Source organism: Lycium barbarum, chromosome 3, assembly GCF_019175385.1.
Source record: "Lycium barbarum isolate Lr01 chromosome 3, ASM1917538v2, whole genome shotgun sequence".
Taxonomy (NCBI): Eukaryota; Viridiplantae; Streptophyta; class Magnoliopsida; order Solanales; family Solanaceae; genus Lycium; species Lycium barbarum.
This window is the reverse complement of record NC_083339.1, coordinates 64,386,217-64,458,305: the sequence shown is the minus strand read 5'-3', so window position 1 is coordinate 64,458,305 and position 72,089 is coordinate 64,386,217. Positions and strand designations below refer to the sequence as shown.

General features: G+C 37.9%; 1 protein-coding gene across 2 annotated transcripts; it reads left to right on the top strand.

Moving 5' to 3' along the window:
* Positions 1 to 17,830: 17,830 nt before the first annotated feature.
* LOC132631480 (fimbrin-2-like) lies at positions 17,831 to 26,484 on the top strand. 2 transcript variants are annotated; one of them, XM_060347057.1, is made up of 14 exons: positions 17,835 to 18,200; positions 18,288 to 18,458; positions 19,260 to 19,501; positions 19,585 to 19,756; positions 20,413 to 20,451; positions 20,666 to 20,734; positions 20,830 to 20,946; positions 21,706 to 21,917; positions 22,415 to 22,570; positions 22,788 to 22,987; positions 23,075 to 23,232; positions 24,646 to 24,742; positions 25,549 to 25,640; positions 25,954 to 26,484. In XM_060347057.1, the coding sequence occupies exons 1-14, from the start codon at positions 18,114 to 18,116 to the stop codon at positions 26,134 to 26,136; spliced, it is 1,995 nt and encodes a 664-aa protein (XP_060203040.1). In that variant the 5' UTR covers positions 17,835 to 18,113; the 3' UTR covers positions 26,137 to 26,484. The 2 variants fall into 2 exon arrangements, 1 of the variants encoding a protein (XP_060203040.1); XR_009578847.1 differs by lacking the exon at positions 24,646 to 24,742 and having other exon boundaries at positions 17,831 to 18,200; positions 25,954 to 26,091.
* The last annotated feature ends 45,605 nt before the right edge of the window (positions 26,485 to 72,089 follow it).

Below are 72,089 nucleotides of genomic sequence, written 5' to 3'. Positions count from 1 at the left end.
ACAATCTCCATCCCTCTAGGTCCCACATGTGGGAGCCTTTAGAATAACTCTAGGCCTAAGGCGAACCCCACCACCCCCACCATCCTCACCATCATCTCTATCCCCCTTCTTCCTCTTAATCCGTAGATGCTCTATGGCATGATGATCCTGCGTTCCCTTCCTTGGGAGCTTGTTCAAAATATGCTTCCTATGGGAGACGACGGTGGCCGAAATGTGACCTTCAGGAGATGACTCAATCTCAGCAGGAGACGAGTCCACAGACGCAGAAGAATGAACCTGAAATAACATATAAACAATTTAGTTTATATTTATTCTAAACTACACATGGAATAACATATAAACAATCAATTAATACATTATTTTATTGTAAAAAATCAAACTTGTGTGTCGACGGGCTGGTGAGAGGGCTCCTGAGCTGGCTCCTCAGCAGGCCCCAGGGCCGGAGATGTAGATGGTGCCGGAGCTGGAGCTGGAACCTAAGAATGAAAAATTATATAATAATTAGTATAAATATTTTAATTTGTTAAAATAATTATTTTAAACACTTACATCTTGGCTCTCAAACATGTCGAAGTCCTCGAATAAGGACTCGAACTCCAGCTCTGTGCCACCCTGTAGATCCCGAACTGGATGCTCACCTTGTGGATGACTAATTGGCGGCTGTGCAGACGATGGCCAGAGCGTGTGATCTGAAAATAAATCCGACGTATATAGAGGTGTCGATGGTCGCCCTGAAGTCGACGGAGGCTGCTGGGCTGGAGCAGGAACTGAAGCATGCTTGTCAGGCTCATCTACTAGACCACCAGCCCCTCTGGCCCCACCCCCTCTGTAACCAGCCCCTCTGTCCCTACCACCTTGGCCACTAGCCCATCTGCCCCTACCCTCTCAGCCACCACCCCCTCTGTCACCCCCTCCCCCCCCCTTCTGCCACCACCACCTCCGGCATGACCACGAGCACGACCACCTGCTGGCTGATTCGGGACCTCTGGAACACGTTCGTCGAGATATTGGAGCTCCTGGGCCTGTAGAATACCACCCTCGGCTAGCTGAACCATCGGCACTGCATATCCCGCTGTATCGGGGGCCTCCATATGGTCCAAGCTCTCCCAACGCATCCTCTGTATGGTCCGTAGCTATATTTGTTTGCAAATATTAATGATTGAATAAATTTGTAACGTAATACATAAGATGATTAATTAAGTTTAAGACTAATAAACTTACCAACGCCTCATACTGTCCTGGGAGTGCTGCATATCCTCGGCCATCTGTACGAGGCCTCGCGGGGTTGCCAATCAAGCTGCGAGTGATCATCTTGTACCACTCCATGTACCTCTGCATTGGTGTCGCATGTCCGACCAGTGCTAGCGTCCCCATCCTCTGATCCCAGCGCTAGACCTGGAGCTGCATAAAGGCCCGCCATGCATCAGTGACGGCCGCACGCTCATCCCGCTAATAATGGTCGTGCTCCCAAGTAACCGCCTCAGGTATATTCTGTACATGGCCGAACTGTTGTAAGACGCGGTCGGGCGCGTGATCCTCAATGATATCCATATGTATCAATGGACACTGCGACCTTCACGTGTGCATACCAGCCTTATAAAACGCTGGCAGCTGATCCAAAATTTGATCATATGGCGTCCATATAAAAGCCTATAAAAATAATTGAATTAGTTAACAATAAAAAACTAAAATAGTAAAAATAATAACCTACTAATGTTAAATCAAAAAAATTTACCGTGTCTGCCGTCATACGATCTAGCTGATACCTGAACAGGAGAACTCTGTGGTGCGTATCCACATCTTGAATTTCGCCTCCCGTCCATCTCCACGCGTAGGGCACCGCCTCAACAATATAGTAAAGCGGAGGGTGAGCAGCTGTGGGCTGAAAATGTCTCATCCTAGTCCACACCCATATTTGAAAGGGTCATTAAAAATAATGTTTTATTAGTCGTTGTTTCAAAAAGCTATATTTAGAATAAAATTACACACTTTTAAATATATTACCTAGAGGAGCGGGCAAAATACAACGACATCGGTCCTCGAGCCCATAGACGCTCGACAGAATCCTCGATACATGTAAGCCAGAACATCAACACCCCAACTGTAACATCCCAACTCCCCCAAATGCTGCAGAAACGGCAGATACCTCAAACTCACATGGGAACCCGATGTGTTTGGGAACAGGATGCCCTCGAATATGATAAGAAGGTACAGACAAGCACGTCGGTCAACATCCACCTGAGGTGTGTCCTCTGTAATCGGATGCTCGAGGTCTACGAGGTGCAAGTGAGTACCGAGGATGCATCAACACCCGAGTCTGTCCCCATATATCTCCCTCCCGAGGCACGAAACCAGTGAGCCTATTCAACTTCTCTGGATACGACGGTATCTGCTAAGGCTCCTCAATATACAACACGCGTCCATCTACCTGTAGACCGTAAATGACCTCCACATCTTGAAAGGTGATGGTGGCCTCACCAGTGCGGAGATGAAATGTATGGGTGTCCGGTCGCCATCGCTCAATCATGGCCGTCACAAGAGCCCTATCATGTTGTACCCGACCAGTAGCGACGCAACGGTAGACACCGCCCTGATATAGTTTATCTAAGACGTGACGATGTGGGGGCTGAGCGCCTAAAATATCCCATGCTTGTTCCATCAACCGGACACGGAACAATCAGTTGTCATCTACATCTTCATCCCATACTAGCTGGGACCTATGATGTTGTTGTAGATGAAGTACCTCTGGCTCAAAGAGCCCCGGATGAAGGGGGTCGGGGTCCATAGAGGTGTCGTATCTGTTTTACACATTTTTAATTAATCATTAACATGTAATATTAATTATGTAATCTTTTATCGAAAATTTATACTAAGGATGTTTAATTCTAAACTAAAGATGTTCAATCCAAAACTAAGGATGTTCAAACCTAAACTAAGGATGTTCAATCCTAAACTAAGGATGTTCAATTTCTAATTAGCACTAATCAACAATTAACAAATAAATAAACTAACAAATAAAGATATAAAGATTAACAATTCATTATCAAACAATAAACAATTAGCTAATCAAACAATTAACAAATCTTTCACAAATAAAAATATAAAGATTAACAATTCATTATCAAACAATAAACAATTAACAAATCTTTCACAAATAGTTAACAAATAACTAACAAATAAACAATTAACTAATCAAACTATTAATAAATAATTAACAAATAAACAATTAGCTAATCCGACAATTAACAAATACTAAATAAATAATCAACAAATAAACAATTAGCTAACAAACAATTAATAATTAATTAATAAAAAACTAACAAATAAATAATTACCTAACAAACAATTAACAACTAATTAATAAAAAATTTAAAAAAAAATAACGAACCCCATTCGCGCAAAAAAAAAAGTGAGTAGTATTTTTTTTCTTCGAAATCCGCAACTATTACACAATAATCATGCTTAGTATAATAATATATTTAACAATGTAATAGAAAATTCATAGTGAAATACCTAGATTGAAGGTTGTTTTTAGTTTTTAAAATCGAGTTCTACGCCGCTTTATCCCGAAATAAAAGCTTTGAAACTTGTTCCTTGCCTTGAATATACTAAGAATATTGACTTTCGGGTTTAAAAAAAAAACACGAAAATGACGTATTTGGAATGTGGGACCTCGGGTGTTGAACTTTGATGGTGTTTTTTTTTTTTTTTTTTTTTTTTTTGTAAAGGGAAAGGGGGACCGATCAGTGGGGAAGATGGTGGGCCGTTTAGTATACCTCTATTGCGCACTAATCTAGTGCACAATAGGACTAAATTGTAAATGTACACTTTAGTCCTCTTTAATCCTATTGGGAACTAAATTAGTGCGCAAAGGGTATTTATGTCTTTTTTTAATGGGTTATTTTGATCTCAAGTGTCACTTTTTGAGTCATTTAAGCTGCGGACTCGTTTAAAAAAGAGTGATATATTTTCTTTTTGACAGCAATTTAACTTTACCTTTTCCGCCCAACGAGATGATTTATAATCACACAAATATTTTTGACTTGTTTTAAGCCATAACATTTGAAAGTCTTCTTTTATTTGTTAAACTCCGTGCACAGTTAAACTTCATCACATAAATTAAACGGAAGGAGTACTAAATGTTCATCAAAAGCGTTGCTCAGGTTCTATATGTGAAATGAATTAAAAATCACCAAAGATCAGGGTAAATTATACGAAATTTGTTGGGATCGAAATAACATGGTGTCATGCGGAAGCTAACAATTGCAAATCTTGAATGACGACAAATCAGACGACAAAGAAAACTATTCTAAAAAATTATACGGTTTGGCCAATTGGCCTACGAATAAAAAACTATTGAGAGAAAAAACTCCCCCTAAACAAAACTCTCCAAACGACTACATTGTGGATGCTATTGTGTTATGTATGAGAAGAACAAATCTTCTATTTATAGAAACCCAAAACTTCTCCTCCAAGAAATATGATGGATATAGTAGTCCCTTTTCACAAAGAAAACATTTTCTACCAAAAAATTCATTTTGAAGTAAAACACAATTATAATAAAATTCAAATAAAGTAGGGAATTCAGGGCAAACCAAACAAAATTTACATGTAATATGATTCAAATGCAGATCCACCCATATGTTTTAAATAATCATAATATATTCCTGTTATTCTAGAGTATTTAAATCCCTTATATAATTAATGAAAGTTCTACATAAAGAAAGATTCATCTAGCAAAGTAAATGTAAGATAATTGATAGCGGAACTTAAATCAGCAAATTATAATTAAAAAAACAAATCCTATTTAATAAAGTATTATATTTTTTTTTAAAAGAAAATACTAATCGCTTACATGTTTAAAGTGAAAGAATGTTATTGCTAATATGTACTTATTTTCTATTTAAGAGATTTCAAAGATACATGTTTCGGAAGTATTTATTCTCTTTTTAATCAAAGGTGCGGATAGAAATTTCCAATAAAAGATGTTTATCCTCTTAAATTTCATAATATTTAATGCATGGGAGCTTTTTACTTGTAATTTCTATTTGCCTTTTAGTAATTATAGTTTAATAGACAGTTATGTATGTACGCAGTGGCGGAGTCAGAATTTTCACTAAGGGGTGTCAAAATATAAAGAAATAAATTCACGAAGAAGCCAAGGAGTGTCAATATGTAGTATATATACATAAAAATAAAAAATTTATCTAGTTACACAGTGTAATTTTCCGACGAGGGGGTGTCGGTTGACACCCCTCAACTATATGTGGCTCCGCCACTGTATGTACGTCATGTTTTTCAAAACTAAACACTTAACTCCCTAATAAAATGAGAAGATAATTCAAGCTAATATTTGTGTAGATTTTCATAGTATACTTATGACCCGTTTGGCCATGAGAATTTTTCACTTTTTTCCTATAATGTTTTTCACTTTATTTATCCAATAACCAGAATATGTAGTGTTACAAACTTTGCCAATAGTAGAAACAGGGAGAATTCATAAACAGTTACTAGAAAGAATCACATAAGACAAAGGAATAAAATAAATACAAAACTAAATGTTAAATTCTCCTGTCATCGATGATTAATTAAATCTAGCTGGAAGTTGCAGTAAATAACAAGTGCAAATTTTAGAAACATGCCAATTAAGAAACACGAGTCCCACGACGGTACCTTTCATTTTTAATTTGAAAAACCACAGCTGGTAACTTCATTAATTCCGTGCTTTCATAAGTACGGTAACCACCTCTCTGATCTCAAGCATTACATACACTTTGATTTAAGTGGAATGCAGCTTTAGACAAAGAATTTTGTAACCATTAATTTTAAGCACTAAAGTTTAGAATAGCCTCTAATGAATATCAACATTTCAGAGAGGAGGGTTTTTGGCTTTTAGAGGGAAAGGGATGTTGATAGCAAACAAATTGCACTGTATTAAAGTGAATCCGCAACTTAATTGGCCCAAAAAGTGAATTTGTGGACCAGAATAACGGCAAAAAAAAAAAAAGTCACAAAAGTATCTTTTGCTCACTAATTTAGTGCGCAATAGGATTTAACTGTAACATTCACAGCAAAGTCCTATTGCACACTAAATTAGTGCGCAATAGGGGTTTATATAAACCCCAGCGGTTGGTCATTTTCAAGTCACTCTTTACCTCCTTCATTTTCACTCTTTCAACATACTTTACCCCCTCCCCCCCCAACAATCATGTCTCAAAGCTCCGAAATATCAAACTTTGCTATAGAACCCGATGTTTGTGAATACGGTTATTATTGTAAGCTAAGAACATCGAGGACCCAAGATAATCCGGGTCGTCGTTGTTGGCGTTGTAAAGTGCCCGAAGTAAGTGTTTTTACATTTTTTTAGGGTTTAGACTTTTTTCACATTATCTACATATTTTACTTTCAAAAACTGATTTTCTTGTAATGTTTATACGATATGAATGGTTGCAAACATTTTCGATGGGAAGATAGCATTCCTGTCGATAAAACGGTAGCGGCGAAGTTTAAAAAGCCTCTTGTTGATAGAGATACCGCGACCTCATGTATCACTAGATACCGTGAAGTTTGACTTGCAGTTTAAGCTTATGGAAGCTCAAGAAAGAATTAATCTTTTGGAGGTCTTGCTAAAAGAATCCAAAGAAAAATAAAGTTTTTTCAAGGCTAACCTTAGAGACACTCAACACGAGAAAAATGCTTTGAAAGAAAAACTGCAATTTTGGAAGATTATTTATGATATCTTGTTGTTGTTTATTATTTCTATGTATTTTGTTTATTAAGTTTATTATTTCTATGTATTTTTTTGTTATTTTTATGTATTTTGTTTTTACTAGCTGTACGTTTTAACGTATCATGTAATCGACACCTTTTATGTACTAATTTATTTGTTTTTCTTTAAAATTGTGAATTGTTGAACTTTTTATGTATTATTAACTCTAAGAAGCTTATATAAATTAATAATAGACTATAACAATCAAAGCAAATTAAAAACATACTAAATTTTTTCAAATTGATGACTTCATAATAAATTAAAAATACAAATTAAATCATGAGTCCGAAAATTAAATGACCCAAAAACTAAGATAGTGAACCAAAATAACCCCTAATCATGTTCAGAATAGAAGTCCTCAATATCGTCTTCAGAATAATATTTTGGGTTTCTTAAGACATATCTTCTTTCTGTAGATGCTAGTTCTCTACTTGTTGATGATGCTTGTTCTTCGGCCAACTTTAGCATGTAAAATCTACAACGTCTTGCTAGCATTATGTTGTTTTCTTTTCTAATCATTTGTATGACAAGCTCGCAAGTGTGTGCACCTACTCGAGGCATGATCATTGAGAACCTTGTTGGGATTTGAGCATTGAGATTTTTCAAGTCATGAATAAGACGTTCTGATTCGGCATGCCGATATGCCCATTCTCGGCGTAACCCGCATAAAAATCTCGTGGATCTGAATATTTCGCGTTGCAAAAATCATTATTACGCTCTATAAGAAGGTGAGGTTTCAAATTGTCTATCTTGAATTTATTGTTATCAAGATAACTCGATTCACCGGAATAACTGCTATGATTTGAGCTTTCATCACCACTGCTATTCGAATCATTTGGAAGGAATACCGACCAATCTACATTTCTACTACTCGACATTGAATATGTTATAGTTTAATAACAAATGCAAGACTAATTATATAGTTGCAAAACCCAAGTACCCTTGGGGTCCTCCTTATGACCCTACCTACTTATTTTATTATAAAAAATATTAATAGGATCACGGGGATTCATCTTCATCGGACATCTCACAGTCCGAATCCCACTTGGATCTGAATCTGACGTAACCTTGTTGACCATATTCTACCCTGAGGCAACGTATTTTCATTTGATTATTCTCTTTGCGAAAACGGTTAAGAGCAAAATTGAACTCGTGTGGTGTACTATGAGGCATTGATGTAGCACGACTTTTCAGACGTTTGAGTCTGAGTGCCCTCAAGTTTTGTTTTAGCATTTCAACCTCCCTAACACACCAATTCCACTCATCTCTCACTGTATTATTGTATTATTGATTGTATCTATTGTTCGGGTAATTTGAGTAATAAAAATCATCCTCGTCTAGTTCCCATGTCCTACCCATTGCTTCGAATATGTTTGCTAGGGTAAAACATGTAATAGAAACAATATTAGAAAATTGGTTTCAAAATGACATAATAACTCGTTTAATGTGAATGCTAGTTGTTCGTCATTCATGTTATATACTACTCCTTGATTTGACAACAGCATGCTTAATTTCATACTTGATTTAACAACAGTATGCTCAATTTCAGACGCTTTATATGACACGCTTATATTGCACAACATTTTTATGCGCAAAATATGAGTTTTGTACTTGATTTGACAACACCATGCTTAATTTCAGATGCTTTATATGACACGCTTATATTGCACAACATTTATATGCGCAAAATATGAGTTTTGTACTTGATTTGACAACACCATGCTTAATTTCAGATGCTTTATATGACACGCTTATATTGCGCAACATTTATATGCGCAAAATATGAGTTTTGACGTCCTGGATTTGACAACACCATGCTCAATTTCAGACGCTTTATATGACACGCTTATATTGCGCAACATTTATATGCGCAAAATAGGAGTTTTGATATCTTTGATTTGACAACACCGTGCTCAATTTAAGACGCTTTATATGACACGCTTATACTGTGCAACATTTATATGCGCAAAATATGAGTTTTGACATCTTTGATTTGACAACACCATGCTATTATTTTGATGTGGGTATTTAAAATATGTTTCCTATTTTTTGTGTAAGAAGAGGCCTTTACTATATGGTGATGATTATCCTAATTATACAAAAATATCATCGAGTAATAGCGATGATATGCCGAATTCAGAGGAGTCCGACTGTCACACCCTAATCTACCTAGGGTGTGATGGGCACCCGACCCTTACTTAGGGCCGAGCGAACCCTCTGACCCTTATCATATACATACTCTTTTCGGACTTTTAGATCAAATAAAATGGAATACATAGTAATACTTTCAGAATATTCTTTCCGTTATTCTCAAATCAAACCAAAATCCATAATTATATAGAGTTTATATCATAACATAGGATGACATATTGGCTGATGGAGCCGCTTACAAAACTGACAACCAATACCCACGACTCTGTCTGCAAAGTCTCTAACTTCGAACAAAACTTCATAGTACACATACTCTGACTCGGCAACACTCCAGGAACAAATGGGGTCGCCAATCCAGCTGAAACATCTTCTAACAATGTCCTTTACTCATCTGGGTGTACCTGCGTGGCATGAAACGTAGCCCCTGAAGAAAAGGGGGTCAGTACGGAAAATGTACTGAGCATGTAAGGCATGGAATACAGAAAAGAGAATCATAACTGAAACAGTGAATTACCAGAATCAAGTATGACATTTTAAAACATCAAGCACTTTCCTTTTTAAATGAAAGTCATGTATATCCTTATCATATATCATATATACAGATAACGTGTCCCGGCCCTCCTGTGAGGGACTCTGGTAGATAAAATCATACATATCCACATCATATACTATATATGCATAACGTGTCCCGGCCCTCAAGTGAGGGACTCGGTGGAGAGAATCATGCATGTCAATATCATATATCATGTATGCATATAACGTGTCCCGACCCTCTATTGAGGGACTCGATGGATACATATAACGTGTCCCGGCCCGCAGGTGAGAGGGACTCGGTGAACAATGCAGTGGAATACGCACGAGAACATGTCCTGGCCCAGGCTCAGTGAAATCCAAACTGAGGCTTGCACGAACAGAATAATGCGAAACCATATGCACATAAATCAAGACTCGATAGACAAGCATACTTACCGACTCCTGAAGGCTCAGAAACAAGTTTCGGGTCAATCTGACTTTGCATGAGAAAGTTATGGACGTTTGGAGTACAGAACCTTCTACGAGCATTTCAGAAGCCGTTTTTGGAAAATTGAAGCAATGATCATATCAAGTATCTTTCGGATATCGTATAGATCAAATCAAATATAACTTTTAGAATCATATGTACATATCAAAGTATATCAAAGACTCGATGGAATAGTCGGACGTGCTAGCATTTGAAAAATCAAGGCTTTAATCATATCGATTATCTTTTGAATACCATTTGGAAACATATCACATATACCTTCGGACATCATAAATCCGCATCAAAATCATATGAAATAGCTTATGGAAATCAAGAAAGTTAGCCATCCTAGTGGCTCTAAGAGCAGGAATTTCTTTGAAATCATACATATACGTTCTTTTGGTCGTTACATAAAGATCATGCCAAAGAAAGAAGGTAAGCCTTACATACCTGTGCCACGCCTTATTAGCTACGCTTATTTATCCAAACTTGCTAGTCTACATTCAAGAAAGTTGACATAATCATTAGATTCATCGACATATACTCATCTTAGTCTTTCAAATGAATTCACTTATATTCTACCGAAATTTCGGCAGCATTTCCCCTGTAAATACACCATCCCCGAGAATCTAACTCGGCCAATTTATCAACAACAATCCGAGAATTCAACTCGGCCACATTATCAACATCAATACCAACAATCATACTAACAACTTTAATAATCAATCCAAAGTACATTCTAATATTAACAACTCTTGTCACAAAATTCAACGGCATTTCATTTATATTCAATTCCATCACATATAGTCAAGCCAACATCAATGCTTACACATTAAATACTTGCCCAAGACCTTACAACCACAATTCAAGAATACTTCAAACAAGTCATACAATATTTAAAACAATCTAGCCAATATGCCATTTCACCCGCAACCTTCCAAATGCAACAAAAACCATAACAACACACTTCCTTCTTTCAAATTCAATTACAACAACCCACCTTAGAATCTTCCAACACATGTCTCACTTCCAAATTCATGAATTATGTCAACAACCCATACATTAACAAATTTATTCTTACAAATATAAGAAACCACACTAATGTCACACTAACTTCTTTAATAATGCACAACAATTTCAAATTCATTTCAAGCCATTAAATCTTCATTTAACATCATAAAATCCATAACACAACAACAATCAAAATGCTACATAAAATCAATTCATCATATCTCACAACACCACCCTATTTTCGGCCACCACTTCCACACACATATTTTCATGAATTTCATCCATTTCTTCATCCTACTACATACACAAACCATCCACAACATACAAAAGAAGATGAAACCTTACCTTCTTCCACTTGTCTTCTTACTTGGCAAGGGTTATGAACTTGCAAGAATGAATGGTTTTCTTGCTCCAACAATCGTTCCATGTGAAAGAGGACCTTCCAATTTCTTGGAACACTAGAAGAAATAATTTTTTTGATAAGTTTTCCATGGGGACAAATTTGGCCATTCATGGCCGAATGCCTTCAACTTTCTTTCTTCTTATTTTTTTTTCTCCAAGTTTCTAGAGTTTTTGTATGAGAAATATGACTAGCAAGTCATATATATAAGCCTAATTAATTAGCCATGTGGGCCAAGCCCACCCTTTGCTTGGACGGCTACCATGGTTCATTCAAGAACCTTCTTGAATTATTTGTGAAATTCCCATTTTGCCCCTAGCCTTCCACAATATTACCATGAGCCACTTTGCGAATTTCCCTTTTTGCCCTTAGCCTTTCCTAATATTCCCTTACTAATAATATTCATAACAACTTGTACATTAAAATAATTTTTGAAAATGGTCTTGCCCTTAACTTACCACGACCATCTCGAAATATCCGAACGCACAAAATACGGGCTATAACACCGACGACGATGAGGTTGATGTTAATCCTCATATACAGGAACTACAATTAGTAAAAATGATGTAAAGTCGGCCAAACCAGCAAGAACCGATGGCCCAAGCCCAATTCACCAACAAGAACCGATGGCCGAAATCCCATTCAGGGGCATTCTGACGTGATTCCATATCTTGACAATCTTCAAGGTGGTCCTGATGCCTTTGTCTACACCAGAGAAGATGATCCAATTCACCATAAAATATGGAAATAACCGGTCGATCTTGTAAATAATGTTGTTCATCTTGCAAAAGGCATGATGTTCGAATCCAAAAAGGCATTGCAAAGGACCGACAAAATTTATAGTTACCAGGAAATGAGGGAATTTAGGGTTGACGATTCAACCCGAAAGCTATTGAGACTGGTTTGCAGACGACAATATCAAGGTTGTCAATGGATGCTTCGTGGTATTGTTAAGCATAATAGTATGTGGATTATCACAAAATTCTACTCACGTCACACTTGTGATATGGGAGAGAATCAAGCAGATCATTTTAATTTAGATACAAATATGAATGCTTAAGTGTTACTTGTTCACGTTACCGAAACCCCAAGGTAAGCTATCCGACCAAGTTCATTATAATTTTGACATCAATTAAATTATCATATCATTGCTAAATGTTGTTTGTTTAAACTTGTCTAGGTATCCCATCAAAGATTGCATTAGAAACGTTAAGGAAACATATCATAAAATGATAAGCAAGAGATAGGGATATCTCGGGCGTAGGCGGGCTTTTGAGATGATTTATGGTATATGGGAGGGCTCTTTCCATCAGTTGCCGAGGTATATGGCAGCTCTACAGAAATTCAATCCTGGTACTGTTGTAGAGTGGAAGCTCGTTGCCCATAATATTTTCAATTTTGTGTTTTGGACATTCAAACCATGCATTGATGGTTTTGGTCATTGCCGGCTAATCATATCCATAAATGGCACGCATGTGTACGGGGTATACGACATCAAGCTACTGATTGCAGCAGGGATGGATGCCAATGGGTTGATATTTCCTCTTGCTTTCACCATTGCAGTTAACGAGAGCAACAAGACATGGGAGATGTTTTTGACACATTTGAGGCGATATGTTATTAAGGATCATATGGGCATATGCGTGCTATCTGATCGACATCAAGGCATATTAAGCAATATGTTTAATTTGACAGAGTGCCAACCTCTCTTTGCTTACCATCGCTTTTGTTTAAGGCACATAAAGGTAAATTTCCAAACAAAATTTAGAAACAGCACACTAAACAAATTGATGTAGGCGGCTGCAATGGAGTATCAAGAAAAAAAAGTTTCTTATGCGGATGGAGATGATCAAGGCAGTGAGTCCAATAACATATATTTGGTTGATGGATATCGAGGTTGAGAAATGGACATTACATGCGGATGGAGGCAGGAGACGAGGGATGCTAACAACAAACAACTCGGAGTCATTCAATGGTTTGCTAAAATCTGCTTGGGGACTGCCCGTTACTGCAGTAGTGAGAATGACTTTCAAGCAAGGTAAGGAGAAGTTTTCCACTAGAACAAGACATGCCAAAGCCATATTAGCAGATGGTGGGAAATTGATGCCAAAACCTGCACAAATGTTCGAGCATCATAGAAAAAAATGTGAGCTACACAGGATGGAAGAGTATAATTATGCTAAACGTGTGTATGAAGTCCGGACACCTTCATAACGTTGATGAGAGAACGAGAACGTGTAGTTGTGGTAAGTGGTAATCATACCACATGCCCTGTTCTCATGCCATTAAGTGTTTCGAGGAAATGGGAAAAACGGTATCCACTTATGTGACATCCGAATACAACGTCGAAAGTTATCTTAAAGCATATGCCGGAGGTTTCTATCCACTTGGTGATCAATCTTATTGGCCAAATGAGCCATTTTCAATGATTGCTAACAAGGAGTATATTCGTAAAATTCATGTTAACACACGAACTCGGATTCCCAATCAAATGGATGTTTCGGATAGGACTGTCACGACCCGGCTAGGGGCCGCGACGGGTACCCGGGACTAACCACCGAGCACCCCTCGTACTATCATTTACCTAACCCATTTAACAATCATTCGTCTATTTCTGGTTAACTTTAAAAAGAGGATTTGCTTTTCATTACAAAAATATAACGTGTTAACACAAAAACATATTTCAATATACTTATACACATGCGTACTACCCACGTTGTGGAACCACACAACCCACATCGAGCATCTATGAGCCTCTATTGAGTGGCATACAAATATATATACACAAAAGGAACAACCAATTAGCACCTCCGGAAGATAGAGTGCTTTTCAGCTCGGCTAGTGACTCCTATCAGTCTGGACCACTTTCCCGTCTACCTGTGGGCATGAACACAGCATCCAAAGAAAAGGATGTCAGTACGAGCATTGTACTGAGTATGTAAGGCATACATCAAGAAATAAAGTAAGAATAAGAAAGTGAAGTAAGTACAAGGGAATAATCGATAACTGCTTGCCTCTTAAGGCGGATCCATGCATGCATACTCATAAAGCATCATATAGTAAATTGCTGCGGAACGCGCAGCCCGATCCATATGTTATCATATGTTAGTGCCGAGGAACGTACGGCCCGATCCATAAATATAATAAGTTAGTGCCGAGGAACGTACGCCCCGATCCATAAATATAATAAGTTAGTGCCGAGGAACGTACGACCCGATCCATAACCCATATATTCCGCATCCGGGCATCCCGCGTCCAGGATGAAATCATGATATGCCAGCTGACCAGGTGGCTATGCGTCTATAGCGCCTCACCTTTCCCCATTTCCCTTGAAAACATTTTCATATCATATATATATATATATATATATATATATATATATATATATATATATATATATATATATATATACATAATATACATAACATGCTTGAGAGCCCAAAGAAAAGCTGTAAGTACGTCGGAGTGACGTAAGGTCGAAAGCCTCCGATTATGTTATGGGATAATCATCGTCGCTTTGTCTCACCTTGAAGGAACAATTATTATAAGGCAAGACTATCAATGAAGAATAGCATTAAAAGAAAGCATAGAATAAAATCATGAACTTCATAAGGCATCCATTCATATACTTTGGAAGATTTAGAAATAAAGTCACCATCCATGAATAAATTGAGAAAAATCAGTAAATAGCTCGACGTTCTCATATCGTCATTGAAATCGTAAACTTGAAACTTTTAAACATAAGATCGTTCTCATCATAGTCATCATAATGATATTCTCACTTTTGACATCATCGTTGTCATTGAAAAAAAACAATATCCTTCGTCGTTATCATAAGAACTCACATAATCACAACCTTTGGTTTTGGAAAATAGGAGTACTTAGAAAACATTTATGGAATATCAAGAAGGAAATCATGCTTCGGAATCTTAGACTTTTTAACCTTTGCTAGCAAGGAAAAGATGAGAGAATTTATGAAATCGTAAGCTAGGGATCATGCCTTTGAAGGAAAGGGAATAGCCTCACATACCTTTGACGTTTACTATTCTTATCGCTTGCTCGTACTTCCTTTATTGCGCATGCATATACCTTCAAGAGAATTCATGTCGTCGTTAGCTAAGAAATTATAAGGACGGACTACTATTTCTAGGGAAAATTGGGCAGCACTACCTTTGTTTATACTGCGTTTCCCATATTCTAATTTAGCTCCCAAACATTCGCGACAATATCCACAATATAGAAATCAGCAATCATCATTTATGTACGTTTAGCAAAATCCACCAATTTCCTCCAATTTCTCCACATTTAGTGGTTTTAGCTAATCGTCACTTTTACTCATGCGTCGCACTTATTCCATGGTCAAAACGTCATTTATAACGTATTTATAATCATAGCATATCAACTTCCATGATTCCATTCAACCATCACTCCACAGTGACACTATTCACTAAATAATGGTGCACTTCCTATGTCTTACTACAATTCAAGTGTCTTAGTCTTCTAATACTTTAAACCACATGTTAAAGTCATAAAACTCACCTTGGATGGTGGTGGAACAAGCTTAGAGTAGAATCCTTCCTTGTGCACCAAAACCCTCCTTTACCTCTTTTGTGATTTCTTGGAGAAGATGACTTCCAACTAGGTTTCATTCACTTGTTTCATAAGTTTAGTGTTGATGATCCTAGTTTCTTCCCTTGATTCCCTTGAATTTCTATGGATGAAGTATTGAGAGAGTTCTAGAGCTTTCTTGAGTTGTATAGATGAATAATGAAATAAAAATGAGGCTTTGGTCCCTTTTAATAACTCAAAGTTTGATCTTTAATGAATTCCAGTCGGGCTGAACAGTGGTCGTAAACTACAGTTTACGGGCCGTAAACTAGTTTACGAGCCGTATTATGTGGTCGTCTTTAAGCATGTCCAAAACAGAGAAGCTGGCTGAAGAACATGGCAGTTTACGATCGAGGTTTACGGTCCGTAAACCAGTTTACGGGCCGTATTCCGAGTCGTATTTAAGCATTTCACCACTTAACAGAAAGTTGAAATTTGAAAGGCTGGAGGACGATGGTGGTTTACGGTCCGTAAATCACTTTACGGGCCGTAAATCACTATACGACCACTGGGCTACATGAAATTCTACAACTTTTCCATTTCCAAAAATTCACGAATCATCACCCCTTGCTTAGTAAAACACCCCGCACTCATACCCTTGTCGTTCTATTCCTTGTACATGTACGGGGACTTTTCCGAGGTGTAACAAGGACATACTCTTGAAGGTGCTCGACGTGTAAGGAGTTTGGCCATATAAGCGTTTGTGTAACCTACGGGGTCGTGGTGGTGCAAGTACCTCTTGTAGTGGAAGAACCTCTTGTAGTGGAAGAGCCCCTCGTGGTTGAAGATTGTCTTGAATTATGAATGTATTTTAATCCTTCTTGATGTATTGGAATTGCCTTAAATTATCAATGTATTTTAATTCTTCTTGATGTATTCGAATTGTCATGAATTATGAACGAAAAAAAACAAAAAAAAAAAAAACTCGAAAAAAATATCGACATATCCTTAATAATGTAATGCCTTGACTAAATAATAAAACGCTTAAATCAAAACCTTATAAAATAAAACACTTAAACCTAAGGATAACAAGTTTCCAAACAAACAAAACTTACTTCGGGACACTTTACAACCCCTAAAGCGACGATCCAAACGTTTACGTATACTTGATGTATTGAGCCTACGTTAATGTTCGTAGAAAACAATATCAGGTTTTATATAAAATATTGATATTCCAACGTTTTGAAACATGACTAATCTTTGGTCAAAATATGGAAAAACGTGAAATTTCAAAACTTTAAAATTACACAAGTGTTGTGAAAATGATAAATAATACCTTTTGCGTACTAAATTAGTGCACAAAAGATACTTTTATCTCTTTTTTTTTAGCCGTTATTTTGGTCCACAAAGTAACTTTTTAAGTCATTTAAGTTGCGGAATCCTTATTAAAGTTGTACTATCAAGTAAAGTAAGGTGAAAGATAGCATAGGACGTGGTTTAGAACTTTAGATGAGTGTGTCATGTGACACTAATTATATCTGCCAACACATTTGGCGGAGTTCACAAAATTTAAAAAGCGACCGTTAAAAAGTACATTTTCTCCACAGTTTCACACTGTTCTCGTTCCTTGTTGACTAGTAAACAATACCAAACATAGTTTAATTTTAGTGCTCCTTCAATTTCTTTTTGGAGTACTAACAATAACAACAACAACCCACTAGTGTAATTTCGCAAGTGTGATCCAGAGAGAAGTGTGTGACTTTAACCCACCTTAAAAGGTATAAAGACTGTTTTTAATTTTGCATTTTACATGCTTTTAAAATTATACTAAATATTTATTTTATTAAGTTACTCATATTTATTAGAGTATGTTATATAAATCTAATCTAAATACTAGTGCTCCAATAGATCTTAAAAAAGTAAATACTTAATGATAAGAGTAAGATTCAAAAAAATAAATAAAAAAAATTCACTTGATTTGTTAAATTGGACAAATAATTTTTTTCAGTAAATTGAACTTAAATTAAAAGGAATACTTAAGTTAAGAAAGTAGAGGGTTTAATTATTAAGTAGTGTACCATGTTTGAGTTAAGTGTTACTATCTGAAGAAAACAAGGGAGTAGGAGGAGTTAACAATAGCGTCAAAATTTGAATTTAAAAGAAACAGAGAGTGGCAGGTGTTTTCCGTCCCCAGCTCTAGTGTTAAGCCATTTCTCTCACTCACACAAAAATCAATGGCTGGATATGTTGGTGTATTGGTATCTGATCCATGGCTTCAATATCAGTTCACTCAGGTGGAACTCAGGACTTTAAAATCTCACGTATGTTTTCTCTCTAACAAAAAATACTTATCTCTTTTCTTTATTAAATTAAATTCTCTATGGGATTACAGTTTATTGTTTGTGCAGTTCAACACGATGAGGAGAGATAAGGGAGGTTTGACGCTGGCGGACTTGCCTTCCCAAATGGCGAAACTGAAACACGTTGGAGAGAATCTTACAGAGCAAGAAAGAGAGTCCTTTCTCACAGATTCCTATAAATGTATGGATGATGACGTTGATTTCGAGCTATTTCTTCGGGTATGTATATATACCCCACTTGAAAAATGTTGTTACATATATATGCACTAAACCAGTTTTGAAAACTTGAATTTTTTGTGGCTGTTGGATCATCCTCATTTGGAATTTGACCAAATTTGATATCAACTACTGAATTTCTTCATTAAAGTGAACTTTTAGCTCCTGTTTGGCTATAGATTTTCAAGTTGTGACTTTTCGGGACTCAGAAGTTGTCTTTGTGAGTCCAAGTGAAATTTCTCCCAAAAATTGGTTTGGGAAACTTGAAAATATTTTGAACATAAATTTCCAAAATCTGATTAAATTTCACGGCCAAACAGATATTTGAAGATAAATTTTCATAATCTGATCCAAAATCTATGGTGCTAGCTTAACCTATTTTTATATGCTTGCTAGATTAAAAGACTAACCACAAAATCACAAAGATAGGAGATTTATAAGTTCGTACCTTGTATATAGTCCCTTTTATCCTTTGTTATCATATCTAAAAGTAAAGGTAGTTTGGACTTGATTTGAGAATTTTGCGTATATTGTCTTGTAATACTAGTAAAAGAAATGCTTCTACTAAATCCAGAACACAGCTTCCATCAATTTTGAAAAAGAACAGATAATAAATGGATGCATACATTGATACATTCTCTCTAATCTATGTGATATGCATTTTGTTATTTAATCAAAGTTTCACACATACATTCTGCTACAGATTCACACATACATTTTGCTTTTAAGTGTTCGCTCTGTTTGTAGACCTTTTTCACAACATACAGCAGAGTGGATGTATCTAAAGAGTGCAAAAAATGACAGGTGTATTTGAAACTCCAAGGACATGCCACAGCTAGAATGGGAAATAATGCCAAGAACTCATCAGCTTTCCTAAAGTCTCCAACTTGTACACTACTCCATACAATTAGTGAATCTGAGAAGGCATCATATGTTGCCCATATTAACAACTATCTTGGTGGAGATGAATTTTTGAAAAAAATCCTTCCTATTGATCCTTCTACAAACAATCTCTTTGAGATTGCCAAGGATGGAGTTCTTATCTGGTTAGCATCAATCTTGCTACACATGTCCCTAGAGCTTGTAAACCCCATCGTCTGGATTGTTAATTAATTCCCGTTTGTTGCAGTAAGCTTATCAATGTCGCTGTGCCTGGAACAATTGATGAACGAGCAATAAATATGAAGAGAATGCTTAATCCATGGGAAAGGAATGAAAATCACACTTTGTGCCTAAACTCAGCTAAGGCAATTGGATGTACTGTGGTCAATATTGGGACTCAAGACTTTATTGAAGGAAGGGTATGTGTATCTTTATGAATCCCTCTTAACATTTGCATCAGTTCTCCCCTGAGATTGTCATATTATTATGACTCTGTTTCCATTTGAGTCCCTTGGGAATGTAGTTTGGAAAGCGTATTTCTCATCAGATGGTGTAGGATTCTCTATCTTTGGCTTTGAGCAGTGTTAGTATGATATCATCTGATCATTTGGTTTGTCAACTCATAATTTTACTTTAGTCCAAATAGATTTATCGATACATTATTCTAACAAAAGACTCAATAGTTAGTTTGGCCTTTCCTTTCTCTTGTCATTTGGAAAAGCCTATAAGCTTAAATTTTTTGTTCCATTGGAGAAGTCCATTCTCTTCTAGGCGCTAGTATATTCGAAGACATCCAATTACCTATGTCCTTTTCCTTGCTGCCTTTGCATCATCTCGTTCTCTGGTCTTTGGCTAGATGATGACTTTGATCAAAGGCTTGAGAAAAATCTTGTCAACATTTTACTGAATTATGTGTTGCATGTTTACTGGTTTTCCAATATGAATATTTACTCCAACTCTTGACATGATGAGCTTCTTTTTCATGTGATATTTGTGAGTGACATTCTTTTGATTACCAGCTTTTTGGTGTAACAGTTATACTGTATTAATACTTGGTTGTGTGATTTGTTTCCAGAGGCATCTTGTTCTTGGAGTAATATCTCAAATTATTAAGGTAAGGGTACTGAATGTGTACTTTATTGACTACTTAAGATGATTTTCAAATTTGAAGTTTTGGAGCAACTTTTTATAGGACTAGATTACCTTAGGAATAGCAGCCGGCGTTAACATACAAAATGGTATCACCATATATTTTAAATCTTAGGACACAAAACTGCAATCTTCATATTTTCCGAGGATATTGATTTTTTAAATTCACGCTATTTCAGATTCAACTATTGGCAGATCTCAATCTAAAGAAAACACCTCAATTGGTGGAGTTAGTTGATGATAGCAAGGTAGAGTGGACATTCACTCATTAAATGCTTTGTTCATGTGACTATCTTCCAAGAAAGCTTGTGTTATATGCTTCAGCTCACTTTTATGATCTCAGGATGTAGAGGCGTTGATGAGCCTTCCTCCAGAAAAGATCCTGCTTAGATGGATGAATTTTCAATTGAAGAAATCTGGATACAGGAAAATCGTGACAAACTTCTCTTCTGACATTAAGGTAGATGGGAATGAATTGGACTTGTGTATCAATCAAGCATGACAATATTTTCTTTTTCTTTTTATGTTTTATATCTGCAGTTTTTATTTAATTCTTCTAAAGAAAGATAGTTTTCTCTCAAGGGATGGTAGAGACTCTATTACTGGTGACTCTATATTCTCTTGCCTATTTGGGCAGCATGAACTACAGCATAATGGTTCCAAACATATAAAAACAACTACTCCCTCCTCCGTTTCAATCTTTGTTGCGTAGTTTGACTGGCACAAAGTTTAACAAAGAGAAAAAGACTTTTGGTGTGAACATGCCATGAGATTTCTGAGGCTAATAAAGGATGCCATTAAGGGTAAACTGAAAAGTTCAAGGTTAAATTGTTTCCAAATATAAAAAAATGATTTTGGAACATACTATAGTGCCACATAAAATGTGAAGGAGGGAGTATAATTTATGGGATTTCTTGATCTATGCATTGACACTATAATCAGTAGAAACTATTTCAGTTCTTTCATTTCTCTTCTCCCTATGCCATAGAGTGCTAAATAAGTTTGGAACAGAAATGATAAATAGGAACCAATTTGATCAACCGATATATCCTTACTGCCTCCTATGAAAATTTATGATATGTGAGATTTTCTGTATGTCCCTTACTCAATAATAAAATAAAAGAGATTTCAGTTTTCATCTCTTCTATGTTGTTTCCCATTTCGTAGATATAATGTTAATTCTTTTTTTTTTTTTTTTTTTTTCTAATTGCTTACGCAGGATGGGGAAGCTTATGCTCACCTCCTAAATGTTCTAGCACCAGAGAACACCAATCCTTCCATGCTCACTTTAAGAGACCCTTTAGAAAGAGCAAAATTGGTCCTGGAACATGCAGATAGGATGGGCTGCAAAAGATACTTAACGGCGAAAGATATTGTGGAAGGTTCTCCAAATCTTAACCTTGCATTTGTGGCACATATCTTTCAGCATAGGTGAGAATAGTAAATGTTTCTTTTCACTCTAATTGTGAGCTTACGTTGTTCACTGTGTTTTTCTTTTTGGCTTTGACACCTAACTAGAAGAAGCGTTAGCTGGTTCTTCTAAGTTCTTGAAGAACTTTACTTGCATTAAAACCACATTTGCTTGGGTTCTACCTTGATACTTCTAAAAGCTACGAGTTTTTATGTGCATTGCAGTGTCCTTTTTCTAACATGCTGCTTGGATAATTACTTATCACTAGCTTCACATTACATGTCTACAAAGAGACTTGAATAAACAAAGTTAATCTGAAATTTGTTGTAGGTTTTCCCACAATTAAAACGCTTCTAGGATTCACCAATTTTGCTGTATAAATCTGATATACTATCTGCGTCGGGGTTATTGTAAAACTTGTATTTTACACTTTACTGGGGTTGGCATTCTGTAAACTTTTGTTTATTTGATCATTTTGTTTCAATCTATAAACTGATCATAAATCTCTCATCTATAGGAATGGGCTTTCAACACAAACAAAACAGATATCATTTGTTGAGATATCACCAGATGAAGCTCAGATGTCCAGGGAAGAAAGATCATTTCGCTTTTGGATCAATAGTCTTGGAAATTTATCATACATAGACAATGTTTTCGAAGATCTTAGAGATGGGTGAGTGCTACCTTGATACTTTAGTGTAGAAATTTCCCAATGGTAGTATAATCATGCTCCGGAATTAGTTCAATTTCTTTTTGATCCCTTGCAAATAAAGAACTTCAACTCTGCTCTAATGTTATTTGGCTTTTACAGAAGTTCTTTCATAAACGTTTATGTGAAGAGCACTTCTGCTGACTATGTTTCATTCTGCGTGAATGTTTGTCTTATGCAGATGGGTGCTTTTGGAGACCCTTGACAAGATCTCCCCAGGAATTGTTAATTGGAAAATTGCCACTAAGCCTCCAATTAAGATGCCTTTCAGAAAAGTAGAAAATTGCAACCAAGTAGTCAAGATTGGCAAACAATTGAAGTTTTCCCTAGTAAATATTGCTGGAAATGACGTTGTGCAGGGAAACAAGAAGTTAATATTGGGTAAGCCTTCTAGTTTATTTCCCTTACTGAATTAGAAATCAAAAAGCTCAAATTGTTATGGACCAACCACGTTATTTCATGTTTCAGCTTACTTGTGGCAGTTAATGAGATGTAACATGCTTCAGCTCCTAAAGAATTTGAGGTTTCACTCCCATGGGAAGGAAATTACTGATGCCCACATTTTGGAGTGGGCTAACAGCAAAGTAAGAAACTCAGGAAGCCAGAGTCATATGACAAGTTTTAAGGTATCATCTCCACAGATATATCTGTTTACTAAAATCCCAATAGTTTTAAGAATCAAGTGACTCTATGTGAGAACTGAGAACCAAGTTTTAGACAAAAAAATAAATTCTATAGTAAAACGTTCACTCATTTTCCTTGCGATATCACCATTTGATGAGTCAGATGCTTTATTTGAGTTACTGTTGGCCTGAGGCATATTAAGAAATCAGAATGTTGCAATCAGTGGCCTACCGCGTGAGGCTGACGAGGAAGTGAGGCTTGGTACCCAGGCCATTCAAAAGAAAGGAAGTTTCAAGTATCTTGGGTCTATTATACAGGGAGATGGGGATATCGACGATGATGTTTCAAATCGTATTGGTGCAGGGTGGATGAATTGGAGGCTCGCCTCCGGAGTGCTGTGTGATAAGAAAGTACCACCAAAACTTAAAGGCAAGTTCTACAAAGTGGTGATTAGACCGACCTTATTGTACGGGGCGGAGTATTGGCCAGTCAAGAAATTTCACGTTCAGAAGATGAAAGTCGCGGAAATGCGAATGCTGCGGTGGATGTGTGGGCACACTAGGAGGGATAGAATTAGGAATGAAGATATCCGAGACAAGGTGGGAGTGGCATCGGTGGAGGACAAGATGCGGGAAGCGAGGCTGAGATGGTTTGGACATGTGAAGAGGAGAGACACAGATGCCCCAGTGCGGAGGTGTGAGAGGTTGGCTGTGGACAGTTTCAGGAGAGGCAAAGGGAGGCCGAAGAAGTATTGGGGAGAGGTGATTAGACAGGATATGACACAGTTTCAGCTCACCGAGGACATGACCTTAGATAGGAGGTTGTGGAGGACTCAGATTAGGATAGAAGGCTAGGTGGCTAATCCTTTCACCATAGTATTTGTAGTTTTGCTCATTTGTTTATTGCCATTTGATTTCTGCATTTGATTGCTGCTTATACTTTGGTTATCTTAGTTATCTTTAGTAGTTAATGCTCCTTTCTTTCCGGACTGTTCTACCATGACTTTCTCGCTTTTGTTATTTCTTGCTTTCATATTGTTTTCGATATGCTTGGTCCTATCTAACCTTTTGTCTTGTTTTTCCTCTCTTGTTCTCCTCTCTTGAGCCGAGGGTCTTTCGGAAACAACCGCCCTACCTTTCAAGGTGGGGGTTAGGTCTGCGTACACTCTACCCTCCCTAGACCCCACATGGTGGGATTATACTGGGCTTGTTGTTGTTGTTGTAGAATGTTGCAATCACGTCTTGTACATTAGAGAAAACGGCCCATTTAGGAGAAATGGAGAATATAGATAGAGTTGTTGGACAAGGCATGAGTTGAATAATGTGCTACAAGATGGCCAATACATATCTTTAATTTTACTACTATTTTACCTCGTTACCACGATGAAGAAGGTGTGGACTTTGTTTTATTTACAGGATAAGAGTTTGTCAACTGGAATCTTTTTCCTTGAACTGCTAAGTTCTGTTCATCCTCGAGCTGTTAACTGGAGTCTTGTAACAAAAGGGGAAACAGGTATTTTCTTTCAGCCTTCAAACAGGTTCCCGCTTTCAACAAGTCAAGTCAATACACTTTCTTGGTGGTATACAAAAGAATTTGGTTCTTGATATTTTCTCGCAATATATTTCTTTGTTCTTTTGGTTTTGCTTTTGCATTACGGTAACAAATTATTATCAAATGTAATTCAATGTAAATGTTGAGGGATGCCCGACTGATTTATATGAGCTAGGTTCTCAACAGAGGTGCAGGGGGGAAAATAGTGCAGATTATATGGTATTTTTGAAATAATTTACCAGATCTCTTTCCCCTTTGCTTTACACACTATGTATCATGTGTAACTTTTTCAGAACAGTAATTTCTGAAATACTTTAGTCAAGTGACAGGAATTCCTTTCCCTAACAGAGGTGCCGAGGTTTTAATATATCACACTCCCATCAACCAAACTTTTTTGAATCGTAAGCACAATAGCTATATGTCTGTTGATGACATTTTCCGCCAGGAAGACGTCTTTTCTGCTTTTGCCTAATACTATCTGTTTCTTGGCACTAAAACAGACTGAACAGTTGAAATGGCCCTGATCGTTGGAAGGTCATTCAACATAGTTAGAATAACTGACTTTTATCTATTTCAATCAATTTCCTTGCATTCCAACAGTCTCAATGTTATATTTTCCTTCCTCTTCTCCTACTGTGAGGGAGCTAAGTCTCACAGAAACTTCATCAGCTTCGACCTTTTGGTACTCGTTTGCTTTCACGGTTCCTGGCTACTGTTAGTATCATGAGGTTGACTCTCTGATTTATTCAAAATTTTGGATGATGCAGAGGAGCAGAAGAAGATGAATGCAACCTACATAATCAGTATTGCCAGGAAGCTGGGATGTTCAATTTTTTTGCTACCTGAAGATATAATTGAGGTAATTGTTCGTTGTTATGCAGTTGTCTTTTGGTCACTTTCTTTTACTTCTGTTAATCACCACTAAGACGTTCTAATAATTGGTGCGTCCTTCCTAATCGGAGGTTCTCATATCTAATAATCCCGGGATTATTTTACCTTTAGCAAGCATATTAATTCCTTGAGAAAAGGTTGAGAAGCCCTTCTTTTAGTTTTGGCAACCCATAGATTTTACTAATGCCCTCTATTTTACACTAAGAACTTGTGTATTGGCCCAACTCACAAGTCTCTTCTAGTATGCTGCAGAACTATATATAATTGTTGTGTTTAATCAGGTAAATCAAAAGATGATCCTTACGCTGACAGCAAGTATAATGTATTGGCACTTGAAACAACCGTCAGAGGACCAAAATTTTGCATCTTCAGATAGCGATAGTAGCTCAGTAGACACAGCCTCAACCTCTACATTGGACGATACAACTTCTGAGTCTTCAGTGGATGATATCAGTAACAGATAACTGGGTGATTTTTCCAGATATATCATGTGCTGAATTTCTATCTTCTTCGTGCTGCCATTTTTATTGAAATTTTCAAAAGATTTAGAGTGATTATCACTTTGTAGAAATCAAATCAGTCTGAAAGCAATTTTCCAGAACACAAACACATAATGTGGATATAGCAAGAAAGTTGTAATTGTATTGGATATAAGAAGGCATTGTAATGTAAGCCTCTGGTTGTTGTATCATGTCCATAGTTGTATCTTACTTTTTGTCATCGCCTCCCTTAAAATCACTGGCTATGTAAGTTTTGCTTAGAATTAAGGACCAAATCAATCATTTGGAACTAATAAAGAAACAATGATTTCATTTTTGTTTGTTTACCTAGTTATATTTATTTATATTTATCTCTGATTAATTGTTTACGTAGTTAGGATCATTCTTGAAGTCGTCTTAAGGAACATATTTTTACCCAAGTTGTTAATGGCTCTTCTTGTGCCATATTTATCGTTCAAAAGCATTCTCAGTCATGCCTTGGCTCATGGCTATGCCTGGTTCCCCAACTTCAGGGAAAAATGGCAAATAGTCACTTTTAACACCTGTTATAGCTATTATTTTAAACGGAAAAGGGTCAAATATGCCCCTGTGCTATCAGAAAAGGGTCAAAATACCCCTCTTTATATTTTCGGTCCAAATATACTCCTGCCATTATACTTTCAGTCCAATTATATTCTCTCATTATAATTTGGCACAAATTTGCCCTTAATTTTGACAGTGGGACACGTGGCAAGCTCAGAATTAAATGACCTACCCCAATTTTAATAAATATCCTATTCTTTTAGAAACCCGCCCGTTTAACCCATCTTCGACCCATTCTCTTTTCACAAACTTTCACTGCATAGAGGAGGAAGTTTTAGTTGGTTGCTGTAAAGGTTAACAATCTATTAGTAGTAGTTTAGTATCATTTATTAACATTCTAAATTTGCTAGATTCTGTGATGTTAATATACTCTGATTTTATCTCAATAACTGCTCCTTCATTTTGGAATTGTCCAAACATGGACTGCATTCATCATGTTTCCCCACATTCCCCGGAGAAATTAGTTAATCAAAGCTCGACATTGTTCATTTTTAGCAGGAAAGTTTGGCTTGATCTCACTTTGTTAGTTCTATATTTGCCATGCCAAGTAAAACTTCTTCCTCTACGCATCGAAAGTTTGTGAAAAGCGAATGGGTCAAAGATGCGTTAAACGGGCGGTTTCTAAAAGAATGGGGTGTTTAAAATTGGGGTGAGTCATTTTATTCTGAGCTTGCCACATGTCTCTCAGTCAAACTTGAGGGAAAATTTGTGCCAAATTATAATGAGAGGGGTATAGTTGGATCGAAAGTATAACGGCAGAGGTATATTTGGACTGAAAATATAACGAGGGGTATATTTGGCCTTTTTTCGTATTTTAAAAGCTATTAATTTTGACCATTGTTTTTATACAGAAAAAATTCTGGACAAAGAAAACCTACTCCAGCAAATAGTGTTGGAATTCAAAATTTTGACAAGTGTAATCCCAAGACAATGTGTTGAGAGTTCAAAAATTTGCTGGAGTTTCAAACTTCATGAACAATTCATGGGGTTCAAACCTTTTTAATTCAAACCCTGAGCGATCCATGGGCTTTATGACTCATGTACAAATAATCAGATTTCTTAGGTTTGGTTTCTCTATGTAAGAGATGCAAGGTACAAACTACTTGTGGCATTTGTGGAAGTAGAGGAATACAACTTTTCATGGAGGCTCTATGTCTGTATTCAAGGTACTGCATGAGATCAACTTGAGCATTTACTTATTTTGTAGAACCAGATTTCCTCTCATTCAGGACATGCCAAAGAAATGGCCTGATCTCATTGATTTCTTTGAGAGGTTTAAGCCAAAAATCAGTTGCATGACTGTTTTATGGAAATTGCCAACAAGAGGATGGGTGAAATATAATTGTGATGGTGCAGCAAAAGGAAATCCTGGTCCAAGTGCTATTGCCTTTTGTGTTAGAAATGAAAAAGGAGATTTGCTGTTTGTTGCAGGACAACAAATTCCTGATGGAAACAATTTGGTTGCTGAGGCTATTGCTATTAAGAAAGGAGTTGAGCATTGCATTGTTAATAATCTGGTTCCTTTGATAATTGAGACTGACTCTCTAGCTATGCAGAAGTTCATTATGGGTGAATGGGATACCCCTTGGAGTATTGTGATGATAGTAAAGGAGATTCAAAGATTAATGAAGGGAAAGATAGTGAAGGTGAAGTATATTTTCAGAGAAGGCAATGGACTAGCAGTTTTTTTTGGCTAACTTTGTTTTTGGTTTTGCAGGTACACAACAATTCACTACTTTCCAGGAGTTACCAATTATGGCAAGAAGAATTCTTAACTCAGATAAATCTCAGATACCATATTTGAGAATCAGATATGCCACAGATTCTATGCAACTTCAAACATGAAAAGGAAAAGAGTTGCAGCATCTGATATGTGCTATAGCTGCTGTTTTATACTGTCGTTCATGACATATTGTTGCTGAATTGAGGTAACACAGTTGGGAGCTATTTGTAGGGGTGGTATTAGTTTGATCACATGCTCATTCCCATGCAGAGAGTTTGCAACTGTTTTACTTTTAAAACACAACAGGAATAGGGCATATGACACAAGGAATACTTGCTGATTTGATTAAGCTGAAAACTGCAGGAAATGTGAGTTGGAAACTATTTTGGACGCCTGAATTATGTTCATCTAGATCTTGTTCCATATCACCTAGTGAGAGCTTGGAGGTGTGATAAATGGAGGAAGATCAAGCCACCAGAATTAGTATTTTTAAGAGCTTTTTCATTGCTGTTTTTAGCTTAGTTTCTTTGTTAGTTTAGCTTTTCTTTTGCTTGTTTTGTTTTCTTAGCTTCTTTTTTGTTTTCAAACTCTCCTATTTGGAGTAGTTCTTCTGTACAGTTTCTTTATTTTAATAAATTCCCATCATTATGATGGTTTAAAAAAAGGGGTACAGACTACTTTGTTATAATGGATGTACTTAGTATAGCGCGCACACACACATAGAGAAGGAAGAGAATGAGATGAATGGTGGGCAAATTATATACGATGCGTTGAATTGAAGTTACAGTAGAATTAAGATTTTTTCTCAAATAGGGTCGGCTTCATCTTCACAATAGGCTGCGACACCGATGGCTATGAAATTTACAATTTGCGGATATACCCAGAACCAACATGAGATAGATAATCAAAAGCTTAGAGGAACCCCAACAAAGTGCAGTGGAGTTTAACTTGTGAAATGCTCGAACTCCAGTATATAGTGTTGGATTTTTACTTGCAGGTAGCTCTTAAACACTAGTAATTGTGTCTATTACCTTGACTAAGTGATAAAGACATCCCTTGGTGATCATTCTTAGCCTTAAGATAGGAAATAAACTTACCAATAGTCGCAACAATTTTACCCCTCATTACTCATGTTGTTTCATTTGGAAACTTGAACTTAACAACCTTGGAGTGGCAATTGAGCGTCCAATGCAGGAAGACAACAAATCGATGCTCATGATCACGTCGAAATCTACCATCTCGAACTTAATAAGGTCTGGCATAATATCATGTCCTTGCATTATAACCATGTTATTTTTATATACATGTAAGATAATTACCACACCACCAATGGGAGAAGACACGAAGAAAGGTGTTTCTAACAGATCCGACTCTACCCCAAATTAAAAACTTTGACAAGAACATTAAGCTCTCTAGAAACCCTAGCTTCCCATGCAAAACCCTAACTCATAAATCTACGTCGCCGGCTAAATGGCCACCGTGGCAGCTGGTCAGCCACTTCTGTTGGCTGGCTAGACTTCTACTACACCTTCTCCAACCAATGACAATGCCCGCAATGACCCGACAATTCCTAAACTAGAGTTTAGAAAAATCTTTCAACCAATAAACCCTAACTCCATGCAAAACCCTACGTCAAGTATTCTTGTAAAGAAGGTAGATTATCGTAATGGTGTTCCTGTACTCCGTTGGACACAAAAGGAGGTGGATCATATGGAATCTCTGGAGGATTTGAAGCATGCAGTCGTTGGTAAATTCTCATATGGATGGCCATCATTGGAGAAACTCAGGAAACTTATCCCAAATAAATGTGGGATGAAAGGAAAGTTCCACATTGGATTATTTCGTGATAGACATGTCGTTATTAGATTATCAACAAAAGAGGATTTTGTTAATCTATGTTCGAAGGGTGTGTATTACTTGCAATCAAGAGATGGTTATTCTTATTAGATGAGGCCTTTGATTTATGACTCTAAGTTTAAAGTTGATGAAGAAACATCAAAGGTTATATCTTGGATATCTTTTCCTTATCTGCTGCCGACGTTCTTTGTGAAGGAAGCTTTATTTTCTCTTGCTTCTGCTGTTGGGATACCTTTACAAGTGGACCTGGCCACTATAAATCGCACAAGGCCAAGTTATGCGGGAGTTAAAGTTATCATGGACTTATTAATAGATCTTTCTAGTTATGTAGATATGGAGATAGAGGATGAGGAATCTAAGGAGGTTAGAGTTGATAAAGTGAAGATTCAATACAATTACCTTCCAAAGTATTGTAAAGAATGTAGGTTACAAGGCCACTATGAGAGTGAGTGTTGGAAGCTCCATCCTGAATTAGCAGTCTTTGATAATGATGATGAGGAAGTAGCACCTGATTGTAACACCTCAGACCTTTAACTTAAGCCTTGACCATGATTTTAGACATAGAAAATCATATAGAGAATGTTAGAATTTGAAAATTCTCTACAGTTATCAGATGGGGATTTACGCCCCATATTACGGATCGTATTTCAGTATATGGCCGGTATTTCAAATCGTAAATGTCATCCAAATTCACTGTACATTCTGGAATTTTGCTTGGGGAATTATATTATTAGTTACGGATCGTAATTTGGTTTACGGCTCGTAATTCAGATCGTATTTAAGGAGGGAAGTAAGACAATGTTTCTATTTTTTTTGGAACATGATTAATTACGGTCCAGAATACAGACCGTAATTTTTGATATACGGACCGTATTTTGGTCCGTATTTCCCAACCCGCACTAGAACCTATAAATACCTGGTTCAGTTCTACTTTTTATTTTTACAAGTCCCTAAATCCTAGAATGACCTGCTCTCCTCCTCCACCATCAAGAACACTAAGGTAAGCTATCCTAGCCTATTCCAAGTGGATTAAATCATGTGTTCATCTGACCTAATTAGGGAATCATTGTTCTTAACCTAGGGTTTTCAAGAAAACCCACCTAAGGGTTCAAGACTTAGACGGGATTCTTTTCAATTTCAGACCAGTAGTTACAAGACTTGGAGCATATATAGATATGTGAGGCTAACTATCTACGTTAGGGAACGTTTATAATTCTCCTTACGCCTCATTCTACATACTTATTAGTAATGTGACTCAGAATACAGTTTAGCCCTAGTTTTCTTGAATAGTTGTAGAACTGCTATCTTCTAGGGTTATAGTTTCATAATTCGTTCATCGTGATCACTTTGAATATCATGAACACAATACGTAATCATTATAGACTCGTGTATTGACATCACATGAGTCTCAGTCAGTATATAATCAGTCTTTTGTTTAAGTTCCATAATCAGAAACAGTTATCATGCTATCAGCTATATCCAGTCTCAGTCTTGTAAATTGTTTAATATTAAACACCTGTATCTGTATTTTTGGGCTCTAGGCCACAGTTTATGCATACGTATTGCTTGGGCCTAAGGCCACAGTTTTTGTGCACATTATTTGGGCCATAGGCCGCAGTTATATTTACAGCTTTACAGGTGATTCTTCATTTAGAACAAGGAGTACTTCAGACTCTTGCTTTCCTGTTTAGTTTAGTTTCAGTTAGTACAATTCAAATGTGCTGATGTCCTTTTATTGCTCGGGGGCCTACATCTCGCGATACAGGCAACGATATACAGGTTGACAACCCAGCTAGCTAGGACCCACTCGTATCAGCTATTTGTGAGCCCTAGTTTCTCCGGGGTGTTATCTTGCTTCAGTCTTCCCAGTAGTTAGACAGTTATCTTTAGAGCTTCATAGGTATAGTTTAGTTAGTCAGATATTAGCAGACTTTTATGGTTTAGCCTTGTTAGCTATTTATTCAGATGTTCAGACTTAAACTAGTATTTGCGCATTTATATATATATTTTCAGCCAGATTTTGTTTAGTAGATCAGCATGTGTTAGTTTATTCCTTATTATTGCATGTTTTGATATCACGTGCTGATTCAGCCAGCCTATGGGTTCGGTCTGTCATATGCAGTTAGGCACCGAGTCCATGGTTCGGAGCGTGAAAAAGCTTGGTATCAGAGCACTAGGTTCGAGTGTCTTAGGAAGTCTATGAAGCCGTGTCTAGTGGGTTGCCTTTATATGTGTGAGGGCCCATGCATATAAATAGTTGTCTACTAAGACATTCATGATTTGTTTCACTTATTTCATAATCTAGTTCGTGCAGTTAGAGCAGTACTTTTAGGAATTCTTCTAACTTGGGCGAATTACGTATTTCAGAAATGGCTCCGAAAAGAAAGTACAACAAGAGGAATATAGCTACTAGCCAGAGGGCTATCACTGATGCAACAACAAAAGATAACACTCAGTCTCAGACTGCCGCCACAGCTAATGCTACAGTGACACCTCCCAATGCTTCAGACGCGGATGTTAGAGGAGCTATTCAGCTGCTCACTCAGATTTTGGAAAACCAGGCCCGACGACAAGAAACGGCTCCTAGCTTAGGTGCTAGTAATGGATCTAACAGTTCTAGGATTCAGGAGTTTCTGCGGATGAAGCCGCCAGTGTTCACAGGGTCAAAGAAGGATGATGACCCACAGAATTTCATTGATGGACTCTAGAAAGTATTTTGGGTGATGCATGCTACTGATACAGAGGCAGCGAAACTTGGAGCTTTCCAGCTGCAAGATGTGGCCCATATTTGGTATGAGACATGGGAACAGTCTCGAGGGGAGGATGCGCCTTCTGCTACTTGGGATGAATTTGAAGACGCCTTCATCAAGCACTTCATGCCAATTGAGGTCAGGGAAGCCAAGGCCACTGAGTTTAAGAATCTAAGGCAGAATGACGTGACTGTTCAGGACTATTATCTCAAGTTCGTGTCATTGTCCAGGCATGCTCGCCACATGGTTCTGGATATGAGGGCCATAGTTAGAAGGTTTGTACTTGGGCTTAAATTTGAATTGCACAGGGATGCCAATACGACTGCTCAGAATGACAAGATGACTATTTCGAAGATTCATTCGTGCAAGGGAACGAGACTAAGTTGAAGGAAGAAGAAGCCCTGTAGAAGTAGAAGGATAGAGAGTTCAACAAGAGGGCTAAGTGTTCTAGTAATTTTAGTCAGGGAGGATCTCAAGAAGGTGGGAACCGTCAGTTCTTTAAGAATAGGTCATCAGGACCTGCTCCCTCTACAGCTAGTGCCCCATCTTAGAGGTTCAAGTTTAATCAAAAAGGCTGAAACTTTAGAACAACAAGCTCACAGTCACAAGCCAGCGTGACTGACCGAGGTTTCTAACACCCTACTTGTAACATTTGTAGTAAGAAACATTCAGGAGTATGCCGTTCGGGCATGGATGGCTATTTTGGTTGTGGTCAGCCAGGTCACTTTCTGCGAGATTGTTCGTCAGTAAGACAGAATTCCGGAGGTAACAGTAATGTAGCTCAGTCCACCAATTCAGCAGCTCCTCGAAATTTCCAAGCCCTGCAAGGGCGTGGGCTAGCAAAGTCTGGAAATACGGGCGGTGGTCAGAATCGTCTGTATGCACTGTCAGGACGTCAGGATACAGAAGCCCATGGAGATGTTGTCACAGGTATGCTAACAGTCTTCACTTTCGATGGTTTTTGATCTTATGGACCCAGGATCCACTTCATCTTATGTAACCCCTTATATTGCTAAGAAGTTTGGGATAGAACCCGAGTAATTGCGTGAACCCTTTGAAGTAGCCATACCAGTTGGGGAGTCAGTTATAGCTAGACGTATTTATAGGGGTTGTCCAGTGTTAGTCTATCAGCACAAAACTATAGCAGACTTGGTAGAATTAGAAATGGTAGACTTTGATATAATTATGGGTATGGATTAGTTAGAGTCCTGTTATGCCTAAGTGGGTTGTAGAACCAAAACAGTAACCTTTGATTTTCCCGATGAACTCATAGAATGGAGGGGTAATTCAGTAGCATCTAGGGGCAAATTTATTTCCTATCTTAGAGCCAGAAAGATGATTTCTAAGGGGTATATTTACCACTTAGTCCGAGTCAGGGATACAGATGCCCAGACTCCAACTCTTCAGTCAGTACTAGTTCTCAGTGAGTTTCCAGAAGTCTTTCCAGATAATCTACCCGAAGTTCCTCCCGATAGGAAAATTGACTTTGGAATTGATCTACTTCCCAGCACTAAGCCGATATCTATTCCGCCGTATAGAATGGCCTCAACAAAATTGAAGGAGTTGAAAGTTCAGTTGAAGAATCTTCTTGACAAGGGATTTATAAGGCCAAGTGTCTCTCCTTGGGGCGCACCGGTCTTGTTTGTCCGAAAGAAGGATGGATCCTTGCGTATGTGTATAGATTACCGCCAGCTGAACAAGGTCACCATTAAGAACAAGTATCCTCTTCCCAGAATCGATGACTTATTTGATCAACTTCAGGGTGCTTAGTGTTATTCCATGATTGATCTCAGATTAGGCTACCATCAGTTGAAGGCTAAAGAGGTTGATATTCCGAAAACTACTTTCAGAACCCGCTATGGTCATTTTGAATTTCTTGTCATTTCGTTTGGGTTGACGAATGCAGCAACAACTTTTATGGATCTTATGAACAGAGTCTTCAAGCCTTATCTCGACTTATTCGTCATTGTGTTTATTGATGACATATTGGTGTATTCTCATAGTGAGGCTGACCATGTAGAGTACCTTACGATAGTATTACAGACACTCAAGGATCGTGAGCTTTATGCAAAATTCTCAAAGTGCGAGCTCTGGCTAAATTTAGTGGCATTCTTAGGCCATGTGATTTTAGGCGAAGGTGTAAAAGTGGACTTTCAGAAATTTGACGTTGTTAAGAACTGGCCTAGACCCACATCAGCATCAGACATCAGAAGTTTCTTGGGTCTGGCAGGTTACTACAGGCGTTTTTTTGAGGGATTTTTCTCTATCTCAGCTCCGTTGACTAGGTTGACTAAGAAGAAGGCCAATTTCAATGGTCAGATGCATGTGAACAGAGTTTTGAAGAGTTAAAGAAGAGATTGACTTCTGCTCTAGTGTTGACGCTACCAGAAGGAGCTGAAGGGTTCATAGTTTAATGTGATGCTTCAAGAGTTGGTCTTGGTTGTGTTTTAATGCAGCATGGTAAAGTTGTGGCTTATGCATCTAGACAGCTTAAGGCTCATGAAAAGAATTATCTGACTCATGATCTAGAATTGGCAGCTGTGATTTTTGCACTTAAGATATGGCATCGCTACTTGTATAGAGTGTATGTGGATATTTTCACTGATCATAAAAGCCTGCAGTATATTTTGAAGCAAAGAGAGTTGAATCTTAGGCAGAGAAGATGGCTCGAATTGCTTAAGGACTATGATGTGGACATTCTCTATCATCCAGGGAAGACAAATATTGTAGCCGATGCTCTTAGTCGGCATTCCATGGGAAGTTTAGCTCGCGTTGATGTAGATAACAGAGTTTTGACAAGGAAGTCCACCGTTTGGCCAGTCTTGGAGTTCGGCTTTTGGACTCTAAGGATGGCAGTGTGGTTGTTCAGAATAAGGCTCTTTCCTCCTTAGTCGTTGAAGTTAAAAAGAAGCAGTATAAGGATCCTTACTTGTTGCAGCTGAAAGAGAGGATTCACAAGCATAAGACGACAACTTTTGAACAAAGGGGAGATAACGGTACTGTTATACCCCATTTTAACCAAGGTCAAAATGGTTTACAACATTCCGGTAATTCTAGGATTAATTAAAGTTAAGGAGTCGCCACCTAATTATTTATGGTGAATTAGGACACCTAAAATTTACTAAAGTTATTGCTTAAAGTTAACTCCATTTTAAAGTCCACGAAACCAAAAAGATTCTAGGTAAGGGTTCAATTAATCTAAAGGGAAGGTATTAACCATCCTTTGAGATCCATTAAAACTGGTTAACCGACCGGACTTAGAGTTGACTAAAAAGGCTATGTGTACTCAATAAGTGGCGAAACGACCAAGTAAGACAATAGTTAAGTATTTAAACAATTGATTAAAATATTTTATATTATATAGTAAGTCAAAATACTTGGCTAATATAACAATCTTAAGGTAAACAAAACTCTCGTGTTTTAGACTTAAAAAAGTAAGTCCAGAAGTAAGTTTAAGAAATGGTTTAAAATTGGTTAAAATGATTGTAGGCCTCCATGACCGAGTATTGCAAGAATTCAAATTTCTTGTGCCTTAAATGGATCTAAACTGCAAGCATCTAGTTCATGTTAAGAAAATTGATTATTTTGCAGCTAAAGAAAAACAGTTCAACTTATCATTGTCTGGCTGGAACTCAAAGAACTTAAATCTGACTTGATAAAAAAAAAATGTTATCAGATTCAAGAAACGGATGGACAGCGTTAAAATATTTGTTAAGCAATGGCTATGAATTATATAGTAGCAACTCAGGTTTAACAGTCAACGACACAAAATAGAAACAAAAGGTTAGTCACATAGGGAATTTTAAACACACTGATGAGCAAGTCAAAGGGATATAAAATGATAAAAGCCATTTTGGCTTTCATAAGGGGTAGCGATATTCTGCAAATTTTTCGCTCAAGCAAAGTAAGAGGGTAGACAATGAAGGGGTGCGAACTCCGTAAGCGGTGTCGTTGAGTTTCGAAGTGAAACTCTTCGGCTCCGGTTGTACATGCGAAACAAAGAAAATAAAAAGACAAACCATTAGAAAAGGAACATCTGCCTCTCAAACATTAGTAAGAAAATACAGAAAATAAAATACGTGCAACCAAGTAATCACTGTGCAAGCTAATATACATCAAAATTTACCATGTCATGGGTCTAAAATGGGAGTACAAAGAAAGAGATAAAAAGATCCTAGTATTATTTTGAAATCATGATTTCTAGCGCAACTTGTTGTCAATTGCATAACCAACTATAGTAATGTGCAGATATCTTCAAATCATTTTAGCTTTAGCATACAGGTAGGATCTCTAACTTTGAAATAAAAGAAAGTTTAAGTCATATTCGCTTATCACAGACTTAACCACCAAAAAAAAAAAAAAAACAGTATTCTAGCCAAATAACATCAGGGGTTTAGAGAAATATTACTAATATGGAATGATTTTTAACAATCATATTTGGGACACAACATATACACAATATTTAAAAGAACAAATTAGCAAGCAATCTTTTGGCAGCTGGGATTTCATAACTCTAGAGAAAGTCTAATACATGATTTCTAACTCATGAAATACACTCACAATGTAAATTGATCTCCTAATGCACAAGGCAAATATTCTGGAACATATAGAACACTCACGAGCATTTGTCGAACACTCATACTTTAGATGATATGCAACCAGAAAATATGACCTTAAATTTAAAAAAATGAATATGATTTTAACAACATCCGGGAATACAAATCGCATAAGTAGAGCTTTCTCATTACACTTCGAAAAGCATGGTTCAAACGTAGCAAGAAACAGGATTCTAACTTAACCAAACTAAAATAGTAGTCATGTTTCACTAGCATTTATTTCATACGTTCCATTTTTTTCCACAATCTCAACGAAAGAAAAGAAACGAATAAAGGGATTGGATTTACCTCTTGTGGGTGCAATGAACTAGGACGTGGGGGCCTCGAATTTACTCTCTCGTTATGAATAGATCCAAACCTCGACACAAACGTGTTCGAACTAATGTTCGCCAAGACGGAATGAAAAGTTTAAACGAATCTAATATTTTGAGTAGTAGTCAAGATGAAAATGTTAGGTATGATAAAGTTCCCAGGTTGTTCCCCAAAAACCGTCCCACGGCTACTGTTATGAGAAAGTAATTATAGATAGAAAGTAGGGCTATGGTTCGAATGAGCGGGAACTTGAAATCAAAGATTCAAAATCGAGTCAAGGCTCGTTCTAATCCGAACATTAAAGTTTCCTTCACGTGATTTGATTCAGATCCTACCTAAAATGGCGAGATCTTCTCTGGTCTTTGTAGATTTTGACGTGTCTCTATTCGTCAAAGGGGTCCTCTGAGAATTAGGACGTTTAGAGAAAGGGTTTGCACTGAAATGGAGTAACCATATTGCGTCTAGGGAAAAGGATTAATGGAGCTTTGTTAAGAATGGAAAGGGAAGAGACAACAGACAAGGACGTGTAGCGGCTCTGGTTTTTGAATTAGGTCTAGAGAAAATTGGATAAAAAATGTGTATGCATATTGTTAGGCTGTAGCTGACTATCATTTTATTGGGCTACTCTTATGGTTTGGGCTGCTCGTTTGAGCTGATTAAAAAGGGAAATGGGGCTTATAATTAAGATGGACGTGATTTTGGCCAAATGGGTCTTCATCAACTTTGCCAAATTGTCAATAAGATGGCTAACTTTGTTTAGAAAATCTATTCTTCTTATATTTCTTTTGGCTTCTAAATTAGATCAAATATATTATGTAATAATAGTAATAGTAATATAATAATAATAATAATAATAATAAAATTCAATTTAATTTATTACTAATTTAGAAGCTCAAGTGAGTGAATTGAAAGAAAGGAGGGTCAAAATTGAGTGTCAACAAGTTGCTCCTCGTAAAATAATATTTTGGCGAACTAAAATTTATAACACGTCGTTTTAAAATACGAGCTTCAAAACGAGCCCAATATTGATATACTTCCGAGCAACATTTAAAGATGTAAAAAAAATGCGGTCAAAATGAGCCTAATTCATACGTCTTTTTAATTACCAATTTTCCGAGTTAGACAGAGTGGAATACGTATCTTCTGTTCAAATCACGTTTGTGAAAGTAAATAACTCGTAATTTCTTGTAATTGTTAATTTTTATGAAAAATAATAATTAAACGTCAATTTTCGCAATTTTCTCATGATTTGTAATTTTTTAATTTTTTAAGGGCATCCTTACTCCGTCTCGGATTCGAAAAATTTGAAAATTAAAATACGCGATGAGGTGATAATTAGGTGTCAACAACTGCCCCTTCGGAGTTCGAGGAAGGCAAGGCCATCCTCGAGCTGCGAATTTGACAAACCTAATTTTCACCGAATAAAAGAAATTACAGCCTTCTTTTACGCAAAATTTCGAAAGTATGGCGGGACCCCGATTTCTGGGCTTCCTACATATTTCAGGCCACATGAGAATTCAGGCTGTTTGTAGTTCTGACTCTATAAGGACTATGAAAATAAGAGTTTTCTTTAAACTACCTAGAGGCGTCTCGAGATAATTATAGGAATATGGCCGAGCCTCGAATTTTGAGTAGCCTACGTATCCCTGGCTTTGGGAATCAAGCCAATTGTAGTTCGAAATTTACGTTGAGAGAGTGTTATTTATGGATTTATAACTTTGCGGGGGTTGTAGACAGGTGACAAGAATATTCAAGAATGGAACATATGCTTATGGACTCCTAATTATAAATGTGGCGCGCAACACACCTATAAGTAGGACTCTACTAGACACGATGTAAATTCTCAAAAATTGCCCCAGTGTTGAGTTATGGGGACACTGGGATATAGAAAGGGGATATAAGATTGTGAAAAGAGTTGAGTGAGTAGAGTTTTAGCTGTGGATATGAAAGAGAATTTGGATAACCCATGTATCATGTGTTTGTGGACGCAGGCGGAGTTGAGTTCGAGAGTAGATCCATAACCTTTGCTTGTGAGTTTGATATTCCTCTTCAGCAAATTTGCCCTAGTTCACTGCATAAAATAAAGTTCCACATTGTACTGCATCTATTGTAATCAATCTGGGTTGTATTTTCTGAAATTCTTGTTAAAGTCGTTAGTAAGGTTCAGAGTAAAGTCAAAAAACGAAATAAACTTATACGATAATAATATGTGTATAAGGATGAGGATGAAGCCGTGGGGCTTTCGTGTGGCCAAATATTGTCTCTGCTTGTCTTCAAAATGATGAGTGATGTTTATGCAAAAGACTTAATAATCCCTCCGGTTGTCTTCGGAGACTTTAATGATAAAAAAGGACTCCGGCCGCCTTCCGGGACTCGATGATAAATGATGTCTGTAAAATTTAATGTAAAGTCATTCAAGTAGGTAAAGTGAATGATAAAGTAATTGGTAAAGTAGAGAGTAAAGTAAAAGTGTAGCCGTTTGGCTTATGCAGATGAGGCTGTATAGCCAAATGACGTTTCCGGTTGTCTTCGGGAACTTGATGATGATTCCTGTAAAGTTCGGGGTAAAGTCGTTAAAGTAGGTAAAGTGAATGATAAGAGTGTAGCCATTTGGATTATGCACATGAGGATGTATAGCCAAATGACGTCTCCGATTGTCTTCGGGGACTTAATGTTGATTCTTGTAAAGTGGTTAAAGTAGGTAAAGTGAATGATAAAGTAATTGATAAAGTATAGAGTAAAGTGATAGCGTAGCCGTTTGGCTAATGATGTTGATGAGATTGTGGCAGGCCAAATTAATAATGTCTTCGATTTTCAACATGTAATCCTGATTTAATTCGCCTTCAATCTCGACAACCTACAAAAATAGGTGTATTTGTTAATAAAGTCATAAAGTTATTGTGATAAAAAGTAAAATTAAAGATAAAGTTGGGAATAAAGCCGTTTGGCTTTTAAGGCGAGGCCATAATGAGCCAAATGATGTTTTTCGGCCATGATTGATAGACCTGACTGTTGGTCTCGTGGTCTTTTATTCCTGCACTCAAAGAAAAATTCTTAGTTTGGGAGGGGGAAGTTGATTCGTGTTGACTCGAAGCTTAACGTTGTTGGTGCTCCATTCGTCTTGTTTGTTTGGATCTTCTGATCTCCGTTCAAGCCTCGGTAGATGAATAGTAGTGAAAACAATTGAAAGAAAATGTTTCATTTGAAAGATATATATGTAAGTATATGTATATAAGGAAAGATATATATGTAACTATATGTATATAAGTTGTAAAAATTTCTGCCAACTTTTAGATTGTGACACTTCTGAAACAATTGAAACGTCATTTGTCTATAATACTTTCTATCTGGTAGCCTTAATCTTGTCGATGTCCAACCATTCTCTTGTCTATATCTTTTCAAAATATGCCCCAGTTTTGACTTCGGAAGGGTACACTAAACTTATGTTGTGGTGTGACCGAACCTTATATAGGTTGCCTACGTATCCCGCCAAGGGAATCAGGTAAGAACGTTGTTCGTTGTACACAAAATGGTTTAGGGTTTTTCTAATAAAGGGACTGAACCTGACATGGATTTCCTACGTATCCCACCAAGGGAATCAGGTCAGGCGTAGTTCTCCTTACATACAAATAATAAGAATTTTGTTTTTGGATTTTCTGCTATAATGCCACTGAACCTTATGTGGGCAGCCTTCGTATCCCGCCGAGGGAATCAGGTCAGCGTAGTTCGTAATTACATTAAAAGAAAGGTTACAAACTAGGCAATCTAATCTAATGTCGTTCTTTGATTTCTTCTTGAATTGATAGCCTTCATGCTTGTGTCATTATCTATCGGCTATTTCAATTTCCTCCAAGTGGAATCTTGTCTTGTCCTCGAATTTCTCGAGATGTATGTTGTCTTCCGGTTCTTCATAATCGTGTTCGATATGTAAACTCTATTCATTCGTTTCATTATATGTCACAATCATAAAATTGGCAGATTTGATAATTTATATACTAAATAAAATAGAAAATAACAAATAATAGACAGTTGAAGAAAATAAGAAATGCATTCATAGATTTTGCAATTAAGCTTCCAAAAGATGAGGCAGACCAACAAAAGTTTGGGGCACGATTCAGGCCTCAATTTTTTTAAAAAAAATCATCCTATTTCAAAAGTTCACTACATGTTCAATCTACCAAGACTCCTGGTGAACCAGGGACGGAGTACAAGTCTAATTCTTCAAATTCTCTCCTGGTTTGTCACCCCAGATGGTCGGTGTCTTGGTGTTGTGAGTAGTTGTAGAAGCAACCCTCATTGGTGCTTATCTTTGGACTGTTCCCACGAGAGCAACAAAGGTTGATGACGTGCTCTTTTCCACCTTTCCAATTGGCATAATGGTTCCTTTCAAATCCCTATCTTCGTCAACAGTTATCATGTTCACGTTGGCATTTTCATGAGTAGGTAAAGGGTTGTTGTCTACATTGGGCCGAGCTCCAGTAAGTTAGATCGCTCCTTCCTTAATCAAGGCTTCGATTTTGTTTTTGAGACCATAGCAATCCTCAGTGTCGTGCCCAGCAACTCCAGAATGATATGCACAACTCTTGGAACCATCAAACCATCTCGGAATAGGATCCAAAATTTCCCTTCAATCGGTTGTATCACGCCTGCTGCTTTCAGTCTTTCAAATAATTGAGCCAAGGGTTCAGCGAATCGAGTGTAATTACGAGTATTTTTGATTTCAGGGTTGGAATGGGCTTTAGGGGTAGTATGTGGTCGATTTTGGTAAGTTGGAGCTTGAACAGATTGATATGGACGTGGGTTTTGATAGGGAGGTGCTCGGGGTTGGTAGTAGTTTGCTTGGGCGTTGTAGACAGGGTAAGGAGTTAGTGGAGCTTGATAGGGTTCAACATATTGGTAAGGGTAGAAAGGTTGTTGTGGGTGGTTAAGGTATGTAATGGCTTGGCTTGGCTTACGTCCTTGGATATTCATGACTGCAGCTACATCTTCTTTCTTCTTTTTGGTCCCGTTGATAGAACCAAATTGAATAGCTTTGCTTACAGCTTGTAAGGCAGTAAGATCCTGAATTTTTCCCGATTTGATTCCTTCTTCTAAGGCTTCTCCCATTCTGACAACTTCCGTGAACTTTTGTCCCATCATGCCTATCATTTTCTCATAGTATATGCCAGCTTGGCATTCAATGAAGGTAGCAGTCATTTCTCTATCACTCATCGGGGGTTGAACCCTGGCTGCTTCTGACCTCCAACGTAGCGCATACTCACGGAACGACTCAGTTGACTTCTTAGTTACCTTAGTCGTGTAGACTCTAACTGGTGTGATATCGGTATTGAAACTAAATCGGTCCATGAAGTCTTGTGCCATATCACTCCAGCCACGCCATTTACGGACATCTTGTTGCGTATACCAAGTAAGAGCCTCACCAGATAAGCTTCTTATGAATAACTTCATCCTTATATTCTGATCTCTACCTACTCCAACCAGTTTGTCACAATAAGCCCTTAAATGTGTATGAGGGTCACCTGTTCCATTAAATGTATCAAATTTCGGTGGCTTGTAGCCTATAGGCAAATCAATGTCAGGCTGAACACACAGATCTTCATATTCTACACTCTTGCTTCCCCTAGAAACTTGAAGGTTTCTCATTGCTTCTTTGAGATTATGGATCTCTTTTAACAACATATCATCCGCCCTTGCTTTTGCATCCTTTTCTATTTCCTCATATTGATCCACCTCGGGTTGGAACTTGACTGTCACTGGGTTGGTAAAGGCTTGTGTCTCCGCTGCATATACCGGAGGAACATATTGTGCGTTAGGAGTGACAAAATGTGCCCCTTGTATATACTGGGTTGGATAAGTTTGGATGGTAGGGGTGTTTTGGATTGGAGGTGGTGTGTTATAATTGACATTTATAGGTAGTTGGTTTGGTGGGTTTAGAGGAGTAGTTATAGGTGGTGGATTAGTGTTAGTGGATAAACAAACATAAGGAGTGTGAACTAGCGATTGACTTTGTGGGTTGACGGGTGGTGGAGTAGGAGTAGCATAGGTAGTGTAGTTGGGTGGTTGACTTTGTGGGGGCGTATAGACGGATGATGGATTTGGTGGATTTGCGGGGGTGATTGGAGGTAAGTTGTTGTTGGTAGGTGCATTATTTTGTGGAGGGAAATGTTTAGGAACTGGAGATTCAAGAGATGGAAAACGAGGTGGGTTTGGTGCGACATTTCTAGGTTCAGGGGGTGGACTTTGGAGTGTGATGGACAAATTGGTCAAGTCCCTAACCCAATTCAGTTCTCCACGTAGGTCCTCAATCTCTTGAGTCAGGTGGCCGATATGTTCATCATGTTGAATAGTTGTTCTATGTTCGGAAGTCTCGGGAGGATCACTAGAGATCACGATGTTTTCCAAACCAGTTGAAATAGATGCGTCTGGATCAGACATAGTAGTTTTCCTTCTTTGAACAACCCAACTACATCGAGGTAATGATGACGTCTTTGACCTTGTGAAGTAAGGATGGTCGGCCAGCTCGGTTTAGAGAAAGATTACCAATATGGCATGATTTTTAACAATCATATTTGGGACACAGCATATACACAATATTTAAAAGAACAAATTAGCAAGCAATCTTTTGGCAGCTGGGATTTCATAACTCTAGAGAAAGTCTAATACATGATTTCTAACTCATGGAATACACTCACGAATCTAACAGGATTTTAACACGGGTTTAGACTATTCCACCACATAACAGAGAGTGTGGATTTAACTAGTAAATGCACGAAGAGAATGTAAATTGATCTCCTAATGCACAAGGCAAATATTCTGGAACATATAGAACACTCACGAGCATTTGTCGAACACTCATACTTTAGATGATATGCAACCAGAAAATATGACCTTAAATTTAAACAAATGAATATGATTTTAACAACATCCGGGAATACAAATCGCATAAGTAGAGCTTCCTCATAACACATCGACAAACATGGTTCAAACATAGTAAGAAACAGGATTCTAACTTAACCAAACTAAAATAGTAGTCATGTTTCACTAGCATTTATTTCATACGTTCCATTTTTTGCCACAATCTCAAACGAAAGAAAAGAAACGAATAAAGGGATTGGATTTACCTCTTGTGGGTGCAATGAACTAGGACGTGGGGGCCTCGAATCTACTCTCTCGTTATGAATAGATCCAAACCTCGACACAAACGTGTTTGAACTAAAGTTCGCCAAGACAGAATGAAAAGTTTAAACGAATCTAATATTTTGAGTAGTAGTCAAGATGAAAATGTTAGGTGTGATAAAGTTCCCAGGTTGTTCCCCTAAAACCGTCCCGCGGCTACTGTTATGAGAAAGTATTTATAGATAGAAAGTAGGGCTATGGTTCGAATGAGCGGGAACTTGAAATCAAAGATTCAAAACCGAGTCAAGGCTCGTTCTAATCCGAACATTGAAGTTTCCTTCATGTGATTTGATTCAGATCCTACCTAAAATGGCGAGATCTTCTCTGGTCTTTGTAGATTTTGACGTGTCTCTATTCGTCAAAGGGGTCCTCTGAGTATTAGGACGTTTAGAGAAAGGGTTTGCACTGAAATGGAGTAACCATATTGCGTCTAGGGAAAAGGATTAATGGAGCTTTGTTAAGAATAGAAAGGGAAGAGACAACAGGCAAGGATATGTAGCGGCTCTTGTTTTTGAATTAGATCTAGAGAAAATTGGATAAAAAATGTGTATGCCTATTGTTGGGCTGTAGCTGACTATCATTTTATTGTGCTACTCTTATGGTTTGGACTGCTCGTTTGAGCTGATTATAAAGGGAAATGGGGCTTATAATTAAGATGGACGTGATTTTGGCCAAATGGGTCTTCATCAACTTTGCCAAATTGTCAATAAGATGGCTAACTTTGTTTAGAAAACCTATTCTTCTTATATTTCTTTTGGCTTCTAAATTAGATCAAATATATTATGTAATAATAATAATAGTAATAGTAATATAATAATAATAATAATAATAATAATAATAATAATAAAAGTCAATTTAATTTATTACTAATTTAGAAGCTCAAGTGAGTGAATTGGAAGAAAGGAGGGTCAAAATTGGGTGTCAACAAGTTGCCCCTCGTAAAATAATATTTTGGCAAACTAAAAATTATAACACGTCGTTTTAAAATACGAGCTTCAAAACGAGCCCAATATTGATATACTTCCGAGCAATATTTAAAGATGTAAAAGAAAATGCGGTCAAAATGAGCCTAATTCATACGTCATTTTAATTACCAATTTTCCAAGTTAGACAGAGTGGAATACGTATCTTCTGTTCAAATCACGTTTGTGAAAGTAAATAACTCGTAATTTCTTGTAATTGTTAATTTTTATGAAAAATAATAATTAAACGTCAATTTTTGCAATTTTCTCATGATTTGTAATTTTTTAATTTTTTAAGGGCATCCTTACTCCGTCTTGGACTCAAAAAATTTGAAAATTAAAATACGTGATTTTTGAGGTTAAAATTTGGTGTCAACACGTACCTTGAGATATCGAGGCAGATTATGTGTTCCAAATGTTGATGGGCTTAGAGAGCGAATTGTGTCAGAAACTCACCATTCCAGGTATTCTATTCACCCACGTTCAACGAAAATGTATCATGATCTTAAGGAGATTTATTGGTGGAACGATATGAAGAAGAATGTAGCAGATTTTGTGGCTAAGTGTCTAGATTATTAGCAAGTGAAAGCCAAACACCAGAGGCCTGGTGGTTTGGCTCAGAATATTGATATTCCCGTTTGGAAGTGGCAGATGATAAATATGGATTTCATAGCAGGTTTACCTCGTTCAGCTAGGCGGCATGATTCAATTTGGGTGATTGTGGATAGACTTATGAAGTCAGCCCACTTTTTACCAGTTAAGACCACATATGCAGCGGAGGACTATGCAGAGTTGAATCTTCGTGAAATTGTCAGACTTCATGGAACTCTAATTTCCATTATTTCAGATCGTGCTGCTCATCTCACAGCAAAATTTTATAAATCCTTTTAGAAATGATTGGGTTCAAAGGTTAACCTCAGTACAACTTTTCACCCTTAGACATATGGCCTGGCAGAGCGCACCATTCAGACCCCTGAGGATATGTTGAGAGCATGTGTCCTTGATTTCAAAGGTAATTGGGATGATCACCTGCCTCTTATTGAGTTTTCTTATAATAACAGTTACCGTGCTAGTATTGGGATGGCACTGTATGAAGCTTGTATGGGCGCAGATATAGATCACCAATTGGTTGGTTTGATGTTGGTGAAGCTGAATTGTTTGGACCAGACTTGGTCTGTCAGGCTATGGAGAAAGTCAAGTTAATTCAGGAGCGGTTGAAAACGGCTCAGAGTCGCCAGAAGTCTTACATAGATGTGAGGCGAAGGGATTCATAGTTTCAAATTAATGACTGGGTATTTCTTAAAGTCTCGCCTATGAAAGGTGTCATGAGATATGGTAAGAAGGGGAAGCTTAGTTCCCGCTATATTGGACCATATCGAATTCTGTGAAAGGTTGGTCAAGTGGCTTATGAGCTTGAGTTTCCGCAATACTTAGTTGCGGTGCACCCAGTGTTCCATGTGTCCATTTTGAGAAAGTGTGTGCTAGACCCTCGTTAGTTGTCCCGGCTGATAGCATAACAATTAATGATAGTTTGAGTTATGAAGAAGTCCTAGTGAAAATCCTTGATCGTCAGGTTCGCAAGTTGAGAACGAAAGAAGTTAAAAAAGCTACGTCGGAAGAAGAAGGGGACATGATGTCCAGATATCCCCATCTCTTTGAAGCGTCAGTAGAAAGCGTTGAAGGTAATTTATCTTCTCATTCAAATTTCCTTTCATGGTTTCCCTAATCCCAGTAATCAGCTAGTTTAGCAGTAAGCCAGTTCAATAGTTATTCAATTATGCCCTTTTTAGTTTAGCATTCATCTGTTCATGTCAGTTAGTGTACACATGCCTTAGCAATCACTCGTTACCTGAATCCTTCATTCGAGGACGAATGATCTGAAGAGAGAACACCTCAGACCTTTAACTTAAGCCTTGACCATTATTTTAGACTTAGAAAATCATATAGAGAATGTTAGAATTGGAAAATTCTCTACAGTTATCAGATGGGAATTTACGCCCCATTTTACGGACCGTATTTCAGTATACGACTCGTATTTCAAATCGTAAATGTCATCCAAATTCACTGTACATTCTGAAATTTTTCTTGGGGAATTATATTGTTAATTAGGGTCCGTAATTTGGTTTACAACCCGTAATTCAGATCGTATTTGAGGAGGGAAGTAGGGCAGTGTTTCTATTTTTTTTGGAACATGATTAATTACGGTCCAGAATACGGACCGTAATTTAAAATATGGATTGTATTTTTGTCCGTATTTCCCAACCCGCACTAGAACCTATAGATACATGGTTCAGTTCTACTTTTTATTTTTACAAGTCCCTAAACCCTAGAACGACATGCTCTCCTCCTCCATCATCAAAAACAGTAAGGTAAGCTATCGTAGCTTATTCCAAATGGATTAAATCATGTGTTTATCTAACCTAATTAGGGAATCATTGTTCTTAACCTAGGGTTTCAAGAAATCCCACCTAAGGGTTCAAGACTTAGACTTTTGGGATTCTTCTCAATTTTAGACCAGTAGTTAAGAGACTTGGAGCATATACATGTATGTGAGGCTAACTATCCACTTTAGGGAACGTTTATAATTCTCCCTACACCTCATTCTACATACTTATTAGTAATGTGACTCAGAATACAGTTTAGCCCTAGTTTTCTTGAATAGTTGTAGAGCTGCTATCTTCTAGGGTTATAGTTTCATAATTCGTTCATGGTGATCACTTTGAATATCATGAACTCAATACGTAATCATTATAGACCTGTGTATTGACATCACATGAGTCTCAGTCTGTATATAATCAGTTATTTGTTTAAGTTCTATAATTAGAAACAGTTATCATGCTATCAGCTATATCCAGTCTCAGTCTTGTAAATTGGTTAATGTTAAACACATGTATCTGTATTTTTGGGCCATAGGCCATAGTTTATGCATACGTATTGCTTGGGCCTGAGGCCATAGTTTTTGTGCACATTATACAGTTATATTTACAGCTTTACAAGTGATTCTTCATTCAGAACAAAGAGTACTTCAGACTCTTGTTTTCCTATTTAGTTTAGTTTCGGTACTTAAATTCTTTCTTTCAGTTTCTTTACATACCCGTACAATTCAAATGTGCTGATGTCCCTTTTATTGCTTGAGGGCCTACATCTATACAGGTTGATGACCCAACTAGCTAAGACCCGCTCATATCAGTTATTGGTGAGCCCCAGTTCCTCCGGGGTGTTATCCTGCTTCAGTCATCCCAACAGTTAGATAGTTAAATTTAGAGGCTGCATAGATATAGTTTAGTTAGTCATATATTAGTAGAATTTTATGTTTTATCCTTGTTGGCTATTTATTCAGATGTTCAGACTTAAACCAGTATTTCCACATTTATATATATATATATTTTCAGCCAGATTGTTTTTAGTAGATCAACATGTGTTAGTTTATTCCTTATTATTGCATGTTTTGATATCACGTGTTGATTCAGCCAGCCTATAGGTTCGCTCGGTCACATGCAGTTAGGCATCGAGTGTTGTGTTACGCCCAGGCTATGGTTCAGGGTGTGACACTGATCCTGCAAGAAAAGGAAAGGCAGTGATGGTCAAGGAGGATGTTCAGGTTCCTCATTCTCCAAAGAAATAGTTTCATCATAATAGAAGGAGATTTAATGCTAGGATGTTATCAAGTGGAAGGATCCTTGGCAATCCTGGAAATTGGAATATTGTTAAAGACAGTAGAGATTTCAATGGTCCTAAGCAGGATAATGCAGTTTCAGAGGTGTTAGAGGTAAATACAAAAGAGAATAAAGAATAAAAGGTGATAGTTCAAAAGAAATTTGAGGTATTACAAGATTAGAGTGTAACAAATGATAATGATGGAAACAATGCTGCTGTCCATCAGGGTCTGGAGTTGACTAATTCTGATGAGCAAAATAATCAAGGTGTTGTGATCAGTACTTCTTATGCTGATTCTCAGAGTCAAGAGTTGATTTCTTTGCAAAATGATCCGGAGGAAATGGTTGGAAAAGATAGTGGTTCTGATACACAGATGGTTCAGGTTATATTTGACAAGAAGGAGCATAAGGTGGGGTTATCAAATACAACTCCTGATCATGCAGTAAGTATGGAGAAAAATGCAAGCTTTGTAGTGCCTAACCTTGACAATCCATCATACATGGTGGAGGATCAAAATGCTTCAAATCAAATTGTTCCAAAGAAGATTGAGGAGCTGGAGCAAATTGGGGAGCTGTATAAGGTGGATGATGTTGACATAAGGTCTGAACAGGTTCATGGTAGTAAGGAAATTGGCAACACACAAGCCTCTACATCAAATATGTCATCATCTAAAGGGAAGTCAGAAGTCCCTAGGAGGGTGGATGACAGCATGGATGATGAGAAGACTGAACATGGATAGTAAGTTAAGTGAAGATATTTGCATAATTTCAGAAAGTCACTAGGTGGATGCAGCTGAATTCTTTCCAAAAAATGAAAAGGATGAATTTATAGTTGATTTGGATGATGCCTGTCCAAACAACCTGTAGATTGTTAGATCTTACCCTCCTGAGAGAATTTCTTCTTCTAGGAAGGAACTTTGGCCCTGGCTATTGTTCCTGAAATTAAGGAAGTTCAACCACTAAATGTAGATAAAAAGCTATCTCCTAACAAGGCTTTGCATGATGTTGTTACTCATAATCTGCAAGATGAGAAGGAAAATATGGGCCTAGGAAATCTAATGAAAGAAGATGCTGATGGTGCCCCTAAAGAAATGATTCTCCAAAAGGTATGTAAAGAAACAGGAATTTCTCCAAAAACACAAGGTAAAGGGGCAAAAAAGGGGAAGAAACAAGGTGTGTCAGAAGTTCGACAAGCAGTGAGGATCATGCCAAAAAGGGGTAACTCAAAGAAATCTTCTAATGATTGTTAAATATCTTTTTTGGAATATCAGATCAGTGAATTCTCAACAAGCTTTCCATAGAGTTCAAATGTTACATAGACATCATAAGTTTTTCTTGGTGGCTCTGATGGAACCTTTTCAACATCAGAGACAGATTCAGAAGTATAGAAGGAAACTTGGTATGCCTTATGCCAATTTCAATTGTAATGGTAAAATCTATTTATTTGTTCAAGACAAAGTGGATGTAGAAGTACTACTTGATACTGAACAATCTATTACTGTTCAATTGTTCTTTCAAGATGTGAATAAAGCAATTGTGGTTTCAATGGTTTATGCTAAATGTAGTGAAGGGGATAGATTGCAGTTGTGGGATGATTTGTATGGTTTGGCTAGTAACATGGAATTCCCTTGGCTGATTGGTGGTGATTTCAATGTCATATTTAATGAAGAGGAAAAAATAGGAGGTTTGCCAGTTTCTCCACAGGAATATGAAGATTTTTCATTCTGCATGAATTCTTGTGAATTGCATATGATTCCTTTTAAAGGGAGTCCTTTCACATGGTGGAATGGTAGGGATGCTAATGATTGTATCTTTAAGAGGCTGGATAGAATGTTTCATAATGAGTTATTTCAAGACGGGTTTGGCAATTTAGAGGTGGAACATTTGTCTAGAACAGGATCTGATCATGCTCCTTTACATTTAACTTGTGGGGATTAGGTGCAGAATTCTTTTAAGCCATTCAGATTTCTTAAATTCTGGGTGGAACATGAATTCTTTCTAGACCTTGTTAGACAGTAGTGGGAAGAAGAATTATCTGATGATGTGGTTCTCTCATTTAAACTCAAGCTGAAGAAGGTGAAAATTGCTTTAAGTAAGTGGAGCACGGATACTTTTTGAGATATCTTCAAGCAATTAGTTATCAGGGAGGATATAGTTAAGATTAAAGAACAACTCTTTGTGGAGGATCCTTCAGAAGAGAATAGAATGGTGATGCAAAGAGCTCAAGCTGAAGTCAAACTATACTTGCATTATGAAGAAGAATTTTGGAGACAAAAAGCTGGAATGGACTGCATCTCAGAAGGTGATAAAAATACAAGTTTTTTTCATAGTTTGGTTAAAGGTAGGAGGAACAAAATCCAAGTCAAGAGAATTCAAAATGCTGATGGTGTGTTGTCACAGGAAGTTGACAAAGTTGCTGATGAGGCTGTTGTATTCTATCATAGCCAGTTTTCTCGAGAAGATCAGATTGAAGACTCTCCTATTCTTAATCATGTTCCTAAAATGATTAAGGAGGATGATAATGTATTGCTTACAGAATAATCTACTATCGAAGAAGTGAAGAAAGCTGTTTTTGAATTATCAGGTGACAGTGCTTGTGGACCAGATGGTTTCTCTGGGATATTTTATTAGAAGTGTTAGGAAGTGATTAAAGTTGATGTGCTTAATGTAGTTAAAGCCTTCTTTGAGGGCCATACCCTTCCTAAGTCAATTACTTACACTAACTTGGTACTGTTGCCAAAGAAGAATGTGGTGGAATCATGTTCTGATATGAGGCCTATAAGTCTCAACAAGTTCATTAATAAGGTCATCTTTAGAGTGGTGCATGACAGGCTAGATAGACTATTACCAGCTATGATATCTTCTAACCAATTAGGATTTGTCAAGGGCAGGAATATTATTGAGAATGTATTGTTGACATAGGAAATTGTTACAGACATAAGGAAGAGTGGGAAGCCTGCCAATGTTGTTATTAAATTGGACATGACAAAAGCATATGATAGAGTTTCATAGCTATATCTCTGTAATGTAATGAAGAAAATGGGATTTTCTGAGGTATTCATTGATTTAATATGGAGGCTACTTGCAAATAACGGGTATTCTGTGTTGTTGAATGGTCATGCTTATGGTTTCTTTCATTTAACAAGAGGAGTCAAGCAGGGAGATGTCGAAGTACTTTCAAGAACTTTGAACTCCTTATTTGATCAGTCAGCTTTTACAGGTTATAGGATGCCTAAGTGGAGTTCTGCATTGAACCACCCTGCTTATGCAGATGATACCATCACATTTTCATCTGCAGAGAGTAATTCTTTGCAGCTGATCATGGATACTCTTCAGGAGTATGAAAGGATATCTGGACAATTGATAAATAAAAGGAAAAATTCTTTCTATATGTTCAACAAGGTGTCAAATGAGCTGATTCAATAGGTGGAAACAGTAACAGGATTTGTGAGAGGTTAATTCCCTTTTACATATCTTGGTTGTCCAATTACTCATGCAAGAAAGAGAAAAGTTGATTATACTGATTTTTTGAAGAAAGTCAGAGACAAGTTGCAAACTTGGAAAGGGAAGATGTTGTCTTATGGTGGAAAAGTAGTATTAATCACTAGTGTTCTCCAAAGTATTCCGATCCATGTACTATCTGTTATCAGGCCACCAAAATGTGTTATAAAAGAGCTTCATAAGATCTTTGCAAAGTTCAGAAGAAGGAAGAAGCAGACACTGGTCATCATGGCTTAATATGTTCTTACCTAAACATGAAGGAGGGTTGGGGTTCAGGTCGATCTTTGACATGTCAAAAGCTCTAAGTGCTAAGCTTTGGTTGAATTTTAGAACTTCTAGCTCTCTCTAGGCTAATTTCATTTGGACAAGTATGGCAAGAAGCAGATTCCTCAGTTAGTACAATGGAAAAGAGGGTCTCAGGTTTCGCAATAGACAGTACTGAGCAAGAAATAGAGTGGGAACCTAAGAATGGGTGTTCTAATGTGTGGTTTCATAACTGGACTAAGATAGGTGCTCTTAGCTTTGTGGTTCCTCATAAGTGCCTAGTCAATGATCATGTGGAAGATCGGGCTGAATTAATGTCAAATGGCACTTGGAATGTCCAAAAACTCCTGCAGTTATTCCCTGAAGATATTGTGCAGCTTATAGTGCAGGACATTAAGCATGCATCTAATGAATGGGATACACCATGGTGGATGATGACTATCTCAGGAAATTTTATTGTAGGCAGTGCATGGGAGTTACTGAGACAAAGAGCCAAAGTAACATTTCATAACATGTGGATCAAGGGTGTGCCATTCAAGATTTCCTTCTTCTTATGGAGACTTTGGAAGTTTAAAAGTGCCAGTAGATGAGGTGGTTGCAAGCATTGGCGTTACTATAGTTTCTAAGTGTTGCTGTTGTAATTCTGCTCAGCCTGAATCCATTAATCATTTGTTTCTCTATGGAGATTTTGCTGCCAAAATTTGGAGAGTCTTTAATCCAGCAGATGGATTGACCATGAATTGTGTTCAAGTTAAACATGCTATCAGAAGCTGCTGGGAGGTAAAATGTTATTATAAGCTGAAACCCGTTTTTAAAGCTGTTCCTACTTTTATTGTTTGGCAAATATGGAAATGGAGAAACAACCAATTGCATGAAGGCTCCATGACTTTTAATAGGGTGATATATGACATCAATCTGAACATACACTTGTTATGCAAGGTGTTGTTCCCTGGGCTGAATGTTCCCAAAAGGTGGCATCACATTGTCTAGGTTTTTGAAGACTATCAACCTATAATTGTTTATAAAGTGATAAGGTGGATGAGACATGCAGCTGGATGGTATACGTGTAATACTGATAGAGCTGCTAAAGGCAATCCAAGGCCAAGTTCTGATGCCTTTTGTATTAGGAATGAGGAGGGAGATTTGGTGTATGCTGCTGCTAAGAAGTTATAGGATGGATCAAATTTAGTAGCAGAAGTTGAGGCTATTAGAATGGGATTAAATACTGCTTAAATAAGCAACTACTCCCACTGATCATGGAGACTGATTCAATGGCAATGAAGATGATCCTTGCTGCAGAATGGAAAATCCCATGGGGTATTTCAATGGTGGTGGAGGATGTTAATAGAATGAGAAGAGATCAGATGGTGACTGTGGTGCACATACACAGAGAAGAGAATGGACTTGTTGATTTTTTAACTAACATGGTTTTTGATTTTGCAGGTATAATTCACTTTAATAGTTTTCATGAGTTACCAAGTCAAGCTAGGAGGATATTGAACATAAGCAAAGCTGGAATTCCAAATTTGAGAATAAGAACAATATAAGATTGAGCTTCAGACTGATGATCTGGTATACAGAAGAGCCATTTCCAATATACAGACTGAACTTGCATGGACTAATGTAGCGTCTGTGTTAAGGTGGTATTAGTGTATTCATAATGGTCATTCCTTAATATGGATGTTACAAAAGTCCATGATATGCTTCATGATGTTTTGGCAATGGCACAAGTTTGAGAGTGGCCTGGTTACATACAACAGAAGATGCCCACAAATGATCACAACTACATTCAAGACTGCCTAAAGAATGATTCACATGACTTGAAACATTCCACCTGTGAGACGTTGAAGGTGTGATAGATGTTATCAAGTCAAATCCCTTGGATTTTTAGTTGTTACTAATCTTTTCTTTTTTGATCAATCTCTTTTGGGTTGAGTGTCACGCTCCGAACTATGGCCTGGGCATGACACGACACTCGGTCCTGACTGTCTATGATCGAGCGAACCTATGGCTGCTGAGTCTAACAGTTGTATCATGAAAGCATGCAAGATATAAAATGAACCAAGAGAATACTCTAACTCAAACACAATAGAGGATGCGGAAATAAATATTATGAGGCAAAACCAACATAACTGAATAAAGACTGTATCTATGAAACCTCAATGATCAAAATACTGTAAGAATAACTAAGTCAAGACAAGACCCTGACATGCCTCAAGTGCTAATGAACTAACTAATACTCTAAAGCTGGAAATAGACGGGAAGCCCTGAATGAGAGGGGCTCACCAATTGGATGATGTATTCAAAGTGCTGGAAGCTAAGCGGCTGTTATATCCTCCTAAAAGTCAGACGCTGCACTGTGAAGTGCAGGCGCATGCATAAGGACGTTAGTACATTTGAATTGTACAAGTATGATAAGCAACTGAAGCCATGATAAGGGATATATGAACAATAAAGCGTAATGAAACTGCATACTCATATCATGAGTTGATCTGTATAGAAACCACCTGTCAAATATCATGTAACTATGGCCTGAGGCCCAATAAATAATGAGATCTCAAAGCTATGGCCTCAGGCCCAAATAATTACATATGCATATGAATCATAACTATGGCCTTGGGCCCAATCAAACATGAAGCAACAGGTGTAAAGCTGACTACTGACTCTTTAGCATGACTGATGACTTAGACTGTATTCTGAGACTCGTAGATTGAATTACAAGTCCTTTAGATTAAGCTAGGGTCCATAGCATGCATAAAAAAGTATGAACATAATCAGAAAACCAAGCTCTAACCCTAAGTTATGAAAATCAAGAACTAGGGAAAATCATGAATTTGCTGGATTACTGGGAATTGTGATTACTGAGGTATAAGGATTATTAAACAACGTTCCTCATGTAGATGATATGCTTAACATACACGGAATTGCTCCCAAACTTGAATAATAATCTAGTCTTGAAAAAAGAGTTTTAAGGTTTTGCTCTTTATGCTCTTTAATTGGGTGTTCTTGAAAACCCTATGTTAAGAACATGGTTTCATGATTAGATTAAGAGCATATATGATAGAATTGATTTGGAAGAGCTTGGAATGACTTACCTTGCTGTTTTGGTTTGTTGGGAGAAGAACACTTCGTTTCTAGGGCTTGGAATTATGAAAAATGAAATAAAATAACTGAAGGCTGGTATTTATAGGTTCTGGTGAGGGTTGGGAAATACAGATCAAAATACGGTCCATATACTGATTTTTGGTCCGTAAACCTGGACCATAATTCAACATATTTCAAATAGAATCACTGCTTTATGTTTCCTTCTTAAATACGATCACAATTTACGGGCCGTATTTCAAAATACGGTTTGTATTTAACAATATAAAATTTCACAAGCTAAATTCCAGAATGTACAGTGATTTTGGGTGTCACTTTACGACTTGAAATACAGGCCATATACTGAAATACGGTCCGTATTCTGGGGCGTAAATTCCCAGTTGATAGCTGAAGGGAAATTTTCAATTCCCACATTCTTTATCTAGCTTTTTAAGTCTGGAATCATGGTCAAAGCTTAAGTTAAAGGTGTGAGGTGTTACAATATCTCCCCATTGGGATCATTTATCCTCGAATGATGGATTTTGGTTAAAAGGGTTTGCTAAGACATGTGCACACTAACTAACATGAACACATGAAAACTGAACTGAAAGGGTCTGGACTGAATTATCTGTTGAACTGAGTAACTATTAAACTGACTGTGTAATAGGATGAATACTGATAATGTGGAAACTATGGAAGGAAGGATCTGAGAGGGGAAGCACAATACCTTCACCGGTTTCTGCTGATTCTTCAAAGAGATAGGGATATTTGGACTTCATGTCTTCTTCGGCTTGCCATGTAGCCTCTTCAACTTTCTGACTTCAACCTTTACTGAGGCTGCCTCTTTTGTTCTCAACATGCGAACCTGACGATTAAGGATTTTCACTGGGATTTTCTCGTAAGTCAAACTATCATTGAATGCTATGCCATCAGTTGGGATAACCAACGAGGGGTCTCCCACACAATTTCTCCACGTGGACACATGAAATACTGGGTGTACGGCAACGAAGTCTCGTGGCAATTCAAGCTCATAAGCTACTAGACCAACTTTTCACAGAATTTTGTATGGTCCAATATAGCGGGGACTAAGTTTCCCCTTCTTACCAAACCTCATGACACCCTTCATAGGTGAGACTTTAAGATATACTCAATCATTAACTTCAAACTCTAAATCTCTCCGTCGCATATCTGTGTAAGACTTCTGGCGACTCTGAGTCGTCTTCAAATGCTCTTGAATTAACTTGACCTTTTCCATATCCTGATAGACCGAATCCGATCCCAACAACTCTGCTCACCTACTTCAAACCAACCAATCGGTGATCTACACCTCCGCCCATAAAGGGCTTCAAACGGTGCCATCCCAATACTAGCATGGTAATTGTTATTGTAAGAAAACTCAACAAGAGGTAGGTGATCATCCTAATTACCTTTGAAATCAAGGACACATGCCGTCAACATATCCTCAAGGGTCTAAATGGTGCGCTCTGCCATGCCATCTGTCTGAGGGTGAAAAGCTGTACTGAGGTTAACCTTTGAACCCAATCCTTTCTGGAAGGATTTCCAAAATTTTGTCGTGATCTGAGCACCACGATCTGAAATAATGGACACTGGAGTACCATGAAGTCTGACAATTTCGCGAAGATACAACTTTGCATAGTCCTCCGCTGCATCTGTGGTCTTAACTGGTAAGAAGTGCGTTGACTTCGTAAGTCTGTCCACAATCACCCAAATTGAATCATGCCTCCTAGTTGAACGAGGTAAACCTGCTACGAAATCCCTACTTGTCATCTCCCACTTCCAAATGGGAATATCAATATTCTGAGCCAAGCCACCACTCCTCTGGTGTTCGGCTTTCACTTGCTGACAATTTGGACACTTAGCCACAAAATCTGCTACATTCTTCTTCATGTCATTCCACCAATAAATCTCCTTAAGATCGTGGTACATCTTTGTGGAACCTGGGTGAATGGAGTACCTGGAGTGGTGAGCTTCAGACATAATTCGCTCTCTGAGCCCATCTATATCTGGAACACATAATCTGCCTCGATATCTCAAGGTTTAGTCATCTCCCCCATGTTCAAAAGTCGTCGTCTTATGCTTGTGAATCCCCTCTTTCAGCTGCAACAAGTAGGGATCTTTATACTGCTTCTCTTTAACTTCAATGACTAAGGAGGAAAGGGCTCTATTCTGAACAACCACACCGCCATCCTTAGAGTCCAATAGTCGAACCCCAAGACTGGCCAAACGGTGGACTTCCTTGGTCATAATTTTCTTATCTGCATCAATATGAGCTAAACTTCCCATAGAAACGCCGACTGAGAGCATCAGCTACAACATTCGCCTTTCCTGGATGATAGAGAATATCCGCGTCATAGTCCTTAAGAAATTCGAGCCATCTTCTTTGCCTAAGATTCAACTCTTATTTCTTGACAATATACTGCAGGCTTTTATGATATGTGAAAATATCAACATGCACTCCATACAAATAATGACGTCATATCTTAAGTGCAAAAACTATAGCTACCAACTCTAGGTCATGAGTAAGATAATTCTTCTCGTGAACCTTGAGCTGACGAGATGCATAAGCTACAACCTTACCATGCTGCATTAAGACACATCCGAGACCCACTCTTGAAATCATTACAATAAACTACGAACCCCTCGGTCCCTTACGACGAGGTCAAAGCCGGAGCTGAAGTCAACCTAATTTTCAGCTCCTTGAAACTGTGCTCACAAGCATCTGACCACCGAAACTTAGACCTCTTCTGAGTCAATCTAGTCAACGGAGCTGAGATGGAGGAAAATACCTCTACGAAACGCCTGTAGTAACCAGCCAGACCCAAGAAACTACGAATATTTGAAACAGAGATAGGTCTGGGCCAACTCTTGGCAGCCTCAATCTTAGTGCTATCAAATCGAATACCCTTTCCAGAAATAACATGGCCTAGGAATGCCACAGACTTGATCCAAAATTCAAACTTGGAAAATTTTGTGAATAGCTCACGGTCCTTATGTGTCAGCAATACTACTCTGAGGTGCTGAGCATGATCTGACTCGCTGCGGGAGTATACTAAAATATTATCGATGAAGACAATCACGAAGAGATCGAGATACAGCTTAAACACTCTGTTCATAAGATCCATGAAGGCTGCTGGCGCGTTCCTCAACCCGAAAGACATGACACAAAACTCATAGTGCCTATATCTAGTCCTTAAAGCTGTCTTAGGAATATCTTTTTCCTTGACCTTAAGCTGATGGTAACCAGATCTGAGGTCTATCTTAGTATAAAACTGGGCACCCTGAAGTTGGTCAAATAAGTCATCTATTCTAGGAAGGGGATATTGTTCTTGATAGTGACTTTATTGAGCTGGCGATAGTCTATACACATACGCATGAAACCATCTTTCTTTTGCACGAATAAAACTGGTGCGCCCCATGGGGAAACACTGGGGCGGATGAATCCCTTATCTAGGAGGTCTTTTAACTGATCCTTAAGTTCTTTGAGTTCTGCCGGAGCCATTCTATATGGCAGAATAGAGATAGGCTTAGTGCCAGGGAGTAGATCAATTCCGAACTCTATTTCCCTATCAGGAGAGATTCCTGGAAGGTCCTCTGGAAAGACTTCTGAAAACTCACTGCCTACTGGAACTGACTGAAGAGTCGGGGTCTGGGTATCTACATCCTTAACCCGGACTAAATGATAGATATAGCCCGTGGAAATCATTTTTCGGGCTTTCAGATAAGAGATAAACTGACCTCTAGGTGCTACTGAATCACTGGACCAAACTAAGGCTGGCTCATTTGGGAATTTAAATTTAACTGTTTTGGTCCGACAACAAACTGACGCATAACGAGAATATAGCCAATCCATCCCTATGATCACATCAAAGTCTACTATTTCTAACTCGTGAAGGTCTGATATTGTCAACTTATGGTACACTCTCACTGGACAACCCCTATATATATATCTGGCTAGAATTGCCTTACCAATAGGGTTAGACGCTTCAAAAGGTTTGGATAATGGTTCTGGTTTGACTCCAAACTTTTTAGCAATAAAAGGGGCTACATAAGAAATGGTGGATCTTGGGTCCATAAGTGCAAAAACATCATAAATGAAAGCGGTGATAGTACCTGTGACAACATCGGTACGACCCTCAGTATCCTGTCAAGCACCTAAAGCATACAAGTGGTTTGGACCTCCACTTCCATTCCCAGATCTCACTGGGGCTCTACCTGAGTGAGCCTGAGTGTTCTTGTTTGCAACCGAATTGGTGGACTGAGCTATGGTCCCACCTGTACCTAGCTTAGCAAATGGACAATCTCTCAAAAAGTGACCTGACTGGCCACATCCAAAGCAACCATCCATGCCCGAACGGCATGTCCCTGAATGTCTCTTCCCACAAGTATTACAAACTGGGTGGAAGCCATGACTACTCGAATTCCCTTTAGATTGTGAGCCTGACGCTCGACAGCTTTCTCTCTTCTCCTCTCTGAACATAGGAGCCGGAGCACTGGCTGATGAAGGAACGAGTCCAGATGACCTGTTGTTGAAGAATTTTCTGTTCTTCCCACTATTCCCGCTGAACTTCCCGGTTGACTTAATCCTCTTGTTAAACTCTCTGTCTTTCTCTTTCTGCACAGTTTCCTCCTCCTTGAGCCTTGTTTCATTTCCTTGCACAAATGCTAATATCTTGACGATAGTCATACCTCCACTCTGGGCTGCAATATTTTCCCCATCATATAAGTGAGAATCAAGACCAGTGACAAACCTCTGTACTCTGGCCCTCATGTTAGGAACAAGCTCAGTAGCATATTTTGCCAGACTCATAAACTCTAAGTAGTAATCCTGAACAATCCTCCCATTCTGTTTGAGCTTCAAGAACTACTCAGCTCTGGCTTCTTGGACCTCAATAGGCATAAAATGGTCCAGAAATGCCTCTACGAACTCATCCCATGTGGCATCAGAAGCATCATTACCTCGGGATAATTCCCAAGTCTCGTAACAGGAATTGGCTACTCCTTGCAGCTGGTGAGCTCCAAACGTAGCTGCTTCTATCTCCGTCGCAGTCATCATTCTATAAATCTTCTGAAGACCATCAATGAAATCTTGAGGGTCCTCTTCCTTCTTTGTTCCCGAGAAAACCGGGGGCTTCATTCTCAAGAACTCTTTAGCCCTGGTGGATTCTCTATGATTTCCAGAGTTAGACCCCGCTTCCTGACGCTTGGCCTGAGCAGCTACTAACTGTGTGAGCATTGCAATAGCACTCCTAATATCCACATTAGTTGTTCCAGTCTGAGGGGTCAGAATATCTGTCGGAGCTGGAGCAGTAGGAGTAGTCTCTAGCCTAGGTGTCTGATCAGAATTGGCTCGGATAGCCTCACGACGAGAAGCATTGGAAGCTGCCCTTAAACTGTTAGTAGTCTTTCTTTTTGGAGCCATAATCGTCTGAAATTACGTAAACGCAAGAATTAGGAAGACATCCTGAAGTTATAGCTCTAGTTGCACGATCTAGAAAACAAAGAAGTGAGACTTCCTTAATATGTCCCGCCGGTCAGTTGTTTATATGCATGCAGCCGTCATACATATAAAGGAGACCCCACTAGACACGGTTTCATAGACTCCCTACGACACTGAACCTGGATGCTCTGATACCAAGCATTGTCACGCCCCGAACCGTGGCTTGGGCATGACACGACACTCTGTGCCTGACTGTTTATGACCGAACGAACCCATAGCTGCTGAGTCTAACAGTTGTATCATAAAAGCATGCAAGACATAAAATGAACCGAGAGAATACTCTATCTCAAATACAATAGAGGATACAGAAATAAATGTTGTGAGGCAAAACCAACATAACTGTATAAAGACTGTGTCTATGAAACCTCTATGATCAAAATACTATAAGAATAACTAAGTCAGGACAAGAACCTGACATGCCTCAAGTGCTAATGAACTAACTAATACTCGAAAGCTGAAAATAGACGGGAAGCCCTAAATGATAGGGGCTCACCAACTAGCTGATATATTCAAAGTGCTGGAAGCTAAGCGGTTGCTGTATCCTCTGAAAGTTAGACTCTGCACCGTGAAGTATAGGACCATGCATAAGGACATTAGTACATTTTAATTGTACAAGTATGATAAGCAATTGAAACCATGATAAGGGATATATGAACAATTAAGCATAATGAAACTGCATACTCATATCATGAGCTGATCTGTATAGAAATCACCTGTGCAAATATCATGTAACTATGGCCTCAGGCCCAATAAAGAATGAGATCTCAAAGATATGGCCTTAGGCCCAAAATAATTACATATGCATATGAATCATAACTATGGCCTTGGGCCCAATCAAACATGAAGCAATAGGTGTAAAACTGACTACTGACTCTTTAGCATGACTGATGACTTAGACTGCATTCTGAGACTCATAGATTGAATTACATGTCTTTTAGATTAAGCTAGGGTCCATAGCATGCATAAACAAGTATGAACATAATGAGAAAACTAAGCTCTAACCCTAAGTTATGAAAATCAAGAACTAGAGAAAAATCACGAATTTGCTGGATTACTGGGAATTATGATTACTGAGGTATGAGGATGATTAAACAACGTTCCTCATGTATATGGTATGCTTAACATACATGGAATTGCTCCCAAAATTGAATAATAATCTAGTCTTGGAAAAAAAGTTTTAAGGTTTTGCTTTTTATGCTCTTTAATTGGGTTTTCTTGAAAACCCTATGTTAAGAACATGGTTTCATGATTAGATTAAGAGCATATATGATAGAATTGATTTGGAAGAGCTTGGAATGACTTACCTTGCTGTTTTGGTTTGTTGGGAGAAGAACACTTCGTTTCTAGGGCTTGGAATTATGAAAAATAAAATAAAATAACTGAAGGCTAGTATTTATAGGTTCTGGTGCGGGTTGGGAAATACAGACCAAAATACGGTCCGTATACTGATTTACGGTCCGAAAAACTGGACCGTAATTCAACATATTTCAAACAGAATCACTGCTTTATGTTTCCTTCTTAAATACGATCACAATTTACCGGTCGTATTTCAAAATACGGTGCATATTTAACAATATAAAGTTCAACAAGCCAAATTCCAGAATGCACAGTGATTTTAGGTGTCACTTTACGACTTGAAATACGTGCGTATACTGAAATACGATCCGTATTCTGGGGCGTAAATCTCCATCTGACAGATGAAGAGAAATTTCCACTTCTCACATTTTTTATCTGGCTTTCTAAGTCTAGAATCATGGTTAAATCTTAAGTTAAAGGTCTGAGGTGTTACATTGATCTCCCTTTCTTTTGTTGTTTTTATTTCTTTGATCAATCACTTTCGGATTGATATGTACATTATTTTATTTATCAATAAATCTCCACCTTTCTGGTGGTTTTACTTAAAAAAAAAGACTCTACCCCAAATTCGAAAGAAAAATAGGGAGTCACATAGGAAAACGTGGATCAGGGTCAATTAACACATAAGCATCATGAGTACAAATAGTGAGCATAGATGTGACAACATCATTTGAAGCCTCTGTATTGCGGCGAGTAAGTAAAGCATAAAATTAAGTTGGGTTGTGCCCATATAGAGTAGAGGCTGCGTGATGTGCCTCTCATGATCTATTCCCACTGTGGGTCTTAGGTTCCTAAGGTGGGAGCGGTGTAGCCGAAGCAGTAGCCATAGAAGTTGTTGATTGTGCTCTCGATCATTGTTCCCAATTGGGTAAAACTCTGCACGTGTCCTATCACCCGAAAAAATTGTAGAAGAATTAGATTGTCTTGGTCATAGCTGACACTACTCTGAACCTATTAGGTAGTCCTATGACCACTCTAAGCTGGCTTAACTTGACCTCCATGTCCTGAACTATTTTCCACTAGAGGACAGTCACGACCCAATCGATGAGCCGTGACGGGGGTCTGACCTCTAGCGACCAAACACCCCTATACTCGTATATGAAATATACTGAACATCAAAGGCCCATGAATGGCACAACTAATATCATAAAAATGAAACATTAGAACTCTGTACAATCTGCATACTTATATACACAATCATGCGGAAGAACAGTGCAAGCCAGCTAGGCTGCTACATATACTGTACACAAAAGAATAGAGGCCGACAAGGCTACATCGTCTGACTAATACATACAACTGTCTACAGACCTCTACTGGAATAAAAGTTGTAGAAAGGACGAGACCGGGCCCCGTCATACCCATATGCATACACATGTCAAAAGGGGAATACCAAAACTGACTATAGCTCCGGATCGAATGGAGCGTACTGATCACTGCTAAATCTAGAGGTCCTACTGAGCTGGACCACCTGCCTGTCTCCCTGTACCTGCGGGCATGAAGGAAGCCCCCCGACCAACGGGGAGTCAGTACGGATAATGTACTGAGCATGTAAAGCATAAGAGCAACATCATATATATATACACATGAGAATCATGGATAAGATCCGAACTCATAAGCTGAAATGACTGACTGCATGTACTTGTATGAACTAGTATCTGCATGTACTTGTATGAACTAGTATCTGCATGTACTTATATGAACTAGTATCTGCATAAATCTGTATATCTAACAATGCTTCTGTGGGCGCATAATATGCATGCTCATGCCTATAAAAGAAGTTCATACATCTTTATATAAGTCTGTATATAACGCCTGATATATGCGCGTATATAACGCCTATCTTTTTTCTCATATCTTATCGGCCTATTTGCAGCCATCATCATATACATTGCTGCGATACTTGCAGCCTGATTCTCATATTATCGTAATAGTGCACTAGCTGATCAGGTGGTAATGCGTATATAACGCCTGCTTCTTTCCATACCTCATATACATATAATACTTGCGTATATAACGCCTTCTGGTCACGGGTCATACATATATATATATAAATAAATATAATGCATGAATAACTGTATACATAAAACTGGACCCATGAACAAAAGGAATAATCATAAAGGGGGTACATGAACATCAAGGACTGAAATACTCCTATACTTCTAATAGTAGAGTAATATGAAATCTCGCTTACTCGCTTGTTGGATCACATCATAGGATCATGCCAAAAGAAGGTAAGGATAGCCTTAACATACCTTGACGTATATCAAATTGTCCAACTCCTACTTCTCAACTTGTAAGTCTACAATTAAGACAGCATAGACCTTCATTAGACTAGGTACTTCACTTGCTAACTTCCTTTAGATGCATAGAGAGCTTAACGAATCATGAACAACATTTCTCTCATAAGCTTAACAACTCTTCAACTTCTCATTCACTTTAATACCAACCATATCAACAATAACAACACTTATATCTCAAAATATATTCCAATCCATTCCCAATCATTTCTTAAAATAACCCTAAGTTACTATTTTGTCTTTCGTCACTTACCACTTTCACAACTACCCCTTCTTGACTTAGAATCACTAAAACTCATGAAACTCAACTTAAATACAAAGGTAGAAATCATTTACATACCTTGAGGGGTCAAGAATCCCAAGAATCACTTCACTTTAATTCCCTAAGCTCCATAACTTGAAGAAACCCTAGGAGCAACCTTTCTTCTTCACCATCTCGGGTTTACGGGGTCCGGGTCTTGTCAAATCTTCACTAATGTGATGGAAAATATTGGGAGAGAATGTATTAGGGTTTTTCTGATTTTTGGAAGGAGGAAAATATGAAATGAAGTCGTGACCCACATATTAATACTTGGAGAATTAACTGCTTCAGTGGTCCGGTTCGACGAGCGGGTCGACGACCCCTCGACGTGTCGACGGTTCATCGACGTGCTAGTCGACCTGTGCCTGCAGAATGCAGGGCTGCGGAACCCTGTCGACGTCCCACAACGACGGCCCGTCGACAGGTTCGATGACCCGTCGTTCGTGACTGGTGTCTGCAGACTTTTGCAATTCAGTTCAGATCGCGTCGATTCAATTCGTTCAACTTCTAATCCTATAAATCACCAGGAATAACTGCTTGTACCATTGCACACGGGGTAGGACACTTTCTATCTCCAAAACTCGGGCTCGGGTCTCAATTCCCAAGGCCTACCCAACTAGGAAATCATAAGTTCTACCACTACGAAAACGAGGGGTGTAACAAGGACTACTGAAGGCAGTCTTCACCATAGACTATGATGGTCTAAATGGGTAGCTAGGAACTTCGCTAAAAGTGCCAAAACTATGGGCCTTCTTGTTTTGTTTCCTATTAAGCGCCCTCTTCCTGATGAATTCTCTCAAGATCCATGACCAAATACAGGAAGTTGGCATAAGTAGTTTTCCTCTTTTTGCTAGCAACATCCTTCTTAATGCTCCACGCCATAAGCAAAGCGATCAATCTTGTCATTCTCTGTGGGGATGAAGTGAGGATCATAGCAGGACATTCTTACAAACTTGGTGCTATAGTCCAAGATGGACATGACATCTTGCCTCAAAACATCAAATTTTACCATAAAATGGCTCATACTCCCTATGACAACCGCATCTTCATGAATAGCTTGGTGAATTGAGCCCAAGTCATGAGAGGTTCATCTTCCGATCTAATTTTCTCCACCCCTTTGAATCAGAGGTCAACAACTTTCTTCAATTGATAAGCCGCCAACCTAACAACCCATTGGTCCTTCATCCCTAGTAAAGTGGTGTCCTTCTAAGTCTCGTCATAAAAGTCATGTGGGTCGTGATAGAATTTGTACCCGTTAATACCGGTGGTCTAAGTATCGCATACTTCATGGCCTACTGGGCCATGTCATCAATCACAAGGTGCCCTCATTCGTCCTTATTGGATTGCTTGAATATAGCTTGGAGGTTCTATTTGGTGTGTCTAGACTCTAGACATGAGCTTAGAAGAGGTCTTCATCACCCGTCTTATATGAGAAAGGTCTTATGTAAGTGGTTTGGAACCGGAGGTAGGGTGGGTGTCTTATCCACTTCTTCTTCAACCATTCTCAGGGCTATAGAGTTTGTTCCATTGCAGCCTTCAGAGGAAGACCCATAGGTATTTCTTGACTGGAAGGTTAGGTGCTCTTCCTGAGTTGCATCACGTACTTGTACAACCTCTCTTGTCAAACTATCCGTGTGAGTGTTCTCCACATTTCTACTAACCGAAATAACACATGAATTAAGAAATTTCTTAGATTGGAGCTCTATTTCACGGTAAAGAGTAAGGAGAATGAATTAGACATTTCTATAATATCCATGTAGCCTTCTCGATACAGGTGTAGTGCATAACACGCTGATACAGAGAACTCTACTAGAAATGGTTTCATAGACTTCGCAGGACTCGAATAAGAACCTACTACTCTAATGCCAAGTCAAATTCATGTGACCAACACCCTACCCAACCCGAGCAAACCAAACCCATAAAAGAGGCCCCCCTTATACGCTTCTTATATCCATGCAAAAGTTTTCCAAAATATAATTATTTTAAATGATTAAAAACATAAATGGGCACAACCTTTAAATCAACACCTATCGATAGATGAAAATACATAAATGTAACAATGTTCATTCATGCAGATTATATGAATAACCATAGATCACAACCATAAAAGAATAACTATTATCTATAGCATCTCTATGACATAGACCAATCGAAACAGGCTCTGATGGCACATTAGATCGAAGTAAATGTCTCTCCACCATTGGAGTCTCACCAATAGTATGGACAGGAGATGTCGATCTATTCTATCCACGAGGTTCAACAGCTCATTACTAGTTCTTGAAACAGAAAAAGGAATTGGGTTTCCATCTTCTCCTTGTGAATCTCCTTGGTCTCTTGTCTCAACTTTGTCATCTCTTACTAGATAGGTGTTGATCATTATCCTTTATACCTTTCTCAATCACATTATTACATTCATCAATTATAACATGCACATTTTTCTTAAAATCCATCGTGTTCTTTTATTAAAGACTTATATGCTTTACTTTTCTACGTTTTGAGTAGCCCAATAATACTCCCTCACCATTTCTAACATCAAACTTTTCAAGAGCTTCTTTGCCATTTATTGTGAAAAATATTTACAACTGTCACGCCCCAAAGTCGACCCTCGACGTAACAGGCATCTGAGGCTATGAACATCACCGAAAGCACCTTATAAATTAATAAAACGAGTTTCTATTTAATAATATTTCATTATTTAAATCCAACAAGTCATAAATATCTAGATTAAATCATTATCACACTTATGAAATAACACAGCGGATGTCAAATCGAATACATAGTCATAAAACATGGCCAAATACCTCAACGAGTCATGCGAGACTCCAACACACTACCTACAATCTAACAACTCTCTATGGAGCTTCTAAGATAATGAATAAATGTGTAACTCATCGAGACGCAGCCCGAAAAATAAAATACGTGAAGTAAAGATAGAATGGTGCCCCACGAACAATCATGTGGGCTCACCGAATGATCTCGAAAGCTGCAAGTTCTCCTAAATTGTTGGCGTATCACGAACCTGCTCTTTTGTGTTACCTGACACACCATAAAAAATAGCAATAGTATGCCTGGGTATTGGGTACTCAGCGAGTATCTAAGGGACAATAGTTAACAAAAATAAAATAAGATAAATAAAATTCGTAAAACGGTATCAATGAAAGACAGTTCAAATCCAGAGATAGAGTAAGCCAGTAACCTTCAAAAAATTCATCAGAGAATCCAATAACTAGGAACACATCAAGTTAACTCATTATCGTTTACCGTGTCAAGTATTTCCATTATGAACTCGATATCACCACAAGCCACTCACAGGCAACAAAATATCAACCACTCGATACTCCGAGTTGGGAAATCACGAAGGCTAATTGTTCTCTGGACTAGCACAACAATAGATGCACCGGGCTGTCTGCATCGGAGGTCAATCGTCCTCTGGATTGACATAGCAATACTCGATACGTTAGGATCCATAACGGATAATCATCCTCTGGATTAGCACAGCTTGCCATACAACCCTAAACACAAACAATTACAATCATGTCATATAACCGAATCATCAATCATGGCTTATAGCCAAATTCACTTCTCAGACCATCTTCTCACAATGGAGGTATTTCATGTCACACTCCATTTAGAAATCATGTTCCAATCACCTATTCAGTTTCAAGTTCAAGAACATCCATTCAAGGCACAACACATTTAAAAATTTAGTCTTTTAGAAAACAAATTCAATCATCCCATAATGGGCAAAACGTGTTCATTATGATAGTTAATTTGTTTAAGGTTCAATGCGGGCTTGACCTTACACACACATGACCTTATTAAAAATCATCTCACATTCCGAAAATAAATTCGAAGAAAGCATCCTTCAAAACAAGAGTTTTCAGTCATGTTCATATTTCAAAGAAGAATTTCAAGACACATGTATTCATCCACACGCATAAAACAAGAAGAACATACTTTGATATGTTTCAATAAAGTTGTCATGCTTCAAAGAAGATTTTCAAAACGTAGACATATCTTAAATTCTACTCAAACTTAATCCCCAAGTTTCAACAATCACACTACAATGGTTTTAGATGAGAAAGATTAAAACTTTAAGCGTTTCTTTAAGTTTTCTTGGAATTTCGAAAACTAGGGCTTTTCTAAGACCTAAATCTTGTTCTTGAATCTTATTTGGAATCATGGGTGGATTCTAACCTCTTAGTTTACTCTATACTAGTTCAACTTCAGTAATAATCTCATAAAACTCAGAAGTCTTACCTTTTGATGGAATCCCACTCGCTCCTCTCTCTTCTTTCCTTTAGTTTTCAAGAATTTAGGGTTTGGGAAGATGAACTAGTGTTAAAGAGTAGTGGTTTTGATGTTAGATTGATGTAGCAATGATGAGAATTTATCAAAAACCTACCTGAGATATTTTGGTAAGCTTTAGGGTTATTTCCTCACAAAATTTCATCCAAAACGAAGTGGGTATGAATGTCCCCAAAAAAATCCCGTCTTTATACAAAAATTTTCCCGATTGGGAATGCTACGATGAGTATGCGGTTGCATCTGGATTTTGTGGCCGCATACAGGCTACATTCTGGATGAAAATTCACTCCAGAACATTCAAATTTTTGCCAACATAGAAGTAGACGTGTCGTCGCATTTTGGTTTTGCGGCATCGCATTCTGGCCATTTGCGGCCGAAGTCCAAAGAGGTTTCAATAAAACGGGCATAACTCTTTGCTCACAACTCCATTTGAGCTCCACCTTAAATCAACTATTTCCATCCAAACTCATCTTGATAGGACTTCATGTGCTAAAATGTCACATTAATTCTCATTTAATAGATTCACACCAAACTCGGATTCACAGAGTGTTACAACAACTGAAGTTTCAAAGGTACGTGATGTTCGATTTTCTTCCTGGAGTAATTTAAAGGGAGTTTTCTCAAGTAAGGTATTAACCATGCATCTATTTAGCAAGTAGCCTACAGTGTTAATGGCTTCTTCTCATAAGCTTTTGGGAAGATCACCATGTATAAGCGTTGTTCTTCCCATGTCTTCTGGAGATCTATTATTTCTCTCAACTACTTCATTTTGTTGTATAGTTATGGGAGTAGAGAAATTATGATAAATCTCATGCAAGCTACAAATTTAGCAAACTTAGTATTTTCAAACTCAGTAAAATGATCAGACCAATGCATGTCGGTTGACTTCGTAGTTTCTTTTGAATCATTTTTACAAATATGCACAATACGTAAAAATGTCTCGTCCCTAGATGATAAGATAAGAGTCTATGTATATCTAAAAAGATCATCAACAATGACAAGAATATACCTTTTTCCACCTTTTCATATGACCTTTATGGGGCCATTGAGGTCCATGTGAACCAGTTTATGAGGTCTAGAGGTACTTACCCTTTTATTGGATTTGCCGGATGTTTTTACATGCTTTTCACTCGCACAAGCATCACACACTTTATCATTCTTAAATTTGACCTTAAGCAAACCTACTACCAAGTCTTTAAATATTAGTTTGTTCAGCTGTGAGAAGCTTGCATGTTCTGACCTTTTGTGCCATAGTAAAGGATCATTTTCCAAAATACTTAGGCGGGTTAGTTCACTTTGAAATATGATAGATTCCTTCTAGACATTATTCGGTATCATCCCCTTTAACAAAACTTCTACCGGGTCTAGCTTGGACACAATGCACTAAGCAAAATTAAACCTTACCTTATGACCTTTATCGCACATTTGAGATATACTCAGCAGCTTGTCCTTGAGGCCATCAACATAGTATATATCCTCTATAGCTAATTTGCCTATGTTATTAATTCAGTGAAGTCACCATTCTTACCATTTTAGAAGGCCACACTCCTACCTTCAAAGGCTATTAGTAAGAGAAAATTCTTCTTTTACCTTGTCATGTGCTTGGAGAAACCACTATCAAGTTACTAGTCTTGGCTGCTCTCTCTTACTTTAGTCT

Bases quoted from the DNA above. Each gene is read 5' to 3' on its own strand.
- LOC132631480 (XM_060347057.1), top strand. From the start codon at position 18,114: ATGGCTGGATATGTTGGTGTATTGGTATCTGATCCATGGCTTCAATAT. The intron at 20,947-21,705 runs GTAGATGGGAAT...TTGCTTACGCAG, and splicing joins ACTTCTCTTCTGACATTAAG to GATGGGGAAGCTTATGCTCA. The intron at 23,233-24,645 runs GTATCATCTCCA...TTTTATTTACAG, and splicing joins GTCATATGACAAGTTTTAAG to GATAAGAGTTTGTCAACTGG.